The sequence below is a fragment of the Mytilus galloprovincialis genome, chromosome 2, assembly GCF_965363235.1.
Source record: "Mytilus galloprovincialis chromosome 2, xbMytGall1.hap1.1, whole genome shotgun sequence".
In the NCBI taxonomy this organism is placed as follows: Eukaryota; Metazoa; Mollusca; class Bivalvia; order Mytilida; family Mytilidae; genus Mytilus; species Mytilus galloprovincialis.
Window position 1 is genome coordinate 31314731 of NC_134839.1, and position 72089 is coordinate 31386819.

Here is a 72089-nt window from a genome sequence, read left to right on the forward strand (position 1 = left end):
TTTTCGATATTTCAATGCGAATTATTGGCACACGCTCTTTGTATTCAACAGTCTCTGAATATGTATGTTGATTCTTTTTTTTCAAAAAAACTGTGTAGATTCACTCTTTTTTTTTCAGGCACAAATTTAATGTCAAAAGATGTCAAAAACTGGAGGTAATAACTTTATTATGTTTATCTTATGTGAAATACTGGTAGCGCTTATTACTGAGTTTAAAGCAAGACAATTACAAAAAGAAATACTTATGAAAACAAGGAGACGTGGAATTATTGCCAATGAGACAAATACGGTATCTGCTACATGTCAAATGACAAGTATTCAAACATCATGATCATCGTATAGCTTTAATAGAATGTGAAACGATTCAAAAGAGGTTTAATTTTAGCAACGCTTACGTTGAAACTAAAACAATTATTTCAGACGACATCTAATAACAACTGCCTCTTGTTCAGTATCAAAACCAGCTATAAAGTTGTCTCTTTTATTTCAAAGTACATTACATGACATATGTAAACTTCGTAATACGTACACATACCTCTTTCAAATATCTACAATATTCTTTGTTAGCTGATCTTCCACTAGTAGTCGCTGCGTCACAGTTGGGTAATGCCTCCATGAAAGGTTATCTGGAAAAGAAGAGACCAAGTAAGTATATTACTGTTTTATTTGATTGAATATTGATCTTAACTTTCTATTTGTCATGGAATGATATAACTGGTACCAATTTCACTGCACCGTATGCGCATTTCGACAACAAATGTCACTTCAGTGATGCTCGGGGCCAAAATATATCCAAAATTTTAAGAACTTATGAACCAAAAATGACAAAAAAGTATAGGAAGATGCTAATGAATTTTAATTATAGTATACATGTATCTCCCCTGTTAACTAGTCATGTCTCTTTTTATCAAGTCTCACTGTAACACCGATATAAACAACACAAGCACAACATCAATATGAGCATTGGACTACAACCAAAGAGTCAAACAATATGAGCTATTGCATTTTGTCCAAACATTCAAATCATCCATCCATATTTAATTTAGACTGTTTTTTGAAATAGTCAAAACATCCATATGACTTATTTCAACTCTGTACAAATAGTGAAAACATTAATATGAGCTATTGTACTTTCTACAAATAGCCAAACGACCAATAAGGGCCATTGTCCTTAACTAGTCAAGACACGATAATGTATTGTTTTTGGCAGGAGTAAGTTGTCTTATTGAAAGATATCTATCTATACGCTGTAATTTTCTTTTCCTTCATAAAACAGAAAAAATATTACCTCAGCATATTTTCATGCTTTTTGCATTTTTTCTTTTAATAGGTAAAAAGTTACTGTCTATAAAATATCAGCGTAGATGGTGTTTGGTTTACGGGAATTTATTTCTGTACTATGATTCTCCAGATGATAAAGCACAGAAAGGAGGATTTTCTCTTGAAAGTAAGTATTCTAAATGTTGCTTGTTATGAAGAGCTTCCATAGAAAAATAGCTGAGGTTGCATAAATACAGTTTTCTTCAGGTCGCTTTTTGATCATATAACTCCTAACGTCTCTGAGTGTTTTTGCTGATTTGAGCGTCACTGATGAGTCTCATGTAGACGAAACGCGCGTCTGGCGTACTAAATTATAATCCTGTTACCCTTGATGACTTTTTGCATCCCCGAGTTTCAAATGTTTAGGTTTGAGCATTCTTTGTAAGTTAATCTAGGAAAGTATATAGGACGCACAAAATTTGTGTACAAATATTTCTGATGCTTACAAGGCTTTAAAATCAATGTAGCATCTTATATAAATATAGGCGGGGCTAACACACTTTTATATCACAAAATTTAACGTTGGGACTTCGCAAATAAAATAAATGCAGCCAGTTTAATACGAATTCCCTTTGGAAATGATTGACAGGAATGATTTATTTGTTGTTGTAATTAGACAAGAATAAAACGAATGCGATGAATTAAAATGTCTGTAATATATATATCCCACAGCTTGTGGCTTTTGCATCTTTTTATCATCAAAGTCTTTTATAAACAAGTTTTGTTTACTCTTGTGCAATTTAATCATCTTATTTTTTAGTATATATATATATCATTTAATTATTGTTTTATAACAGGTTATAGATTTTTACATAGTCCAGGGCACAGTCCATTCGGATTTTCATTGGTTAGTCAACTTAAACGAAAATTTGAGGTATTATTACATTATATTTATAATTTATTGTTGCACAATTATGATTTACAGTTTATTTTGAGTTTAAGCCAATGAATTGTGATTATGTGGGTTTAAGCCAATGAATTGTGATTATGTGGGTTTAAGCCAAGAGGTTGTGACTATGTGGGGTTAAAGCCAAGGGGTTGTGACTATGTGGGTTTAAACCAATATATTGTGATTGTGTGTGTTTTAAAAGTCCAAGGATTGTGATCATGTGGGTTTAAACCAAGGGATTGTAACTATGTTTGTTTAAGCCCATTGGATTATGACTGTGTGGATTTAAGCCCAGGGATTATGATCATGTGTGTTTAAACCAAGAGATTGTGACTATGTGGGTTTAAACCAAAGAATTGTGACTATGTAGGTCTAAGCCAATGAATTTAAATTATTTTGGTTTAAGTCATGGGCTTGTGATTTTGTGGGTAAACGTGAAGGCATTTCACATGTGAAAGTGTGTTTATAGGTCAAAACATTGTGAATCTGTTCTCTTAGAGCATATTACTTGTGCAATTCTACAGATTTAAATGAAAATAATATATTTAAATTAATTTTAGATATCAAGATTATACTCTTTCATGTGAAGTGCATTTCAGTTTCTTTTTTTTACGTCTTTTTTTTTATATATAACAACAGAATCATGTACAAATGTTAAAAACTATGCTGTTTTGTTTATTTCAGTTCATGGCTCCTAGCCAAGATGAATACATAAATTGGGAGAATGCAATTAAGAAAGGAATTTCACTTACTCGGAGATCAAATGGTGAGTACTTTTCTAGCACCTTAATTCGTGTATCAATATCTCAATACAAATACTCAAGTTTGAAAACTAAGAAGGAGGAATCATTTTGTCTTAGCTTAACTTTTCAAATAAATTAATGTAAATTGTGTCAAGAAGTGTTCTACCTTATCTGTATTTGGTAAAACCTGTTGGAATTGTGGTCATTCAAGGATATTCTTCTTCTTACTTTATTTGACCTTTTTAAACTATTTTATCGAAAATCACTAATGAGTCTTCTATACACAAAATGCTCGTCTAGGCAGAAAATGTTATTAGTTATAATGCATCACATATTCTATCATCAGCACTATTATTACTCAGTAAGATCTTGTTATTCTTCTTTAACTGTAATCAATAAACAAGCTTACTTACCAAATGTTTATTAAGTAATTTGGATATGTTCTGTTCAACCCCCTATCCTGGTGCAATATGATTTAATAATCTATTGATTGTAATATTGGCTTTAAGTACTTGCTAATAGTCCTATATTTTACTCATTTTAACATATTGTTCTTCTGATGTGCTGTAACACCACTGTCCAATGTTACAGAGAGGATAACCGTTAGTTTTTGTCTGTGATATTTTTCTTTTGTTCACAGGGTTTACAAGGTCGACAGGTTCAAGCACAAGGTTGATAGCGTTGACTTTAATTCTAACAATAAATATTTACCATGAATCTAACCGCCCTTGCTTTATGGTCTTCATATGATTATTTGTCATCATGAAGAAAACATAACAGTTACAGTTGTTACTTAGGTATCTCTCTTATTTCTTAAACCATTAGTATTTCACATTTCATTCCAACCTTATCAAGCTCTTCTTTATGTGGACCCCGTTAACGGTGCCAATATGTCGACCCTGTCTACCCTGTAGACATTTTAGTCAAGCAATATATAAACAGTAAACCGTAACACACCTATACTCATTTTCACATTTCTTCTTTTAGAACCTTTAAAGGTGAAGCCAATGCAAACAACAAAGGATGATCAGGATCTGTATAAAAAACATGCGAATGTAGAAAAGATGTCAACAATGCCGAATATGAAAATTCCTGAGCGGCCGAGAATTCCTCCTAATACATATGTGAGTCCTAAAAGCATTGGAGCCAAAACTTACCCTGACAAAACGAAAGCACAGACTAATAATATAACTAATTCACCTAAAATACTGGAGAGAAAAGCGATGGCGATACAGGAGGCATCCAAATATGACTTATACATCAAGGGAAACAAAACATCAGGTAGTGAAAGTGATTCTGATAGTGATGGTGATGATGGTTATATAAAACCCGCAAAATTAAATCTTCCAAAGATTCCAATCAAACAGACAGAAAACACGCCAATAGACGACACGAAAGATTACACACAAGATGACTATATGATAGTACTTCCGAATCTTCCTCCGGATAAAAGTGTTAAAGTGGAAAGTCCTTATGTTGAGTTCAAGTCAGATGAAACTGATAGTCATGTGGATGGAAAAATTGAAAAAATATACAGCAGTGTCAAAAAACCTTCTATTGGATTAATAAACCAGATGTCCGAATCGGACTACGCGATTGTTGATCATACCCTTCGTAAGGATGACGACAGTAACGCAGTAAATACAAGAAATCCAGCTATTGGATTCATTCAGCAGCGTTCTGAATCAGATTACGCCTCTGTTGATCATTCTGTTTTGAACAACAAAGACGATGTTGTTAAAGGTTCTAGAAACCCTAAAATTGGAGGAATTAAACAAAGGTCGGAGTCTGATTATGCATCCGTTGATAATGTAACTCTTCTTAGAAAAGATCCTCCTTGTAGAAAAGCTGAACAAAGTTCTAATTCAGGATATGTTACCGTTGATCACTATGGCGCGGTCAACAATCCGGACAGTGACGAAGCAGATTCAGATGATGACTATGAGAACCCACATACTGTTATTGATTATACAAGCTTGCCAAATTTGCATTTACCACAAAACAAAGTGCAATCAGTGTCATCTTCGTCTACGGAATCAGAGTCCGATGATTCTGAGGATGATTACATGAAGCCGGGAAGTCCGCTTAAGCCCACAACAAACAACAATCAGCAGGTCAACGATATTAGTTATTTAAGTAGTGAATCTTCAGACACGGATGACCAGCTGTCAGATCTAGCATCAGTATCCATTACTGTACAAAAAGTATACGATCCTATTTATGAAAATTTTGCGTAGTAAAACAGAATAATTATTAAATACGGGCATGGCATAATTACAAAATATGTGCATTGGAAAGTTTTTCAAAGGTATAAACCCTTGTTATTGGCCAATTAGGCTTTTCGTATGTACTTGTAAGAGTTCGATATGTCATAATTACATGTATGAGTTAATTTTTTTATATGTACATGTACGTGTTTTATGTACAATATTTATTAAAGTTTAATGTTCATCATTCCGATGTTTTCAATATACAAACTCATCAAATAAAGACAACAGTAGTAAGCAGCTGTTCTAGAGTCATAAATTGATTGTGAGAAAATATTCATAGAAACAGACTGTTTGAAAACAACTTCCACATTCCTAGCTTATACAAAGATTATAACTTGGTTTTAAATTGTTGTAAAAACAAGTGAATGTTACAAAGTTGAACAGAATTAATTACCGAAAATTTTAGAAAAGTTGTGCCAAATACATCTAAGCAATCTATAGCTTGAGGTATTTCTATCTTAATAGTTGTGAATAGTTGAAAAACAGTTTATCCCTGGTTTCTGGATGATTTTCGTGTTCTTAAATAGTTTTCTTTATTTTGTTTTGTATGCTGTTGTTTGTCTTTTTGACCTTTTTAGTCGTTTTTCTTTTCTTTTCTTTTTTTTTTTTTTTTTTTTTTTTGCGATGGCAGTGTCAGATGGTCTTTGACCTCTGGTATCTTCTACTTCGTTTCCTGTCAATACAAGGACGTATTGAAAATTGGAAGGCATAAGCTTCCATACGTGTCTTTTATAAATCCAGGAAGAAGTGGGAGAGAATCCCATGGTTTCAGTTCAGCGTATTTGTAGATAAGTGTCATGGTGACCATTTTCAATACAGCAACTATGAACATTTATATTAATCGGAGACCTATGCACTGTTTCATGGCAGTATCTTATTGGATATACTGTGGATTCATTATTATTCGTTGGATACCAATTTTCGTGGATTTCGTGGGTATAGGTAAACCACAAAATTGAATGATCAACGAAAGATAAATTTTCTATAGGCTTGCATGCAGACTTTGACAAAACCACGAGATTAAATATCCACGAACATATAAGTTTTCCTTAATCCATGAAAATTGGTACCCACGAAATAAATGAATCCACAGTTATCATTTCCAATTGTGTCCATAAATCAACATCACAAATATAGACTGTCTCCCTGTCCCTGTTCTTTATCTATAAGACTAAGATACAAAACTAAACAGAGTCGGTTTGATTGACAATGAGATATCTCTTCATAACAGACAATTGGACACAGAAATTAACAACTGTAGATCACAGTTTGTAGAAAGATCTGTACCGCATGGTCAGTTATTAAATACCTCGAATTAAATAATGTGAAAAAAAACACAAGAAAACTAGGACCGGTATAATTTATATACAAAATAATCAAAGAAAGACAAATAAGAAACAACAACCACTGAATTTCGGGCTCTTGGCTTGGTCCAGTCACATACAGAATGTAACGAGTTTAAACTAGTTAAAAGACGCACAGGTCCTTAGCTTAACATTGGACAGTGGTGTTACTGTTCAACATAAGAACAAACTATAAAATCAGTGAAAAAGGTTTAACTCCCCAGATAGATGCGAAGCAAAAGTACATCTAACAAAAACACTGAGCGGACAATGCAGGTTACTTATACATTCCCTAAACAAAAATATAAAAAAGAAGATACGGTATGATTAACAAAGAGACAACTCTTCACAAGTGACTAAATGAACCAGAAATTAACAATTGTAGGGAACAGTGTTCCTTCAACAATGAGCAAGTCCATAAACGTATAGTTCTTGGAATACTCGCAACAGTAACTAAAAGATGTCTGTATGTTGCAAGGGAGAGAAGAAATTTAATCAAAAATCTTGCTTTCAAAGAACTATTTGTTAGTATATTGCCAGATGCTGTCAACAGTTTCTGTTAAAGTATTATTGAATTGAGAATATAATTGTTTTTTTTTGGGGGGGGGGGTTGTAGGCGAAACGCGCGTCTGACGTATTAAATTATTATTCTGGTACCTTTGATAACTATTTTATCGAATCGTTTATAATCTATTTTACTCGATTTTGCCCTGTTCTACAAAACATTTGTTTTTATAAAGTGGTTCGTGGGATTCTAATGTATAATAATAGGATTAAAATTCAGTATCAGAGGAGGAACTACACTCTGCACACGGCACGCATTTGTTACAAGCCCATCTCCTGGACATTCGAAATTTGTTGAATGACATAGTAAACATGTGCAGTAAAGAGAGAAATGTATGTATTAATACTGAAAAACTATTACACCAGGGTTTTCGATATCACAAACTAGTGAAAACATTTACTAAATTTTATTATCGGTATAAGGAAATCATTCGTAAATATAACTCAACATGCAGACATCTTATACGTTCAGGTAATTCACATCCAATCTTTTATGTTAATATTCTTTACTAAGCACAAAAATGTCAGTATTCACCTCAAAAGCTAAAAAGCTAAAAAAAACTTTAACCAGACTTATTAAGAAGGGATATAGTTACGATACTGTTGTCAGGTCATTAAATATTGCATATTTTGGCTTTAATATTGATTCACTTATAGGGTCTTTGCATCGGAACTAAACACATCTATTTAAAAAAAAAACAGTTATTGGCATGACACGGTTTATGTTCTTCTGATATATTTTATGATAGTATGATATTAAACCCCTAACGGGAGAAATTGTGCCCGATATTCATATGATGAAGGCATAATCTTTCAATCAGTTTAATTGAAGTCTGCAGCTAGCATGTCAGTTAACTGCTAGTAATATGTTGTTATTTATGTATTATTGTCATTTTGTTTATTTTCTTTTGTTACATCTTCTGACATCGGACTCGGACTTCTCTTGAACTGAATTTTAATGTGCGTATTGTTATGAGTTTACTTTTCTACATTGGCTAAAAGGTATAGGGGAAGGGTTGCGATCTCATAAACATGTTTAACCCTGCCGCAATTTTGCGCCTTTCCCAAGTCAGGAGCCTCTGGCCTTTGTTAGTCTTGTATGATTTTAAATTTTAGTTTCTTGTGTATAATTCGGAGTTTAGTATGACGTCCATTATCACTGTACTAGTAAACATATTTTTTAAGAGGCCAGCTGAAGGACGCCTACGGGTGCGGAAGTTTCTCGCTACATTGAAGACCCATTGGTGGCATTCGGCTGTTGTCTGCTCTATGGTCGGGTTGTTGTCACTTTGACACATTCCCCATTTCCTTTCTCAATTTTATTGTTATAAATCATGTAAGAATTTATTCATAATCCTGAATAATAGATATATAGTGTTAAAGTGGAAAGTCCTTATGTTGAGTTCAAGTCAGATGAAACTGATAGTCATGTGGATGGAAAAATTGAAAAAATATACAGCAGTGTCAAAAAACCTTCTATTGGATTAATAAACCAGATGTCCGAATCGGACTACGCGATTGTTGATCATACCCTTCGTAAGGATGACGACAGTAACGCAGTAAATACAAGAAATCCAGCTATTGGATTCATTCAGCAGCGTTCTGAATCAGATTACGCCTCTGTTGATCATTCTGTTTTGAACAACAAAGACGATGTTGTTAAAGGTTCTAGAAACCCTAAAATTGGAGGAATTAAACAAAGGTCGGAGTCTGATTATGCATCCGTTGATAGTGTAACTCTTCTTAGAAAAGATCCTCCTTGTCGAAAAGCTGAACAAAGTTCTAATTCAGGATATGTTACCGTTGATCACTATGGCGCGGTCAACAATCCGGACAGTGACGAAGCAGATTCAGATGATGACTATGAGAACCCACATACTGTTATTGATTATACAAGCTTGCCAAATTTGCATTTACCACAAAACAAAGTGCAATCAGTGTCATCTTCGTCTACGGAATCAGAGTCCGATGATTCTGAGGATGATTACATGAAGCCGGGAAGTCCGCTTAAGCCCATAACAAACAACAATCAGCAGGTCAACGATATTAGTTATTTAAGTAGTGAATCTTCAGACACGGATGACCAGCTGTCAGATCTAGCATCAGTATCCATTACTGTACAAAAAGTATACGATCCTATTTATGAAAATTTTGCGTAGTAAAACAGAATAATTATTAAATACGGGCATGGCATAATTACAAAATATGTGCATTGGAAAGTTTTTCAAAGGTATAAACCCTTGTTATTGGCCAATTAGGCTTTTCGTATGTACTTGTAAGAGTTCGATATGTCATAATTACATGTATGAGTTAATTTTTTTATATGTACATGTACGTGTTTTATGTACAATATTTATTAAAGTTTAATGTTCATCATTCCGATGTTTTCAATATACAAACTCATCAAATAAAGACAACAGTAGTAAGCAGCTGTTCTAGAGTCATAAATTGATTGTGAGAAAATATTCATAGAAACAGACTGTTTGAAAACAACTTCCACATTCCTAGCTTATACAAAGATTATAACTTGGTTTTAAATTGTTGTAAAAACAAGTGAATGTTACAAAGTTGAACAGAATTAATTACCGAAAATTTTAGAAAAGTTGTGCCAAATACATCTAAGCAATCTATAGCTTGAGGTATTTCTATCTTAATAGTTGTGAATAGTTGAAAAACAGTTTATCCCTGGTTTCTGGATGATTTTCGTGTTCTTAAATAGTTTTCTTTATTTTGTTTTGTATGCTGTTGTTTGTCTTTTTGACCTTTTTAGTCGTTTTTCTTTTCTTTTCTTTTTTTTTTTTTTTTTTTTTTGCGATGGCAGTGTCAGATGGTCTTTGACCTCTGGTATCTTCTACTTCGTTTCCTGTCAATACAAGGACGTATTGAAAATTGGAAGGCATAAGCTTCCATACGTGTCTTTTATAAATCCAGGAAGAAGTGGGAGAGAATCCCATGGTTTCAGTTCAGCGTATTTGTAGATAAGTGTCATGGTGACCATTTTCAATACAGCAACTATGAACATTTATATTAATCGGAGACCTATGCACTGTTTCATGGCAGTATCTTATTGGATATACTGTGGATTCATTATTATTCGTTGGATACCAATTTTCGTGGATTTCGTGGGTATAGGTAAACCACAAAATTGAATGATCAACGAAAGATAAATTTTCTATAGGCTTGCATGCAGACTTTGACAAAACCACGAGATTAAATATCCACGAACATATAAGTTTTCCTTAATCCATGAAAATTGGTACCCACGAAATAAATGAATCCACAGTTATCATTTCCAATTGTGTCCATAAATCAACATCACAAATATAGACTGTCTCCCTGTCCCTGTTCTTTATCTATAAGACTAAGATACAAAACTAAACAGAGTCGGTTTGATTGACAATGAGATATCTCTTCATAACAGACAATTGGACACAGAAATTAACAACTGTAGATCACAGTTTGTAGAAAGATCTGTACCGCATGGTCAGTTATTAAATACCTCGAATTAAATAATGTGAAAAAAAACACAAGAAAACTATGACCGGTATAATTTATATACAAAATAATCAAAGAAAGACAAATAAGAAACAACAACCACTGAATTTCGGGCTCTTGGCTTGGTCCAGTCACATACAGAATGTAACGAGTTTAAACTAGTTAAAAGACGCACAGGTCCTTAGCTTAACATTGGACAGTGGTGTTACTGTTCAACATAAGAACAAACTATAAAATCAGTGAAAAAGGTTTAACTCCCCAGATAGATGCGAAGCAAAAGTACATCTAACAAAAACACTGAGCGGACAATGCAGGTTACTTATACATTCCCTAAACAAAAATATAAAAAAGAAGATACGGTATGATTAACAAAGAGACAACTCTTCACAAGTGACTAAATGAACCAGAAATTAACAATTGTAGGGAACAGTGTTCCTTCAACAATGAGCAAGTCCATAAACGTATAGTTCTTGGAATACTCGCAACAGTAACTAAAAGATGTCTGTATGTTGCAAGGGAGAGAAGAAATTTAATCAAAAATCTTGCTTTCAAAGAACTATTTGTTAGTATATTGCCAGATGCTGTCAACAGTTTCTGTTAAAGTATTATTGAATTGAGAATATAATTGTTTTTTTTTTTTGGGGGGGGGGGGGTTGTAGGCGAAACGCGCGTCTGACGTATTAAATTATTATTCTGGTACCTTTGATAACTATTTTATCGAATCGTTTATAATCTATTTTACTCGATTTTGCCCTGTTCTACAAAACATTTGTTTTTATAAAGTGGTTCGTGGGATTCTAATCTATACTATTAAACGAGAAGACCTCATTTTTGGTGTCGCTTCTCTTCTTTCCACAATAAATTAATCAACACGACTCTGTGTCCTATATATACAGTGCATAGTCGCATTTGTCATCCATTCATATGATTATTCAGATTGAGTTATTTTGGGAGAGAAACGAGAAAAAAGGCATCCGGATATTGTCCCGTCATTGGACGAAATTTTAAGTCAGATTATACTTCCGGTTTGCGTTTTTCTGTATACTTTGAACAAACAAATAGTACGAATAAAGTGTATTTTAATTCTGTTCAGAGTTTATTAAATGGAGAGGGTCTGTATACTATGTCAATTGACCACCATGGATCGATTACTAAACTAAGAATTGAAAGTAAATACACTTTATTTATATAGTAATATACAGATAAGCGCTAAAATTATTCATGTGAACTTTTGATACCTTTTCTGAAATTCTCCATTCATTAAATATTTTACAAAATTCATTGATTACAAAAAAAAAGATGTAGTATGATTGCCATGTTGAGACAACTCTCCACAAGAGACCAAAATGACACAGAAATTTACGACTATAGGTCACCGTACGGCCTTCAACAACGAGCAAAGCCCATACCGCATACTCAGCTTTAAAAGGCCCCGAAATGACGATGTAAAAAAATTCAAACGAGAAAACTAGCGGCCTTATTTATGTACAAAAAAGGAACGAAAAACAAATATGTAACACACAAACAAACGACAACCACTGAACTACAGGCTCCTTACTTAAATGTTCATAACATACTATATTAAATGTATGTTCATATTGAAATTGATAGAAAACCAAAAATTGGGAATTTTGGAAATGAAGGAGGAGGTATAAAACTTCTAACAACACTTTACATACTTTTAACTCCGCTCTGAATGCCCGCGATTTCGCGGGTGTGTTCTAGTGTATAATAATAGGATTAAAATTCACTATCAGAGGAGGAACTACACTCTGCACACGGCACGCATTTGTTACAAGCCCATCTCCTGGACATTCGAAATTTGTTGAATGACATAGTAAACATGTGCAGTAAAGAGAGAAATGTATGTATTAATACTGAAAAACTATTACACCAGGGTTTTCGATATCACAAACTAGTGAAAACATTTACTAAATTTTATTATCGGTATAAGGAAATCATTCGTAAATATAACTCAACATGCAGACATCTTATACGTTCAGGTAATTCACATCCAATCTTTTATGTTAATATTCTTTACTAAGCACAAAAATGTCAGTATTCACCTCAAAAGCTAAAAAGCTAAAAAAAACTTTAACCAGACTTATTAAGAAGGGATATAGTTACGATACTGTTGTCAGGTCATTAAATATTGCATATTTTGGCTTTAATATTGATTCACTTATAGGGTCTTTGCATCGGAACTAAACACATCTATTTAAAAAAAAACAGTTATTGGCATGACACGGTTTATGTTCTTCTGATATATTTTATGATAGTATGATATTAAACCCCTAACGGGAGAAATTGTGCCCGATATTCATATGATGAAGGCATAATCTTTCAATCAGTTTAATTGAAGTCTGCAGCTAGCATGTCAGTTAACTGCTAGTAATATGTTGTTATTTATGTATTATTGTCATTTTGTTTATTTTCTTTTGTTACATCTTCTGACATCGGACTCGGACTTCTCTTGAACTGAATTTTAATGTGCGTATTGTTATGAGTTTACTTTTCTACATTGGCTAAAAGGTATAGGGGAAGGGTTGCGATCTCATAAACATGTTTAACCCTGCCGCAATTTTGCGCCTTTCCCAAGTCAGGAGCCTCTGGCCTTTGTTAGTCTTGTATGATTTTAAATTTTAGTTTCTTGTGTATAATTCGGAGTTTAGTATGACGTCCATTATCACTGTACTAGTAAACATATTTTTTAAGAGGCCAGCTGAAGGACGCCTACGGGTGCGGAAGTTTCTCGCTACATTGAAGACCCATTGGTGGCATTCGGCTGTTGTCTGCTCTATGGTCGGGTTGTTGTCACTTTGACACATTCCCCATTTCCTTTCTCAATTTTATTGTTATAAATCATGTAAGAATTATTTATAATCCTGAATAATAGATATATTTTCACCAACATTATATACATATATGGAGTTATTTTCTTTCTGATCGATAGGTCATTCTTTCGAAGAATAAACCCGGACGATACCATGTTTCAATGATAGGTGTAAAAAAAAGCCCGATTTAATCATTGATATCATGTTGATAGTCCTAAATATAAAGCTTTATTACAACTGTCACATAAATTTAACATTAACCAAGAAAACTAAACATTGACCAATGAACCATGAAAAATAGGTCAAGGTCAGATGAGCCATGCCAGCAGGCATGCGCTTCTAATAATCCTTCCATACAACAAATACAGTTGATCTATCGCTTATAGTTTAGGAAAAACAGACCAAAACAAAAAAACTTAACACTGAGCAATGAACCGTGAAAATTAGGTCAAGGTCAAATAAAACCTGCGCGACTGATATATAGATTATCAAATATTTCCATACACCAAATATAGTTGACTTATTGCATATAGTACTAGAAAAAAAGACCAAAACTCAAAATCTTAACTTTGAACACTGAACCATGAAAATAGTTAATAAATTTTCTTTACCATCGATACCTTGAATTCATAGGATAAAGAGCATTTGTTGACCAATTCTAACTTTTTGTTTTGTTTTGATTTTGATTATCTCCCAAACACTTAAAGCATATTATAAAGGAAAAAATAATGTCCTCGAAACGAAAATGTCAGAAATTGTTCAGCTAAAATGATATTCAAGATCATTATCATCAAGGTCAGTGGTGTGTTTTGGTGAGATAATGCACCCACACGTCAAATATCAAAAGCCAAAGCAAAAGCAAATTGTATGCTATACCACAAAACCAGGTTCAATCCACCATTTTTTCCTTTAAAAATGTCCTGTACCAAGTCAGGAATATGGCCATTGTTATATTATAGTTCGTTTCTGTGTGTGTTACAAGTTAACGTTGCGTCGTTTGTTTTCTCTTATTTTTGAGTGTAAATTGACATTGCGATAAGACGTGTCACGGTACTTGTCTATCCCAAATTCATATATTTGGTTTTGATGTTATATTTGTTATTCTCGTTGGATTTTGTCTGATGCTTGGTCCGTTTCTGTGTGTGTTAGTTACACTGTAGTGTTGTGTCGTTGTTCTCCTCTTTTATTTATGCGTTTCCCTCAGTTTTAGTTTGTTATCCCGATTTTGTTTTTTGTTCATGGATTTATGAGTTTGAACAGCTCCACATGTGGCACCCGTCGTGAAGTATCAGACTTTATTAATATATTAATATAATATCATGTGATTGAAATAAAGTTAATTTTTACAATAAAGGTGATTTTAAATGATATCTGTCATATTTTCTTGAAGTTATGTAATACAGCATCCAGTGTTAATAGTCCAGTCAAGCTAAGTTTGAACCTCCAACTAAATTGCAACAGAAAATGTTTTAGTTATAATCTTAGCATAAGCCCAAAATAAACACAGGAAAAAATCTAACTTAAGGATATATCAACTTTTGCATTTTAAATTTCTTATGGAAATTAACATTGGAAAGGGAGATAACTCTGCAAAAATATGTCTTTTTTTTTGTCAGTTTTTGGTTGATTTTCTTAAAATTCATGTTAAATATGAAACTTTGATGGGGGTATAAGTTCGTATTTGACTACATTTGTTGTACTAGTATATTATACATAAAGGTTGGATAAAAATGTACAAAACCGAAGTGTTATGGGTATTTTTTTCCCTCATATTTTTTCATTAAAGAAATTGCAAATTTGTGGCTTTATAACCATTTTGAAAAATTAACGGTCCCATTTTTCTTGCACCAGATGCGCATTTCGACAATACATGTCTCTTCAGTGATGCTCGTGGCCAAAATATTTGAAATCGAAAACTTATATAAAAGTTGAAGAGCTATAATCCAAAAGGTCATATATGGTCAACTAATTAATTATGAAATCTAGGCTGTACCTTGATACCAGATATGAAAACACCTTTAGAGTTGTTTGTTATACTCTAAATTATGTTTAATAGATGCGGTAAAGTTATAATTTTGTATCAATTTTTATTGATATTTCTGCCTTTTTTTGCAGAGTTATCTCTCATATCAATGCAAATCTCCATAGGAATTTTAAAATCATGATTTTTACTTTTCCACAAGTTAGATTTTATGGGACTTTTTTCTGTGTATATTTGGGGTATAATGCTAAAGATTAAAACTTAAAAAACTTCTGTTGCAATTATTTCAAGGTTAGGGGCAAATTTATACTAGATTTACTGGACTATAAAGCTTACAATGGGGGAATAGACAAAACATTTATTGAAAGTTTTGTCAAATAGGAAGACCCTGTGTATTAACATGCCATTTGTAAAAACACAAACCTAAACAAAGTTTGTCCATAGCTAGACATGCTTTTTAGACGCCAAATTATATTGTACATCTATATATTATAAATGTCATATCATTATGGCATTGATTTGAAAATTAAAGTAGAACCTGCTTGCCCCATCTTAAAACTACAGTAGATGGGGGCAAAAAATCAGTGTAAATGAACATAGTCTAAATGCAGTTGTTGGTTCATAGTTATGAGGTTATGGACAACAGACATGGGCTAGAGAGGAACTCAATCAAACATTATAGCAGTAGATTAAAAACACTTATGATTATATAAGAAGACAATTAGGTCCACTTGCCTTTAAATCCTCCATTTTGAAAGTAAGATTTTGATTTGTGACCATGAGGCATCTGCACACAAGATATATAGATTATCCAGCTTTTAAACCTTCTTAACCAGGAAGTTTGATACAAGAACTTATTGTCAATGCTGCCAGAGGTGAGACACTGAATCTAGTTAATAACCTTTTGAACCGATGTGAAAAGAAATAAAACAATATACAGTACAGAGAACATTTATTTGATATAATTTTGACTTTAACAAATGTATATTTAATCCATTTACAACAATGTACAGTAACGAGGATATAATTTTTTATAATATTGATTTTAACCCATATATCAAATCTCTGGTAAACAATATCAAGAATGATCTAACAAAGTCTATCTGAATGTAAAACATAGAACATAAACCCACTTTTATATATACAGGATATATTGACTAGGGTTTACAGTGTATAATTTACTATAGATATTGAAGTATGGAACAACCAGATACAAAACGTACCCTTCAGTATAAGGTTCATTACCAGTTTTTATGTTTTTAATTAAAAGAGCCAGTTCTGCTATTAGGTACTATACTATTGTTGGGCTGTTATATTGACAAATTATATATACAGAATGTGTAATTAAGCCTTGTATCAACATCACTGGTGATCTGATGGCTAAAATCTGTCGCAGAATTGTCCCTAATTCAGACGTAATTACTAGATAATGTTTTAGGAGGTTTTTAATGCTTAGACTGAACTACAAACAAAAGTAGCTATTAAGAATGAATATGATTTTATCACATCTAATCTTTGGAATAATAAAGAAATTAAAATTGGTAATCAAATCCCTCTGTATAAAAAATGGACTGAAAAGGGCGTCTGGCTAATAAATGATTTAATTGATAATGATGGACATTTAATGAATTGGCAGGAATTTAAAACATATGATATTGATACCAACTTTCTTATATTTCAAGTAGTAATGTTAGCTGTTTATTCCTATATGAAAAGTCTTAATATTAAAAGTAATCAGCTTATAAAGCCTTATGGGCCAACTATACCAACTACTATTTCTATATTTATGAAATCTACAAAAGGATCAAAAGACATGTACAATGTTTTAAATGAAAAAATAACAAATATCACATCACAGGAAAAGTGGTCCTTAATCCTAAATAGACATAATATTATTTGGAATAAAATATACAGACTTCCATTTTACATTACTAAAAACTCACAACTACAGTGGATCCAATACAGGATCAATCACAGAATTTTGGGAACTAATAAATTATTCTACAAAATTAAAGTCTCACAAAACAATAAATGCACTTTCTGTACGGACTCAATAGAAACTATTGAACACATATTGCAGACATGTCAAATTTTTTTTGATGTTTGGGAAGAACTTAATAAATGGATATACTCAAAAGTCCAAATTGAACTACCACTTAATTTAGATATTGTCTTATTTGGGATATTAGAAAAAACAGAAAAAAAACTACATAAGAAATCTCATAATACTATTAACTAAATATTATATATACAAAACAAAAATGCAATGTGGACAAGTAAATAGTGTAGCCTTAAAAAATTATCTTAAAAGAAAATTTGTTTATTGAAAAAATAATATTTTATAAAAATAAACCATTGCAAAGAGCGTACACCTGCTGGAACCCCTGGCTCCAACTAATAGAATGATTTTACAAGTTAACTTTCACGTAATAAAAATATCAACCCAATCCATGCTACCTCAGATTAAAATTTTCTGTTCTTTTTAAAAATTATTTTTATTAATAATATTATACGTTTATAGAAGGATTCAAAAGATCAACTTTTATGTACTTGTCCCGATTTTGCTGATGTACTATGAACTTATTTACTATTGTTATTATATATGTAGTTCTTTGCCAATAAACACATTATAAAAAAAAGATACTGTTTTATACATGTATATGTATATATGTGAAAAATTCAAACCAATCCTTTACATTCAAGTTACAACCTACACAACCGTTTAAAATAAATTAGTTTCTATTATAAAGGAATATGTCAATGCAGACTTATCATTATCACTGTACTAGTATACATATTTTAAGGGGCCAGGTGAAGGACACCTATGGATGTGGGAATTCTCGCTACATTGAAGACTAATTGGTGGCCTTCGGCTGTTGTCTGCTCTATGGTCGGGTTGTTGTCGCTTTGACACATTCCCCATTTCCTTTCTCAATTTTATTGTATAAATATCTGTCTCCATGTACTTTTTTAACACAACTTATTTATAAAAATATCTTCCAGCAAATACAGTAAACCTGAAATAGCTTACTTTGGTATACTAGCAATGGGACATTTACATCTACATTTCAACTCTGATACAGACCAAATCTTGTTAAAATAGTTAACAGTAGGTACACAATAAAACATGAAATTTATTACAATAAAACATGAAATTTATTACAATAAAACATGAAACTTATTACAATAAAACATGACATTTATTACAATAAAACATGAAATTTATTACAATAAAACATATACAAGTCTACAAAGGATGTTAACCAAGAAACAACATTATACAATCAGATGACTCCCTTCCCCGATTCCCCCTCCCGCCAAAAAACAAATGGAAATTGATCAATGATGTTTCGATATCACATCTTCATGATAACATTTACAACATTAAGACATCAACACTTTGATAACATAAAACAACAAGAATGTGTCCACAGTACACGGATGCCCCACTCACACTATCATTTTCTATGTTTAAAGGACTGTGAAATTGGAATAAATTCTCTAATTTGGCATTAAAATTAGAATGATCTTATCAAAGGGAACATGTATACTAAGTTTCAAGTTGATTGGACTTCTACTTTATCAAAAACTACCTTGACCAAAAACTTTAACCTGAAATTTGCACTATCATTTTCTATGTTCAGTGAACCGTAAAATTGGGGTCAAAACTCTAATTTGGCATTTAAATTAGAAAGATCATATCATAGGGCACATGTATACTAAGTTTCAAGTTGATTGGACTTCAACTTCATCAAAAACTACCTTGACCAAAAACTTTAACCTGAAATTTGCACTATCATTTTCTATGTTCAGTGAACCGTAAAATTGGGGTCAAAACTCTAATTTGGCATTTAAATTAGAAAGATCATATCATAGGGCACATGTATACTAAGTTTCAAGTTGATTGGACTTCAACTTCATCAAAAACTACCTTGACCAAAAACTTTAACCTGAAGCCAAAAACTTTAACCTGAAATTTGCACTATCATTTTCTATGTTCAGTGAACCGTAAAATTGGGGTCAAAACTCTAATTTGGCATTTAAATTAGAAAGATCATATCATAGGGCACATGTATACTAAGTTTCAAGTTGATTGGACTTCAACTTCATCAAAAACTACCTTGACCAAAAACTTTAACCTGAAGCCAAAAACTTTAACCTGAAATTTGCACTATCATTTTCTATCAGTGAACCGTAAAATTGGGGTCAAAACTCTAATTTGGCATTTAAATTAGAAAGATCATATCATAAGGAACATGTGTACTAAGTTTCAAGTTGATTGGACTTCAACTTCATCAAAAACTACCTTGACCTAAAACTTTAACCTGAAGCGGGACAGACGGACGAACGAACAGACGAACGAACGAACGAACAGACGGACGGACGAACGGACGCACAGACCAGAAAACATAATGCCCCTCTACTATCGTAGGTGGGGCATAAAAATGGAGCGTTAAATTGATTGAAATATCAATTACAAAGTCTAGCAATTTTATATCACAGGAACTTCAATCTCAGGCTGGTCATTTTTAAAAATAAAACTTTGGTCAAATTTCAACGGTAACAATACAATACCAGCCATTCTGTAAAAATCAGACTAAACTGGCCAGCTGCCAAAATAACCAAAACAGTTAATGGTCAGATACTAAAACTAGGAACTAGTTTGTGTTTTTATAAATGACCACATTTAGAATGTAAAACATCTTACTATCATTATTGTAGAAACAATTAACAAAAAACTCAATATTCCATAGTAAACAAATAATAATATACTTATGGACTGATAAAAGTCAAATGCCTTCCTATTATTATAAAAATGAATATGACAGGTTATTGTATTAATTAAGGTGGATCTGGCCTATTTGAAGTTTCTATCAGAAGTGCCGTATTTTTTGTTATTTTATTCTTTACAGAAAGTGAATCAAATTGGTGGAAACAAGAATGTGTCCATAGTACACAGATGTCCCACTCCCACTATCATTTTCTATGTTCAGTGGACCGTGAAATTTGGGTCAAAACTTTAATTTGGAATTAAAATTAGAAGGATCATATCATAGGGAACATGTGTACTAAGTTTCAAGTTGATGTAACTTTAACTTCATCAAAAACTACCTTGACCAAAAACTTTAACCTGAACTTTGCACTATCATTTTCTATGTTCAGTGGACCATGAAATTGGGGTCAAAACTATAATTTGGCATTAAAATTAGAAAGATCATATCATGGGGAACATGTGTATTAAGTTTCAAGTTGATTGGACTTCAGCTTCATCAAAAACTACCTCGACCACAAACTTTAACCGGACGGATGAACGGAGGCACATACCAGAAAACATAACGCCCCTCTACTATCATAGGTGGGGCATAAAAAAAACAGGGGGTCACCGACCATTTAAGCTCAAAATTTCACTTTTAAACAGGTATGTAAAATGGACCATTTTTCAATGAAATGATAGGGGAAATAGAGGTGTTGACATATTTTTATCGGAATATCAAAAACACTTTCTATGACACTTGGTCCAAAACTGTAATATAAAAAGCTGAAATATAGTTTAAAGAATGAGCAAATAAAAAACATAGGTCACCGATAAGGAATAAAAAAAAAATTGCCTTAAAACCCAAATTTTGGGGGGAACAATGGTGAAAATGGGTGAAATGTCATTTTGTGCCTTTAAAAGATACACATAATAACGAAAATATTCTTTTAGTGACATAACTACAATGATTTAAAATTTCTAATCAATCAAAATATTTTAAAACAAGAATGTGTCCACAGTACACGGATGCCCCACTTGCACTATCATTTTCTATGTTTAGTGGACCGTGAAATTGGAATAAATTCTCTAATTTGGCATTAAAATTAGAATGATCTTATCAAAGGGAACATGTATACTAAGTTTCAAGTTGATTGGACTTCTACTTTATCAAAAACTACCTTGACCAAAAACTTTAACCTGAAATTTGCACTATCATTTTCTATGTTCAGTGAACCGTAAAATTGGGGTCAAAACTCTAATTTGGCATTTAAATTAGAAAGATCATATCATAGGGCACATGTATACTAAGTTTCAAGTTGATTGGACTTCAACTTCATCAAAAACTACCTTGACCAAAAACTTTAACCTGAAATTTGCACTATCATTTTCTATGTTCAGTGAACCGTAAAATTGGGGTCAAAACTATAATTTGGCATTTAAATTAGAAAGATCATATCATAGGGCACATGTATACTAAGTTTCAAGTTGATTGGACTTCAACTTCATCAAAAACTACCTTGACCAAAAACTTTAACCTGAAGCGGGACAGACGGACGAACGGACGAACGGACGCACAGACCAGAAAACATAATGCCCCTCTACTATCGTAGGTGGGGCATAAAAATAATATCAAATGTATGACAAATACTTTTCGTGTGCATTGAATTCATGCATGAAATTATGCGCAGTAGAATAGTCCTAATCCACCTTAAGGCCTAAAAAGGGGGCTGTTCAATCTATGGCTATGTCAATTATCTTTTCAGTTAAGCCCTTAGAAGGGGCTGTTAAATTCTTGGTCTTTTCAATAACCTTTTCAGTTAAAGACTTAGAATAGTGTTGTAAAATTGTTTGCTTTTTCAATATTTTTTTCAATTAAGGCCTTGGAAGGGAACCGTTATTTTTTTTACTTTTTCAATTTTTTTTTTTCAGTTAAGGCATTAATGCTTGCAACTTCAGTTACAATACTGGACCCTACCATACCATCAATTAATCAATCAATCAGAATAAGCAATCATAATTTTGAGGATTTTTAAATACCCAATATGGTCAGTTAAGAAATATGAGATATTTGCATTCTATATCTTGAACATACAATATATTTCAATCCTTTTGATTCATAAAGGTTTGAAAGTTTGTTTCAAATATGTAAATTAAGCCTTGTTTTAGGGATATTAAATGAAATTTGTGTAACTCACGTTTATTATATATACAAAGGTACCTCTTAAAAGCTCTTTCATATTATGAATTGTTTCAAAGGCCTACAGCATTGTACAAGTAAAAAGAAATTAATGTGTTTTGATTTTTCTAAGATATTTTTGATCTGTTTTGTCAAGAAAGCATAATTTTATTGTTCAGTGTATTACCAATTATCATATAAAATGTTGTTTAAAGAATATAAAGTATCAAATAAGAATAAAAAATAATAAAATTTATCTTCTGAGGCATGAAGTTAATAGCGTAAGAAAAATTGATGGGTTAAAAACAATGAAATTAAAGTATTCAGTATATAAAAAAAACATAACATCATATTTATACCCTTTCATCAATAGTCATGCTACTGGAATAAATTCCTGCATAATTTGCCAAAAAAAAACAATAACTCAGCATAGCGATAAATAATAAGATAAAAAATATCCAACAGATATATTATTCCAGCGAAAAAGTGCTGATGGCCAATTACATTTTGAGCTTGAGCTTTTTTCAACGTAAAATACTAAAGTAATTTCAAAACATATAAATACATCTTGTACTTTTTTTTGACAAAGGAAAATTAAAATTATTCTAAAAACATTTGATTGCAAAATAATAATAAAGTCATTGTAAAAAAAATTAACATGAAAAATAAATAAATTCTAGCGATGAAAAATTCTAACTCTAAAAAGTTTAAAATTGATAAAGTTATACTTTGAACTCACATGTTATATATTTTCTAAGTTTGTTAATTAGTATTCCAAAGAAAATAGAATGCAACTTTTCTAATTAAGGGGGCTCCTGGGTATAAATCTTTTTTTTTTCTTATATAGGATTTCGCTATATTTTTTATAAATGAACTTTATCATATACTTAAAAGAAAAATGAAATAAAAAAAAGGGGTCACCGTTCATTTAAGCTCACAATCTGCCTCTGGAAGAAGCATACATTTTTGTAAATGTCCTTTTTTTTTGTTGAACTAATAGGAGAAATAGAGGTAATATCGAAATAAAAAAATAACCTAATAACAGAAATTGCTTAAATTTTATAATTATTTAGTTTATGTACAGCTTATTTGATAACAATAATAAAAAAATATAGGTCACCGATGAGTTAAAAAAAGATATTTCAAATTTAATGCCAAACAAGAATGTGTCCACAGTACACGGATGCCCCACTCACACTATCATTTTCTATGTTTAAAGGACTGTGAAATTGGAATAAATTCTCTAATTTGGCATTAAAATTAGAATGATCTTATCAAAGGGAACATGTATACTAAGTTTCAAGTTGATTGGACTTCTACTTTATCAAAAACTACCTTGACCAAAAACTTTAACCTGAAATTTGCACTATCATTTTCTATGTTCAGTGAACCGTAAAATTGGGGTCAAAACTCTAATTTGGCATTTAAATTAGAAAGATCATATCATAGGGCACATGTATACTAAGTTTCAAGTTGATTGGACTTCAACTTCATCAAAAACTACCTTGACCAAAAACTTTAACCTGAAGCCAAAAACTTTAACCTGAAATTTGCACTATCATTTTCTATGTTCAGTGAACCGTAAAATTGGGGTCAAAACTCTAATTTGGCATTTAAATTAGAAAGATCATATCATAGGGCACATGTATACTAAGTTTCAAGTTGATTGGACTTCAACTTCATCAAAAAATACCTTGACCAAAAACTTTAACCTGAAATTTGCACTATCATTTTCTATGTTCAGTGAACCGTAAAATTGGGGTCAAAACTCTAATTTGGCATTTAAATTAGAAAGATCATATCATAGGGCACATGTATACTAAGTTTCAAGTTGATTGGACTTCAACTTCATCAAAAACTACCTTGACCAAAAACTTTAACCTGAAGCCAAAAACTTTAACCTGAAATTTGCACTATCATTTTCTATGTTCAGTGAACCGTAAAATTGGGGTCAAAACTCTAATTTGGCATTTAAATTAGAAAGATCATATCATAGGGCACATGTATACTAAGTTTCAAGTTGATTGGACTTCAACTTCATCAAAAACTACCTTGACCAAAAACTTTAACCTGAAATTTGCACTATCATTTTCTATGTTCAGTGAACCGTAAAATTGGGGTCAAAACTCTAATTTGGCATTTAAATTAGAAAGATCATATCATAGGGCACATGTATACTAAGTTTCAAGTTGATTGGACTTCAACTTCATCAAAAACTACCTTGACCAAAAACTTTAACCTGAAGCCAAAAACTTTAACCTGAAATTTGCACTATCATTTTCTATGTTCAGTGAACCGTAAAATTGGGGTCAAAACTCTAATTTGGCATTTAAATTAGAAAGATCATATCATAGGGCACATGTATACTAAGTTTCAAGTTGATTGGACTTCAACTTCATCAAAAACTACCTTGACCAAAAACTTTAACCTGAAATTTGCACTATCATTTTCTATGTTCAGTGAACCGTAAAATTGGGGTCAAAACTCTAATTTGGCATTTAAATTAGAAAGATCATATCATAGGGCACATGTATACTAAGTTTCAAGTTGATTGGACTTCAACTTCATCAAAAACTACCTTGACCAAAAACTTTAACCTGAAGCCAAAAACTTTAACCTGAAATTTGCACTATCATTTTCTATGTTCAGTGAACCGTAAAATTGGGGTCAAAACTCTAATTTGGCATTTAAATTAGAAAGATCATATCATAGGGCACATGTATACTAAGTTTCAAGTTGATTGGACTTCAACTTCATCAAAAACTACCTCGACCAAAAACTTTAACCTGAAGCGGGACAGACGGACGAACGGACGAACGGACGAACGAACAGACGGACGAACGGACGCACAGACCAGAAAACATAATGCCCATAAATGGGGCATAAAAATGGCACTTTTGCACCAAAGGGAGATAATTTGGAGCTTTTTCAATGACATAAACATTTTAAAAGTCATCTGGGGCCAAACCGAATAAATTTTTTGGGTTTATTTTTTTACCATATCATAAAGTAATAACTAATAGTGTAATGAATAAAATTTGTAATAAAAAAATAAAGGTTTAATTTTTTGCTGAAATTTTTTGTACCCACGAGCCACCTTAATTACATTGCAGTGATCAGGAAGGACGTGTGCCCTGCGCCTATAGCGCATATCGACCAGAAATGGTGCATAGAGTGACTTATGTTTGTGCCCACGTGGTGCACGATATTTTTCGCTTCGTGTCAAAACGTTTAAATATCATCAAAATGGATTAACGGTCGTATTTCGTGCCGCCATGTGTGTACACAACTGTGTAATGTTCCTCCAATGAAAGGAGCACCTATATATTTTTGGGACGTCTTGGGTGTTTTCATATGATAATAATAGAACCATGCAGTACAACTGATTACCCAAAACACGTAATTAACCATCATTCATGGTATGATTTTTCATAAACAACTTTAAATTTGTGAAATTTAGCTAGTAAGGTAGAAAAGCTAAAGGCGACGCTTAACTTTCCTTGTCACTTTTTGGTCTTTGGCTCGTTTTGACATTTTGTAAACATGCCTTCAACAAATTGTTGTTTTGTTCTATCATTTAATGATACTCTCTACTGTTATTTGTTGTCATTCTGATGAAGTAATAATAATACAAGAAGTGCAGAGGATATGCCAGAAAGGTCCTCTAATACGGAACGCTGGAATAAGTATGGTTTCGAGGAAGACCCAAATTTAATGTAAAAAAAAACATGAGCATGAACAAGACAACAGTACCAGTTTAAACATTGTAAATAAAGGTTATCTTAAATATTGTCTGGTTTGGAAGAACTTATTTTATATTCTTTGAAATTGAAATTACAAAATCACAGCAACAATATCCATGATATTATTTAGAATCAGTAAGGTAAGTACAAAAAATGTACCACCACCTCTTTGGCGAAATATACACCATTAATTTTTTTTCACTGTAGTCAATTCAAATCATGCAAATGGCCCACTCATTTGACAACATGGCCCATATTTTTTTTAAATGGCCCATTGAATTTATTTTTGAGGGGCCCTGGGCCCAGAGAGAAAAAATCCTTCCAGATCACTGCAATGTAGTAAAAGTATAAATTCAAAATATCATGTAAAATAAATACTGATCATAAAACAAGACCTCTTCTGTGGGTGGTTGACTGCATAAAGTGTAATTTTTTTACAATCATTTAAAAAAAAATTAAAGAAAAATTGAAATTGAATACACCCATCACCACTCACATCTTTTACATAATTATAAAAAAACTTACTTACATGACTAATATTTTGAGGAAAAAAATGGATTTGTAAAATCACAGACTGCTGAGTCAAGTATTTTTGAACTAATTGAAATTATTAAATACCATATTACAAAAAAAATATTTGTACTCAAATTTAATTCATGATTTTTCTGAAACTTTGACAGAAAATAATTTGTACCAAAATAAAATGAGTTGTATAAACTTTTGATTATAATAGTTACTGACAATATCTAGCAAAGTACAAAAAGCCTTGAATATTCTGTTCCTGTTTAGTTACTCTTTCCAAAACAAGCCAAAAGGATCATGAAGAGGTAGACTATATCAATATACAGCTGTAAGGCTCCATACACGTACTCCTCGGGAGATAGATCATGTTTCCTCCCACCTACCACCCTCTGAGTGTTGTACACAAGTAACTGTAAAAAATGACAAATTAATTATTAAGCAAAGAACATGATACATAGCTCTAGTGGGAAAGATGGCTTGTGATTTCCTGGCCTTGATGTCAAGTTTTTTTTTACAAAATTAATTGATCTACACATTTATTCCTCTTTACAGAAAAAATTCGTAAGGGTTCCACGGAACCCAGTGTCTCGCCTACTTTTGCTGTTAATCGCAGACTCAACAAAAATGAGGAAAAACATCAATAAAAATTTCCCTCTCGATACCGTCTTTTGATTGAAAGAAGCTTCCAAGTTTTGGAAAAAAAACCAGGATAGTTTATGAATCTAATAAATGTTTTATAAACTTTAACTGCAGACTGTATGTTATGTTAACTGGAAGAAAAACTAAGTCCATATATAAGTAAAATACGGAAAAAGTGAATTTTTTTTTCACAAAATTTTCTTCTTGATACTATCTTATGATCATAAACAAGCTTCTGTCCCAAGTTTGGTACAAATCAAGGATAGTTTATGAAAGTTATTAAAATTTTAAAAACTTTAACCACAGAGTGAATGTAATGCTTCCTCGCAGAAAAACTAAGTCCATTTATAAGTAAAATACGAAAAAGTGGAAATTTATTTTTACAAAATTTTCTTCTTGATACTATCTTATGAACATAAACAAGCTTCTGTCCAAGTTTGGTACAAATCAAGGATAGTTTAAGAAAGTTATTAAAATTTTAAAAACTTTAACCACAGAGTGCATGTAATGTTTCCTCGCAGAAAAAATAAGTAAAATACGGAAAAAAATGGAATTTTATTTTTACAAAATTCACTTCTGGATACTTTCTTATAATCATAAACAAGCTTCTGTCCAAGTTTGGTAGAAATTCAGTACAGTTTAAGAAAGTTATTAAAATTTCAAAAACTTTAACCACAGAGTGAATATTTGTGGACGCCGCTGACGACGACGACGGAATGTAGGATCGCTTAGTCTCGCTTTATCGACTAAATTGAAGGCTCGACAAAAAAGATACTATGGATTCATTTATTTTCATGGATTGATGAAAACTTGCATTTTTGCGGATATTTGATTTCATGGTTTTGCATAAAAAGACTATAGAAAATTTGTAATTTGTTAAACATTTGAATTTGTAGTTCACCTGTACCCACGAATCCCATGAAAATTGGTATCACACTAATAATAATGAGTCCGAAGTAGTCCATATATTTATGATGAATCAATCAAAATATGATTCTTTCACAATATGTAGTGCCTTACCAGTCAGAATCTGTTTATTAAATAGGTAACAGTGTGCAAGTAGCATTGGTATGTTGATAGATTGAATTATAAAATATCAGTGCGGATCAAGCCATTTTTAAAAGGGGGTTCCGACTATATGTCCCTATTCAAATGCATTGATCTTCTAAAAAAGGGGGGTTCCAACCAACAGGAATACTCCCCCTTGATTGGCCACTGAATACCTATAGGCGGCAATAAAAAAATCTCAACATCCTCTGCTAAATTCTTGTATACAATTTTTATTTTGATGTTGTGTTGTTGTTCTCCTCTTATATTTAATGCGTTTCCCTCGGTTTTAGTTTGTCCATGGATTTATGAGTTTGAACAGCGGTATACTACTGTTGCCTTTATTTAAGTAAGATTTAGCTCAAGTATTAACCTTATACGTTTACCATATATTGCCCGGTGGCATTGGGTATGGTTTTATAAAAAGTATACATATCAGCATCACCATTTCCTCTCGGATGTTAAATGTCAAATATACAGGAAGTCCTTAATTGGTGAATTAAAATTTTTTTTTCTAATTTTCTATTCTACAAGATAGGCATCCGACCGTACCTGTAATGTTTCACATGTAAGTTAAAATTAGTCCTACCACAGTATAAGGTTTTCAATGTTTTGCAATATGCTAATCCTTCGATTACAAAAAAAAATTGATTTCCTTTTCGGTTCTTTTCGGTCCTTTTCGGTTCTTTTCATTCCTTTTCGGTTCTTTTCGGTCCTTTTTGGTTCTTTTCTGTAAATCGTCGCTCTTTTCTGTAAGTCGTCGAACCCTTACATATTATGTAACTAATAATATCTGTATGCAGATTTTCCTGACATTGCAATAATTAATCTTGCAATTTTTTCAAAAATTGCAAAAATAAATGGACGCTATAATTTCTGTATTTACAGTAACTGCCTGTCTTGTATTTTCATGAGTCAATAGTTTTTTCATGATGAGTTAAATATAACAAATTTAAGTGGCCAACATCTAGATTAAGGGGCCATGAGCTGCTGCGACCCAGCTATTCACATCTCTGTGACAACATCAGGTCATTATAATAAATATCTTACCAGGCTGAAAACCAGAGCAGCAAGGCCACCATAGACACAGTCCATTATCTGAAATGAATTAAAACATTTAAAAATATTATCCCTGGCGAAAATTTGTGTTCATTCGATCAAAACAAAATGATTTGCTTTTATAAAGAACCCTACATACATTATTCCTGACAAATTTTGTGCAAACTGGCCTTATTACAAAGAGATAATGAACAACACTTATTGTTACACCACTGTCCCAGGTTAGGGAGAGCGCTCACAAACATGTTTAACCCCTGCCAAATTTTTTATGTGCCTGTAGTTCAGTGATTGTTTTGGTTCATGTCTGTCATATTTTTTTTTGGTAAATTATTTTGTTGTGAATAAGGCCATTATTTTTCTCAATTGAAATGGGTTTTTTTTTCATATTTGCTAATATGGCCTTTTGAGAGAGGTGAGCTCCAAAGACTTAACAAAGATTTGTAATAAATTAGCCATGAAGAATAATAAAATAGACTTACCCTCCATGAAAAAACATCGGCTGGGAAAATCAAATAAAATATCAGGCAGGAAATTCCAAAATATAACAGTACCATCACAAAGGCAAACAATAGACCACTGCACAAAGTGAAGTCAATCTAAAAAATAAAATAAATTAGCTACATATTACAGAACAACATTAAGAAGTGTATCCCTAAATGGTCAAATGTATGCTGTTATCTGCTTGTTGATGGGGTTGTTGTCTGTTTGACATATTCCCCATTTTCATTCTCAATTTTATTCATTGATCACCGGGTAAAAAAATGTCATTTTGATATTTATTTCTAAACTTAACCTTTAGACTGCTGCATTCATTTCTATTGTACTTTTGTGTATAACTGAATAAAATTTTAATCACTGATGAAATAAACATGTTCACTTACCATTGCTGTATCTTTGTAAATATTGAATATTCAAAAGTTATATAAATCAAAGAGCTGATAGCTCTGAGGTGGAAGAAGGTGAATAAAAGGTAACTTGAATTACCATAAAAGCAGCCCCACTAACCCAGCCTGCTTTGTTCCATTATCGTCATGACGGTTTGTTTTTTTCTTCAAACAAGAATGTGTCATAAGTACATGGATTTCCCATCCGTGCAATCATTTTCTATGTTCAGCGGACTGTGAAAATTAGGTAAAATCTTTAATTTGGCAGTAAAATTAGAAAGATCATATCATAAGGAACACATGTGTACTAAGTTACAAGTTGATTGGATTTCAACTTCATCAAAAACTTCCTCTACCATAAACTTTAACCTGAAGCAGGACAGACAGACAGACCAGGAAACATAACGCTCATAAATGGGGCAAAAAAATAGTAAGATTTGTTACATACCCGCCAACTTTTGAAAGTTCCCATGGGTGTTTTTAGTGTGCAACAACAATTTTAAAGGTTACAATTTTTAGCGAAGTATTTTGCATGATCTGGATTGTCTAGAAAAAGTGTCATATTTGTATGATGAACTTACATGCCTTTTTCTTAAGTTTGTTTGCATGATTCTAGTTATTAAATCAGTAGAAAAGATGAACATGTAGCTAGCAAACCAGGGTTTATTTTCTTGTGTAAGAATATTAGATGCTTGTTGAAATTTCCAATTTTGAATTATGCACAAAGATGGACCTTTAACAGGTTGGGAACAACACTCCAAATGAGGGGTAACCCTCATTGGAAGAATACTACAACCCACTGTAAAAAATGAGCACCTTTATCATGTTTATATTCATATCATTTGATGAAACTTTTCCCCAAGAACTATGCATCTATCAAGTATTAAATGATCAAAACATGTCAAAAGAATTTTGTGATGTTTCTAAACTTATATATCTTCTTTATTAATTTGACCCCTCATTTAGAAAAGTTGTTCCAAATATATAATGAATTTTCCCACTTTTGAGTTAAAAATCTTAAAAATTTTCTTTCTTTTTTTTTCAACAGTAAAATGACCCCTTGTTTTAGGGACAGCCCCTCATTTAAGGGACACCACTCATAAGGGGGGTGGGTCCCAACCTGTTTGTTGGTCTTTGTGAAAAAAAGGAAAGTACATTGTCCTTTAAAGAAGAAGAAGAAGAAAGAAATGATTTAATTGATTACAAAAATAAAATATGTTACAACAAGTATTATGTCAATAAATTAGTGAAAAAAATACTATTTATTATCTTTATGGTGGTACTGCATCATTGAATTTTGTCAATCAGCCATGCTTTTATCCTTAAGCTGTGTAAGAATCTGCTTGCAGATGAAAATTTACATGCCATGATTTCACGATTTTACAACTATAGATGAAAACAACACAAGTTCAAAATCTAGCATGTTAGAACAATCTTCAGAGAAAACGTTTTTGATTGGCTATAAATTGATCATGAGAAACACAGAATTTGACTGGCTGAACACGATTGACATACCTTGGGAACAAAATATGGAACAGATGATTTTCACTAAATCCTGTTTCAGAGGTTTTTTTAACGATACCCTTAATATTAATAATTTTTTTTATGCAAGGACGTATTATAAAACGTCCTTGATAAGAGTAAAGAGAATGAACACAGGGCGAACTACGGGCGAAAGAACTCAGGATGAAACAGACCAATACCAAACATAACTAGTATCTCAATTGTTTGTAAAACAATTGAAAGGTCTTTCCTGTAAAAGAGGGACGGAAGATACCAAAGGGACAGTCAAACTCATAAATCTAAAACAAACTGACAACGCCATGGCTAAAAATAAAAAATACAAACAGAAAAACAATAGTACACACGACACAACATAGAAAACTAAAGAATAAACAACACGAACCCCACCAAAAACTAGGGGTGATCTCAGGTGCTCCGGAAGGGTAAGCAGATCCTGCTCCACATGTGGCACCCGTCGTGTTGATTAAGTGATTACAAATCCGGTAAATAGTCTAATTCGGTAGGTCATATTCATGAAAGGGAAGGGGATTGTAGTTACGACGTAAGGAACATATCCGATATCATTTGTGAAACGGTTATTCCATAACGGTCAACCAACTCGTGATGGCGTCCGTAAAATTTACGAAGGGATGATTTCAACTTCACCATTTGGAACTCTTGGTTTAATAGCTTCCTTGTGAGCAGCAAACCTCTATCAAGAAAATCATGATAGGAAATGCAAGCACGGGAATATCGTATCAATTGGGAGATATATACACCGTATGCAGGTGCGGCTGGAATGTTGCTACTTAGAAATGGAAAGCTCACAATTGGAAAGCTGAAATCATCTCTTTTGTCGTAAAGTTTTGTTTTCAACCGACCCTCATTGTCAATTTCTAGATGTAAGTCAAGATATGAAGCCGACTTAACTGTATCTGTAGTATCCTTTATCTCTAGTTCGATTGGATAGATGCGTTCCACATAGTCACCAAATTTTGAATTGTTTAGTGAAAGAACATCATCTATATAGCGGAAAGTAGAGTTAAAGGATATTGCTAACTTCTTATCTTTCGTCCTAAGAAGTTCCTGCATGAAGTCAGCCTCATAATAATAAAGAAACAAGTCGGCGAGTAGAGGGGCACAGTTTGTTCCCATTGGAATGCCGACAGTCTGTTGAAAAACACGTCCTCCGAACGTAACAAATATGTTGTCAATCAAGAAATCAAGCATCTTGATAATATCAGTTTCAGAGAATTTTTTGTTTGAATCAGAGTGATTCTTTACAAAGTAGGATTTATCCCTCCCTAAGACAAGATACTTGTATCTACGTTGGCCATTCTTTTTTATGAAGCAAAGTAATATCAACTCTTTCAATTTGTCTTTTAGTTTGGAATGTGGAATACTTGTGTACAGGGTAGAAAAGTCAAATGTTTTAATACTGTTACAAGATGAAAGAGAGTTAGATTGTATGTACTCTAAAAGATCTTTTGAATTTTTAAGTATCCACATCTGATTCACGCCACCTCTAGAATAGGCAGTTTCACAATAACTTTGAAGCCCGTCTTTGATTGCTGATAAAATAGATGTTAATAATTTAGAAAGAGGTTTCGTGGAGCACTTGGAAGACCCAGCAATATACCGTTGTTTGTAAGGACACTTATGTAGTTTAGGTATCCAATACAGTGATGGAAGATCCAGTTCTTCATCTTTGGTTGAAATTCCAAAGGAACATAGAACAGACCTATGATTATCCAGGATTTCCTCTTTGGTAAGTGTCGTGAGGGTATAAAAGTGATGTTTTCGTAATGTTCTTTGTACGACCAGGTGTTTTCGTAATGTTCTTTGTACGACCTTTCGTTTGATATATGACAAGCATACCTTCTGAAACTTTTCGCTTTTTACACTTAATGACCTCATCCGCCTACATTTTTGAGATCGGAAGTATGATATATGTAACACAGGGTAGATGAGCTTTCATTTGATATGCGAAAACGCCATGTTCTAAAAAGTTTGATTTTTGCACTTAATAACCCCATCCAACCAATTTTTGAAGGTTGGGAATTTGATATTTCAAATGTACACATCATGACCTTTCATTTGATATACAACAACCTATAGTAAAAGAAAAATTTATTTTTTGCACTCAATGACCCCATCCAACCAATTTTTGGGGGACGTCAATTTGAAATTTGAAATGTACGCTTTATGTTCTTTCATTTGATATGCGACAACCTTACCATCTGAGAAATTTGAATTTTTGCACTAAATGACCCCACCCTTCCGCCTGGGATGAAAAAGAGGTTTAAAATTTTCATTTTTAAGTAGAGTTTATTGAGACCTTCAATTTGATATATCAGATGACCCCATTTGACAAAGTGCAAAAAATGATGCAATATCAACGATATAAATAGAAGTTATGAAATTTACAAAGTCAATGCAAAACATGAAAATTTCAAAATGATTTTTTGGTGTTTTTTTAAAATGGAATGTTTTTGGTATTTGGCCAAACATATAACTATGTTAACCTCTTCAATTTCTTAAACATTTTAAGTGGTAAGATGTTGTTGATTCAGAAATACATGCCGCCGCTCGCAAAATTTCAAATGCATTATCTCAAAAAGACAATAGATATCTTAAATCTGTTAAATGGTAAATGATCTACAGTTAAAGGACAAGAAAAAGAATTGGGACAATTTCAAAGTTCACCAAGGTCACAATTGATCATCAAATATATGATGCAATACCAAACTTAACCAGGTGCTCCGCAGGGCGCAGCTTTATACGACCGCAGAGGTCGAACCCTGAACAGTTGGGGCAATTATGGACAAAACATTCAAGCGTGATACAGCTCTGAATTTGGATTATGATCAAATTTTTGACATTACATGGTTTTTTTTTACACAAAACAAATGTCAAGATTTTACAAATCAATTAAAAATTTCTTCTTCAAACTTTTTAAATCTTAAATTAAATAGTTGACACAGCATAGGTTTCTGACACAGAATGAATGTGGTCTAATGAACTTAAAAGTTTTTTTTTGTCTTTGAGCAATTCACTATGCTGTTGAATATTAATCCTCTCAAAAAAATGTTTGAAGAAATTTTCTTTTTATTTATGAAATCTGAAATGAGAAAAATTTAAACCCCCCCCCCCTTTTTTTCACATCCCCGTTTCCCTTTTTCCAAAACTGATATCAATTCAAATTTCTAATGGAGTTTGCAACAATAACTACTCTTTTAAATACATCATAAAATATTAAAATGTAAAATAAATTATCACTGAATGGTAAAGATTGGTTGGTAGTAAAAGTGAATATACATTGTTTATTGTATAAAACAATAAAAAAAACTTCATCAGCAACATTTTATATTGGCAAATTTCCAATGAAGTTATTTACATAAAGTTATTGGCAAATAAAAATAGAAAATGACATCAGTCATGTCTGGCAAATGTCCAACATACATTATCTAAAAACATTTTAGATAAGATACGGAAAAAAAGCTTCATCAGCAACATTTTATATTGGCAAATTTCCAATGAAATTATTTACATATAGTTATTGGCAAATAAAAATAGAAAATGACATCATAGTCATGTCTGGCAAATTTCCAACATATATTATCAACTACTATTCTATACAAAGAAAGATAACTCCAATTGAAAATTAATTGCTATTGCACAATATTGTGCAATTAGATATTTCTTGCTATTGTGCAATACTGTGCAATTGAAAATTTCTTGCTATTGCACAATACTTGATATGGAATCCTGATCTGGACCAACTTGAAAACTGGGCCCATAATCAAAAATCAAAGTACATATTTAGATAAAGCATATCAAATAAGCCCAAGAATTTAATTTTTGTTAAACTCAAACTTAGTTTAATTTTGGACCCTTTGGACCTTAATGTAGACCAATTTGAAAACTGGACCAAAAATTAAGAATCTACATACACAGTTAGATTTGGCATATCAAAGAACCCATTTATTCAATTTTTGATGAAATCAAACAAAGTTTAATTTTGGACCCCCATTTGGACCAACTTGAAAACTAGGCCAATAATTAAAAATCTAAGTACATTTTTAAATTCAGCATATCAAAGAACCCCAAGGATTCAATTTTTGTTAAAATCAAACTAAGTTTAATTTTGGACCCTTTGGACCTTAATGTAGACCAATTTGAAAACGGGACCAAAAATTAAGAATCTACATACATTCGGCATTATCAAAGAACCCCAATTATTCAATTTTTGATGAAATCACACAAAGTTCAATTTTGGACCCTTTGGGCCCCTTATTTCTAAACTGTTAGGACCAAAACTCCCAAAATCAAACCCAACCTTCCTTTTATGGTCATAAACCTTGTATTTAAATTTCATAGATTTCTATTTACTTATACTAAAGTTATGGTGCAAAAACCAAAAATAATGCTTATTTGGGCCCCTTTTTGGCCCCTAATTCATAAACTGTTGTGACCTCAACTCCAAAAATCAATCCCAACCTTCCTTTTGTGGTCATAAACCTTGTGTTAAAATTTCATTGATTTCTATTTACTTATACTAAAGTTATTGTGCAAAAATCAAGAATAATGCTTATTTGGGCCCTTTTTTGGCCCTTAATTCCTAAACTGTTGGAACCAAAACTCCCAAAATCAATCCCAACCTTCCTTTTGTGGTCATAAACCTTGTGTCAAAATTTCATAGATTTCTATTCACTTAAACTAAAGTTATAGTGCGAAAACCAAGAAAATGCTTATTTGGGCCCTTTTTGGCCCCTAATTCCTAAAATATTGGGACCAAAACTCCCAAAATCAATCCCAACCTTTCTTTTGTGGTCATAAACCTTGTGTTAAAATTTCATTGATTTCTATTCACTTTTACTAAAGTTAGAGTGCGAAAACTATAAGTATTCGGACGACGCAGACGACGACGCCAACGTGATAGCAATATACGACCAAAAAATTAAAATTTTTGCGGTCGTATAAAAACCGGAAGTCATAGAGACATGGGATTACCACCATTCAACTCAGGACCACTTAACCTTTCAAATATCACAAGGTCAAGGTCATAGTATAATGTGAAGGTCAAGGTGAAATTTCATCATGACCTGACATTGACCTCAAATTGAAGGTCTGGAAATACTGATCATCTTTTCAGTTTATAGTAGACTGATATCTGTTACCTTTAAAAAGATATACACAAAATACTTTACTTTTAAGAATCATCCCGTTGTAACTTTTGAACAGATGGTCGGACATTTTTGGGCTTATTATATAAAATGTAGGGCTCGTTGAGAGGAACAAATTATACGCTGTATGTATGCAGCAAAGTCTTATCGTTTTCCTAATATGTAAACTTGAAATTGCAGGGTATTTTTTTTTTGCACTCAGTGACCTTTGACCTTGACTGCATATTAAAGGTCACATCAATCAAAGATTATTGGTAAAGGTCCCAAGTCTCTACGACTTTTGGTTCTCGAAATTCAATTTTTCTAAAATTATGTTCAATTTTTCAAGGGGAATAACTCCTTATAAGCGTTATTAACAAATGATTGTACATGTTTATTAACATTGCCATCTGTTCCTGTACATGTTGCTGTTTTCAAATCGATTCTATCTCTTATACTTTTTGAGAAAAATGCAAAGGAAAGAAATTGTTTCAAGGGGATATAACTCTCATAGGGGAAGATGAAATCCTATTCAGCCTCACATGGTAATACATCATGATGAGATCTACATTATGTCCAATTAAGGTCATGATATCTTTAAAACCAACAAGGGGGGGGCCATGTTGAAAAAAATCAATAAAAGGGAGATAACTCCTAAAGGGGATGATGAAATCTTTAACAGGGTCATTTGATAATACATCTTGGTGAGGTCTAGCGATGGTCCATATTTGGTCTTAATAACTTCAACAGAAACAAGAGGCGGGCATGTCAAAAAAATGTTGGATGAAAAAAAAGAAAAACTAGTATCTCAATTGTTTGTAAAACAATTGAAAGGTCTTTCCTGTAAAAGTGATGTTTTCGTAATGTTCTTTGTACGACCTTTCGTTTGATATATGACAAGCATACCTTCTGAAACTTTTCGCTTTTTACACTTAATGACCTCATCCGCCTACATTTTTGAGATCGGAAGTATGATATATGTAACACAGGGTAGATGAGCTTTCATTTGATATGCGACAACGCCATGTTCTAAAAAGTTTGATTTTTGCACTTAATAACCCCATCCAACCAATTTTTGGAGGTTGGGAATTTGATATTTCAAATGTACACATCATGACCTTTCATTTGATATACAACAACCCTATAGTAAAAGAAAAATTTATTTTTTGCACTCAATGACCCTATCCAACCAATTTTTGGGGGACATCAATTTGAAATTTGAAATGTACGCTTTATGTTCTTTCATTTGATATGTGACAACCTTACCATCTGAGAAATTTGAATTTTTGCACTAAATGACCCCACCCTTCCGCCTGGGATGAAAAAAGGTTTAAAATTTTCATTTTTAAGTAGAGTTTATTGAGACCTTCAATTTGATATATCAGATGACCCCATTTGACAAAGTGCCAAAAATGATGCAATATCAATGATATAAATAGAAGTTATGAAATTTACAAAGTCAATGCAAAACATGAAAATTTCAAAATGATTTTTTGGTGTTTTTTTTAAATGGAATGTTTTTGGTATTTGGTCAAACATATAACTATGTTAACTTCTTCAATTTTTCAAACATTTTAAGTGGTAAGCTGTTGTTGATTCAGAAATACATGCCGCCGCTCGCAAAATTTCAAACTGCATTATCTCTAAAACGACAATAGATATCTCAAATCTGTTAAATGGTAAATGATCAACTGTTAAAGGACAACATTATAGAAAAAAGAATTGGGAAATTTTCAAAGTTCACCAAGGTCACAATTAATCATCAAATATATGATGCAATACCAAACTTGAGAACCAGAAGTCGTAGAGATATGGGAATACCACCATTCAACTCAGGACCACTTGACCTTTCAAATATCACAAGGTCAAGGTCATAGTATAATGTGAAGGTCAAGGTGAAATTTCATCATTTCATCATGACCTGACATTGACCTCAAATTGAAGGTCTGGAATTACTGATCATCTTTGCAGTTTATAGTAGATTGATATCTGTTACCTTTAAAAAGATATACACAAAATACTATACTTTTAAGAATCATCCCGTTGTAACTTTTGAACAGACGGTCGGACATTTTTGGGCTTATTATATAAAATGTAGAGCTCGTCGAGAGGAACAAATTATACACTGTATGTATGCAGCAAACTCTTATCGTTTTCCTAATATGAAAGCTTGAAATTGCAGCGTAATTTTATTTTGCACTCGGTGACCTTTGACCTTGGTGCAAAATAAAGGTCACACGAATTAAAGAATATTGGTGAAGGTCCCAAGTATCTACGACTTCCGGTTCTCGAAATATAATTTTTCCAAAAATGTATAATTTTTCAAGGGAAATAACTTCTTATCAGGGTAAATAACCTACTAATTTTTTATGTTTATTAACATTGCCATCTGTTCCTGTACATGCTGCCATTTTCAATTCTATTCTATCTCTAATACTTTTTAAGAAAAATGCAAATAAGAAAAATGCTTCAAGGGGATATAACTCTCAAAGGGGATGATGAAATCCTACACAGCCTCATCTGGTAATACGTCATAATGAGATCTATTGATGGTCAATATTTGGTCTTGATGACTTCAATAGAAACGGGGAGAGGGCATGTCAAAAAAATGTTGGAAGAAAAAAAAACATTAGAAAAACAATAAGGTCTTTCCTCACGTAAGGGAAACACCTTAAAAAGAAAAAGAAAAAACATTAGAAAAACAATAAGGTCTTTCCCATGTAGGGGAAAGACCTTAAAAACTGGGTGAGTTGTCCCGATACCAAATTCACGCATGCGAACTACAATTATCTACAGAAAAAACATCGAGTTACAAGTAAACAAATAACTTTCATGTAGATGAGATGAAATCTAATAATTTACATAAATAAAAAGGGTACATATTTCGGTCCCACTAAAAAGCGCCCGGAAGCGCCCGAGAAAAGAAAAAGCACACGGGGAAGGAAAATTAGTGCCTGGGAGAATAAAATAATAGTATTTTATAACAATAATTTTTTTCCTTAAAACAAAACACTAATCATTGCTTGTTTTGTCCTTAATATAAATGTGGATATGATGCCTAAGTCTAATATTTTCGCAACTGCATGGTGAACACTTTTTTATGTAGATGCTGATATACATTTATTATATCTTTTTTTATGAAACTAAAACTGTTTCAATGGCTATGCTTATTTTTAAATTTAAAACAAACTCCTGCTTTATACCCCTTGCTTTAACTACGGTACATGTATAGTACTGCTTTATTTGCTGATGTATTATGTGTAACTCTTTTAATTTTGATTAAATTTATATTTATCTGTGAAATTTAAGTCGGTTTTTTTTACATTTTTAATTTTGATATCGTTTTTGAAAAACATGTCATTTGATGTCTTACATTTTATAAATCTTCCGCATAAACTGTGATCCATTATAATCAGTTTTTCGAAATAGTATTTATAAATTATATTATTGTTAAAATTGAAACATTCATACTTGTTTTATTACAAATGTCTATTATTTGAATTTGAAAATTACTTCTAAAATTAAAAAAAAATAATGTGCATAACTTATTTCATCAACACAAAGTTGTCTCATGCCAATAAAATATCTATATATTTTCCCCGGGCGCTATGTTTTCTTCCCCGGGCGCTTTTTCTTTTCCCCGGGCGCTTTTTCTTTTCCCCGGGCGCTTTTTATTTACCCGGGCACATTTTAGTAGGACCCACATATTTACAATAGTGATTGTTTTCAATCCTAATTTACAAATTAAATGATTCAGATGCTTAATCATGTGTAAAAATTGGTGTCAGGAATCAGAAGTTGTTATGAAATTGTAATACACAGAAACGAATGCGGCATACAGAGATTCAATGATTTTAAAGTCAGCACCATAGGCCTTCAGAAGACTTGAAGTCTTCTTCAACCAAAAAGTATTGTTATATTCTGTATTATTTATTTATTTTATTTTTGTGTGAGTCTCTGGTCATTTTTTACCTGTACAGGTGCAAATAGAGGGTAAACAAAGGTAACTTTTATTTTTCATGTTTTATTAACGAATCCATCAATGTAAAAAAATAATTGTTTCCGTAACTTGTTTGTTTACACCGTTACATGGAACGGGCTGAGTCAATATTCATGAGATTGCGGCAGTTTCGACTTGTATGTATTCTAATTGGTTAATAATCTGGAGTCTTTCAGTGTCTCTTTACTTTAAATCAGGTATAAGCAATAAAACTGGAAGTGAAAATTTTTGATGAAAAAGTGACAAAATGGCGGATTATTTTACAATTTTAATATGGATTGACGAGATAACAGTGTTTGATCCAGGGAATTGGAACCCTCCTTCTTTTTTTTGCCGATCAATGCATTGAATGGGGACATATAGTTGAACCACCACACCCCTTTCCCCCCTATTTAAAATGGCTGGATCCGCCCCGGATAAACATCTGCTTTGGATGCTTTGAGTATGTTGATTTAATCACGTTAACATTTCATGAATGAAATAATATAAAAGTGCCAAGGCATTTGCATTTTAAATTTGCAAAAGATTACACTTAGTTCTTCTATTTTACCCCTTGTTTTTTCTAAATAATACAAAATTAACCATATCGTACCTTAGTCTGGATGGCAAACAGAGATAAAGACAGACAGACAAGGCATGTTACTCCTGCTGCCACAAATACACTGGTTGTGTCATAATAACTACAATAAATAATACAATTAATAACACACATGATGATAAGTAGTGGTACTTTTAATGGTCAGAAGTACAAATTAAAAGTATATACTGCTAAATTGACAACTTTAATCCTAAATCAAAATTATAAAAAAAACACATAACTAATTACTAGCAAATATATTCCATATTTTGATTTAACACCTCATGAACTTGACAATGCATTAATATGTACCCTTCTATGGCTTATCAAAGCTTTTTGTACTGATCATACAAAAAAAAGACACAATAAATTTGATATGTGTAATAATTGATTAGTTCTTGCAAAGGAGATGCATTGATCATTGTTTTGATGGGGATGTGTATTTAATGCATCACTTTGCATAAAAACATTAAAGGTACATGTATTTCTTAGATTTGAAAAAAAAATCCAAGCAATTTCTGGCATGTGTTCAGGCATTGTAACAGGTTTTAGGTTGAAATTATTCATCTAAACATAGAACAGGTGAGAAAAATAAACAAACACTACAAGGAATGTAGGACATTAAATAATCAGACACATATTAGTAAAATTTAACATAACAACTTTGACAACTGAAATTAGATATTAAATATTTGTGTGATTATAAGATGCCCTACCTGCTGATTGTTCCAACCACGTAAGAAAACGCCAGGGTCTGAAAAGAACAAGAATGTTATTCCATAAAACTTATCCTGTGGAGTGTCACTCACTCACTGGATTCAATATATATCTCTAAAAGATTATTATGAGAAACACATTTTCATGGATTATTGTGGGTAAAGGCAAACCACAAAATTTAATTCTTCAGCAAAATACATTTTTTCTATAGACTTGAATTTAGACATCTGCAAAACTATGAAATCTAGTATCCACAAACAAGTCAAAGAAAAGTATATATAGAACTTTATCATATGTTTAGTAGTAAATACAGTAGTTTTGAATATTTGATAAATAGCCTGCTGTTTAATCCATATAGCGCAACTTTGATGCGCACCCTTTATCGCATACCCTTTATCACACCCTTTATCACACTCCTACTTTTTTTTTTTCTTTTTTTTTTTTTTATACATAAAGTTAGTTTTTATTTATCATTGTTTATGTAAGCTTAAGAAATATTTTCCCTCAAAATAGGTCCAATAGAAGGGTCATTTGGGCGTGATGCAATTTATTGAATGACATCATTGTTTGGTATGTAAGGTCAAAAACGTCAAGTTTTCCTATTTTTTGGTACACTAAATGCAACTATAAAAAATACAAAACACACATAAATATACAATAATAAACAAAATATTTTTAAAACAACAGTAGGTAACCCAGGTGCTTCGGATAAGTAATTGAGCGGTTCTTTTAAGGCTTTTAAAACAAGACAAAAGTAGAACTGAAGGTAACCCAGTGCTATGGATCAGAAAACAGTTCATATAATATAATACTCTCCTGTTGAAATATATGATAAAGCGTATAAAACATGGCAAAATCCTTATCACATGCCGCCTAAAGCCCTTGGACTGATATTGGTGTCTCGGGATGATACGACATATGATACGGATTTTGCCATGTATTACTCTCTATATAATATCATCAAAATTGATGATACATTTATATTTCATCAAAATAACCGTCTTTATGATATTAACTTTTTAGGGATTGGTGGTAGATAATTGCTATCCTTTGTAAAGGAGTGACCAAGTCAATGTCTAAGCCTTTAAGAAATTTGATTGTCCATTATCGATTTTTTTAATTACAAGAAATGTTGAACACAAATAATTAAAGCTTTCAATATTTAAAATGGATTTTTTTTTATTTTTGTGAATATATATGCTTTTTGAAATGTAAATATTTCTAAATTATTTATCCATGGTAAATTGTACTTACAAAAACTGTCAAGCAAATAAAGTTTCCTGGATACTTTCGTCTGACTGATGGGATACATACTAGTACTATGTAAGTCACAAGGAATGTAGCACTGTAATTAAATCATACATCACTTTAAAAAAATCTTAATAAAAATATAAAAGCTATGCTCTAATTTCACTTTCATTGTTCATTGAGAAAAAATATACTATTTTTATATTTCAAGTTTCACTTAATTTTTTGAAATACTATGATTAATGTAATTTTCCTTAAAGACATGTATCATAAATGTCTACATTTGAGAAATAGATAATTTCTTACTTACTGTTATACCACTGTCCCAGGTTAGGGGGAAGGTTGGTATCCCGCTAACATGGTTAACCCCGCCACATTATTTATGTATGTGCCTGTCCCAAGTCAGGAGCCTGTAATTTTTTATATAAATAAGGCTGTAAGTTTTCTAGGTTGAATTATTTTACATTGTCATATTGGGGCCCTTTATAGCTGACTTTGTGGTATAGGCTTTGCTCATTGTTGAAGGCCGTCTGATGATCTATAGTTGTTAATTTCTGTGTTATTTTGATCTCTTGTGGACAGTTGTCTCATTGGCAATCATATCACATCTTCTTTATTATAATTAGTAGTAAATACAAGTAAATTTTGTGAATAATATATCCATAATATTATTGAGAAGTCACATATGTACAGGCTTTATCAAAACAAACATTTGTTCAAATAACTGTTTGAAGTATATAATAAGTGTATATCATGGCTTGTTCACTATCACACACAACATCCCTATACCGAAATAATACATTTGTGTACCTCTAACGGAGCTCTTGGGATTATATTGGTGTCTTCAGTTGATATGGTTATGATATTGAAAAAGATATACGAGATTCTCTATATATTAATGGTAAGGAGATAAATAAGCAAGAACTAATTTCATTCAAAGTACACAATAACAATAAAACATGAGCACTGATGAGCTCTTTAACAGACGTACTAATGGTCAACAACAATAATCCTCTGGTTGATGCAGGAGCCCTTTTCTATTATCTATATATAAAGATGTGAGAAAGCCCTATACTACTGTCTATTTATACAGGTGTGATATAATATTAACTATATACTTACTATGATACCGAATAAAACCAAACTCCTGTTGTCTGTATAAAGTTTTTGATTGGTTTACTGAAAGGAAAACAAATAATAATTGGTTGTTTAACTTGAGAAAAATGTAAATATTTTGGACAGAAATGATCCACTTGTATTTTGTGGCACTAGCTATTTGTAAAATTGGATTGAATTGTCCCCTTTATTAGTATTTACTTTGATTCAACTATTGGAATAATATAAATGATAACTTTTATTTTACATCTTGCAAGTCAATATCTTATCCTATAAACATTACCTGTACGAACTGTGACGCCCGTATATGACACGGAAACCAGGCGTAAAAATCATACTTTATCCTGGCGGCATTGCAGTGTTTACTGAATGCATGTCCAGGCGTCAACCAGGCGTAAACCAGGCGTAAATTAGGCGTAACTAAGGCGTAAACCAGGCGTAAAATTAGGCGTAATATTTAAATGAGTACGCCTGGTTCACAAAAAAATAGGCGTAATATGCAAATGAGTACGCCTGGTCAATAAATAAACCAGGCGTAATATCCTTACATAATACTACACTTATTTTAGTTCAGTGTATTAACCCTAAGCTGTGTACTTTTGTGTATTGATACAAACTTCTGTACTGTTGCTTTTATTTCTTATTGTTTGACAAAAAACTTGAAATATTAACCATTGAAGAAGCTAATATAGAAATAAATACATTTTATGCAGACAATGGCTCAAATAAGTTTAAGTTTAAATCAGAATTATAACAACTATTTTTTCTTGAAATAGCATTTTAACTAAGTTGTTTTTGAAAACTATTGTCTTTTGAACTAATTTATAAATGATAATACTGCAATTTAACTTTAAGTAAAAGATTTTAATGTTATTTATCCAAGGATAAAGGTTTTGGGATTTCAAAAATTCTGATAGAACATAATACTTTTAAATAACTTAGTTATACTCACATTATTATTATTTACCATGCATAACTACTTTCCTTTTATTTCACAATTTTCATTTATTTATTAGATTCAGTATTTCCAATTTCAGATTCTTCCAAAAAGCACAAAACAATCAAATTATCCCTGAATATATGAAGCTGCCATGTGTCCAACCTTTACACACTAAAACCAAAGAGCCAAATTTTGAAAAAAAAATCCCATGATCCTTTAAACAAAGCATTATGGGTATTTCTATTTACGCCATACCAACAGGTTTACGCCCGTAAGAAAATTTACGTCTTGCCTATTTCAATTTACGCCCGTAAGAAAACTTACGCCTTGCTTATTTCAATTTACGCCAGGTTAACTGCTTTTTTCTACGCCCGTAAGGACTACAAATTTACGTTTCCTGCTCCCTTACGCTTGGATCTAGACACGTAACTACCACTTACGCCTGGTTTACGCCTTATTTCCAGGCGTAATACGCCTTATAATTTCGTACGGGTTGCATTAAATTCATTAAAAATAAAATGAAGCAGATTTTGGCTTTTGTATAAAAATTGAGATGTGGTATGCCAAGTGTAAGACTGTTGCATGATAGAGCAAGATATTGAATCATAATGTGGAGATCTTACACTGCATAAAACATGTACAGCCAAACCGGTTTTAAGCCACCACTAAAGGGAGAGACAAAAAGTGGTCTCTTAAGACAGGTGGTCTTTTAATACAGGTTCCATTTATATGAAATGTACTACAGAGGGACCTAAAATTGGTGGTCTTTTAACTCAGGTTTTTGCTTTATACAGGTGGTCTCTTAAGCAGGTTTGATTGTATAATCTAGAAGTCATCTTGACAATACACAATGTCTACGATTAAAACTGTAATACAGTTAATGTTTGTGTTTTTATAGTTACAGCACATTTAAAGATATCCATGATACATAACTGCCTCTGTGTCGTACACTCTACTAGAAACATATTATAAAACAGATGCTCCGCAGGGCGCAGCTTTATACGACCGCAGAGGTTGAAACCTGAACGGTTGGGGCAAGTATGGACACAACATTCAAGCTGGATTCAGCTCTAAATTTGGATTGTGATTAAATAGTTGACACAGCATAGGTTTCTGACACAGAATGAATGTGGTCTAATGAACTTAAAATTTTTGTTTTGCCTTTGAGCAATTCATTATGCTGTTGAATATTAATCCTATCAAAAATATGTTTGAAGAAATTTTCTTTTTATTTATGAAATCAGTGAAATGAGAAAAATTGACCTCCCCCCCTCAATTTTTTTTTCACATCCCCCTTTCCCTTATTCCAAAACTGATCTCAATTCAAATATCTAATGGAGTTTGCAACAATAACTACTCATTTAAATACATTATAAAATATTAAAATGTAAAAAAAGTGCTTGTTATCAATGAATGGTAAAGATTGTTTTAATTTATCAGTTGGTAGTAAAAATGAATATACATTGTATATTGTATAAAACAATGATTTAAGTTGATTCAACTACTATTCTGGACAAAGAAAGATAACTCCAATTGAAAATTTCTTGCTATTGCGCAATGTTGTGCAATTAGATATTTCTTGCTATTGCGCAATACTGTGCAATTAAAAATACTTGCTATTGCACAATACTGTGCAATTGAAGATTTCTTGCTATTGCGCAATACTGTGCAATTGAATATTTCTTGCTATTGCACAATACTGTGCAATTGAAGATTTCTTGCTATTGCTAAATACTGTGCAATTGAAAATTTCTTGCTATTGCACAATACTTAATATAATAATTTTGAATCCTGATTTGGACCAACTTGAAAACTGGGCCCATAATCAAAAATCTAAGTACATGTTTAGATTCAGCATATCAAAGAAGCCCAAGAATTCAATTTTTGTTAAAATCAAACTTAGTTTAATTTTGGACCCTTTGGACTTTAATGTCTACCAATTTGAACACAGGACAAAAATTAAGAATCTACATAAGTACTCAGTTAGATTTGGCATATCAAAGAATCCCATTTATTCAATTTTTGATGAAATCAAACAAAGTTTAATTTTTGACCCCAATTTGGACCAACTTGAAAACTGGGCCAATAATCAAAAATCTAAGTTCATTTTCAGATTCAGCATATCAATGAACCATAAAGATTCAATTTTTGTTAAAATCGAACTAATAGATATAGGAAGATGTGGTGTGAGTGCCAATGAGACAACTCTCCATACAAATAACAATTTAAAAAGTAAACCATTATAGGTTAAAGTACGGCCTTCAACACGGAGCCTTGGCTCACACCGAACAACAAGCTATAAAGGGCCCCAAAATTACTAGTGTAAAACCATTCAAACGGGAAAACCAACGGTCTAATCTATATAAACAAAACGAGAAAAATTTTGGACCCTTTGGACCTTAATGTAGACCAATTTGAAAACGGGACCAAAAATTAAGAATCTACATACACAGTTAGAATTGTCATATCCAAAGAACCCCATTTATTCAATTTTTGATGAAATCAAACAAAGTTTAATTTTGAACCCCGATTTTGGTCCCTTATTCCTAAACTGTTGGGACCAAAACTCCCAAAATCGAACCCAACCTTTCTTTTATGGTCATAAACCTTGTGTTTAAATTTCATCGATTTCTATTAACTTCTACTAAAGTTATGGTGCGAAAACCAAGAATTATGCTTATTTGGGCCCTTTTTTGGCCCCTAATTCCTAAACTATAGGAACCAATACTCCCAAAATCAATCCCAACCTTCCTTTTGTGGTAATAAATTTTGTGTCAAAATTTCATAGATTTCTATTTACTTAAACTAAATATATAGTGCGAAAACCAAGGAAATGCTTACTTGGGCCCTTTTTGGCCCCTTATTCCTAAAATGTTGGGACCAAACTCCCAAAATCAATCCCAACCTTCCTTTTGTGGTCATAAACCTTGTGTTAAAATTTCATAGATTTCTATTCACTTTTACTAAAGTTAGAGTGCGAAAACTAAAAGTATTCGGATGACGACGACGCAACATGATACCAATATACGACCAAAAAATTTTCAATTTTTGAGGTCGTATAAAACGTTTGTTTTAAAAACTTAGTACACCAAAAATTGAAAATTATACAATGCTTTGATTTTAATGAATACCATGGTATGTTATTACTTACACAAGAGAAAACAGACAAACAAATCCAAAGGTCACCAGTAACTGAACCATCAGTATAAGGTACACCTAAAATTAAAGAAATATATTCATTATAAAAAATTTCAAAACAAATTATTTTTAACTGTAATGTATTACATTAGCACATTGTATTTGAGAATTCTAAATGTATACATTTTGTTTGTACATTTTACCTAGGTTATTTTGAAAAAATATGGGAAATACATTTATAAAATTGCAAAACAAATCATTCTTCTCTTGTTGGCTGAGACACGCATGCCTCTGTATTTGTTATCAGAAGAATACAGATTCCTTTCAATTTCGGTCCAGATCCCATCTGTGTTGAGCATACATGTAAGTAAGCTGAGAAAAAAATTACAAATGAACAATCTCAATCAAGCTATTTTCATATTTTTAATACATTGTACAATTAATAGATCAAACACTAACTATTGTGTTTTGTGTACATAATTTTATTGTTTTTCTGTTTTTTACGTATGAGTTTGAATGTCCCTCCGGTATCTTTTACCTCTCTTTTAAAGCTACTTTAGTTGTTTTAAATGTCTGTGTCATTTTGGTCTCTTGTGCACAGTTGTCTTATTGGCAATCATACCACATCTACCTTTTGTCAAGCCTTCGACTTTAGTCGAAAAAGGGAGACTAAGTGATCCTACATTCCGTCGGCAGCGGCGGCCACAAATATTCACTCTGTGGTTAAAGTTTTTGAAATTTTAATAACTTTCTTAAACTATACTGGATTTCTACCAAGCTTGGAAAGAAGCTTGTTTATGATCATAAGATAGTATCCAGAAGTAAATTTTGTAAAAATAAAATTCCATTTTTTCCGTATTTTACTTTTAAATAGACTTAGTTTTTCTGCTGGGAAACATTACATTCACTCTGTGGTTAAAGTTTTTAAAATCTTAATAACTTTCTTAAACTATCCTTGGTTTGTACCAAACTTGGACAGAAGCTTGTTTATGATCATAAGATAGTATCCAGAAGTAAATTTTGTGAAAAAATAAAATAAATCTATTTTTTCCGTATTTTACTTATAAATGGACTTAGATTTTCTTCCAGTTAACATTACATACAGTCTGCAGTTAAAGTTTTTAAAACATTTATTAGATTCATAAACTATCCTGGATTTTTACCAAACTTGGACAGAAGTTCTTACGATCAAAAGATAGTATCAAGAGGAATATTTTTATTGATTTTTTTCCTCACTTTTGTTGAGCCTGCAATTTACAGCAAAAGTAGGTGAGACACTGGGTTCCGTGGAACCCTTACAAATTTTTTATATTAACAGATTTCAATGCAATTCCACATTTTTTTTGTTTAAAATCCATATATCATTTTATGTAATATCCTGTAATAATGAAGTACAACTTTGTCTATGTCTCTCAATTTCTTTACTTATAAATGAGTAGAGAGGTAGAGAGAAAAGCATCTAACCACTTACCTTTCTAATGAATGCCATTCTCACAGCCTTGTCACTGAAAGAACTACCAAATGGACTATCTGCAAAATTTGGCTCATAATTACTGTCAGCTGTTCTATCTGAAAAAAAAAGTATTGTGTTGCATGCATTTCTGGTTATCATATTCAATTTGACAAATTTGCTAAAGATGCATTAAATTGTAGCTATACATTTAGCAAGGCAAGTTAATTTTTTGAGATGGAGTTATCTTCCTTTGTTCATGATTGTACATAAACAGATTCATCCCCTATTGATTACTTATGTAATTTTTAATAAAAAAAAAAAGTATGATTATTCAAATACTCATCATATTGTAACTTAAATATCAAAGTATAAACATATCATCAATAAATTGCATGACATTTACTAGATAGGATCTGAATAATGATCACTTCACTGCAACAATTTTTTTTAACTATCAGAGATACAACCTTTGAAGATGTAGATATCAAGTCATTATCGCTATTTTGTGCATTTTTCTTTGAACTCTTTTTGTGATAATTTTCATATCATGCTTCTCGCTTGAGATGGAAAATTTATCGCTAGAAACTAAGGAGACCACATGGTGTTGCTAACAAAATTGACATGAAATTGACAACGTCGTCATAGGTAAAATAGCGATAAACAGATTATCTTTGGTCATCTCAAGTCGATTGCTTATTTCTCACTTTCGCTGTACCAGCTCAAGTGAGAAAATCAATCTCGTTGAGATGATCAACGATAATCTATAAGTACCATAGGTTTTTGATTGCAGTTTATGCAATCTTTACCAAAATACTTACAGGTTTTCTCAAGTCCTTTTTTTTCAAACAAAATTAAATGTATATCAACATATTATACACAAAAACTATACAATGTCATATATGTCGTACCAATACTTTTGTAGTTTTTATGTTTGTTGTTCACAATTTCATGAATTTGTCATTTTTAAACAAAAGCTATTTAACCAATTTTTGTGAATTGTGTGAGTAATTAGGTAAAGCAATGAATGTAATGTCCAACTGTACAGACATTCTCTTAAAGCTTGTATACAATTTAAGCAAATTAAATATTCATCAAAAATATAAGTTTTCCTCAATCCAAGAAAATTGGAATCCATGAAGATTTATGTTGTATAAATAACACTTACTTTTAGGTACATGTATGTTGGATTGAGGAGGAGCTACACCTGAACTATATGACTTCTGTGGAGGAGGATCTACTGCTGAAGCATATGTTGGAGGCGGTGCTGCTGGTGTACTGTACTGTGTATTGTAATTGGACCCTAATGGGTATGGTGTCTGATTTGGTTCCTGGTTATATGCCATAATAAAATATATCTTCTATCTACAAATAAAAACATTGTAATTAGACCTCAATGTCTACAATTGAAAAATACTTTTCACATATAAAAGACTGTTCATGCTGTACAGTTTACTTAAAAAATCAGTATTTAAATATATGTTTTATACGGACTTAGGTCTTTTTCACAGCTGAGACTAGTCTCAGTTCACAGGTAACACCTCAGTCATTGTGCCTTATATATGCATAATAATTATTTGGACTACCAAAACGTCATGATTACATATTAAACAGCAAAATGTCATTTACAAATCATTCTCTATATTTATATTAATAAAATCTTACAGTATAGGCAATTCTAAATTGTTTCTCTTGTCAATGTTTGTGAAGCGCAGTTCCAAAAACCGGGAAGTTAAATATAGATTAGGGGATTACATGAAAGGGGGAGCGGAATTACGCAGGTGTCGTCTATTTTTGGAAACTGTATAACTATACAGCTCGACCCCATTTCATTCGAACTATTTATACCACGGGGGGGGGGGGGGTAACTTCGATATTTTTTTGGTAGGGGTGTGCCATTTTTGCCTCAAATCAATATACAGTTTTCAAACGTAAATGCATTTTAATATAGGATGTCATTCAAAAGGAGGGTCATTTTTATATAAAATCTCGCAAAAATATGACCCATATTTTTGGCACATCCCCGTATACCCAATAATAGGAAGTTACCCCCCCCCCCCCCCCCCGTGATTTATACATGCTTGTGATCAATATTACAAAAACCCAGTTACTAAATTGGATAGTTTCAATAAAACAACAATGAAAGACAGAATTGGTAACGAAACTCAACACATATTTCGTGTGTTTGATAGTCCATCTTTAGGATATACCATTAATGCATAATATTTAACCAAATGTAGCCTACTTATCAATGGTGGCAATACCAACATGCTATTAGAAAGAGATTTACAACAGTTACAACATATTATGGATAATACAAAAATTAATAACTCCTGTATTGACATTCATATATTAAATAAAAAACTTGCTCATACACTCAAAAAAGCTCTACAAACTTGGCCAGTATCAAATCATGTGACTAATGAAAGAGAAACCCATGCAATGCAATGTGAGTACCACTGTCGGTACAGAAGAGAAATGCTATGTATGTAAGCGCAACTGCAAAACAAGAGCAGTTCAATACATTAATGGGCACTGGGTTCATTATAAATGTGAAAGACTATCAGAGGAGGATATATCAAAACTGGAAAAGGGGTATTATCCATATGCCTGCCGTTCATGTTACAAGGAAAATGAGGTACACAAATTAGAATGCAATGCATCACCCCAAACAGTCCAAAACCATGATATCCAAAATATAGATCTAAGTACCATATCTAAACATCTACCTATAAGGAATAATGTTCTTTCCATAGAACAACATGTTCTTGAAGACAATGTGATCTCTACAGACCATATCTCTATTGCTGAGTCTCTCCTCCGTGAAGAAACAGGCAAAAATTGCCCTTCTTGTAATCATATTCTTGATGATGAGTGTACATGTACGGTATGTAATGATATATTTCATAGCAAATGTATTGACAACAATACAGAAACCTGTTATGGATGTATAGGTGCCAATGATCAACTTTCATTAAACATCTCGAAAGAAAAACCTGAAAAGAACCATGACAATACCACTGAGACCCTCACTACTGTAGATGACAAAAGTAAAGATCATCTCTATAACAACCCTACCAATGTTAAATCCTCTATACCCTCATCAAAAGCAAATAAGAACAACCAAACAGCTATTGAACCTGACAGCAACAAACAGGAGACTGTCATTCCCAAAGAGATAAGGCAGATAGAACATAAACTAAAGAAAAAGGAAGAGCAATTGAAGATAAAAGAGGCAATTTTAAATGAAAATGCAACAGAAAAGACCACTCTCCTAGATAGAATACTAAAGGCTGAAAGTAAGAATATTGAATTGGAACATACAATTAGAACATTTAATCAAGCTATAGATAGTAAAATTAAGATGAAAGAGGAAAACAGCAGTGACGACATTGTGGTAGGAATAAGAGACAGAGTCACAAAATATGTTTTGACAAAAGTGGACCAAGAACTGTCGCAACTTCATGACATGGACAAACATAAGAAGCTTTCTTCATTCACAGCTGATTATAATCCATTGAGTAACGGACCAAATATACGACAATCATATGGCAATCACCATTTATCTCACGATCGTCCCTCAGGTGATAACAGTTATAGTTCCCAGAATCACAGGCCTCATACGAATCAAACATATCACCATATTGATGACGCAACGCAAGATACTCATGGTCGTCAGGGGAGCGATGGTGGGCTTTACCACAACGTCTCTTCTGTTCGTCCTACGAGTAATTTTTCTTATAATTCCCATTATCAGGATTTAGGAACACAATTACACCAACCATACTATCAAAATGTCTATTCTAATCAATATATGTATAGACACCAGGGAAGCGATGGTCTGCCTTACTACAACGTCTCTCCTGATCGTCCTACAAGGAATTATAATAATTATAGTTCTCACTATCAAGACTTCGGAACAAACCAACCATACCACCGTAATGACTATCCTATTCAAAGTGTATATAGACATCAGGGAAGCGATGGTGGGCCTTACCACAACGTCTCTCCTGATCGTCCTACAAGGAATTATAATTATAGTTCTCATTATCAAGATTTTGGAACAAACCAACCATACCACCGTAATGACTATCCTAATCAAAGTGTATATAGACATCAGGGAAGTGATGGTGGGCTTTACCACAACGTCTTTCCTGATTGTCCTACAAGTGACAAATGTCATAGCTCCCAAGATGAACAATTTTATACATATCAACCATACACTTATGATCAGTATTCAACTCCACGGGAACCAAGAAACTGTGTGGGTCCATCGAATCAAAATGCTTATAGACATCAGGAGAGCGATGGTGGGTCCTATACCACAACGTCTCTCCCGATTGTTCTATGAGTAACAATCATAATAGACAGAATGATGTGCAACATGGTTATCATCAGACCAACTTTTCAATGTATGCATCAAGAAAATGTGCAGTTCTCTCAAATCTTATCGAGATTACTCCAGAACAAGATCCAAATAGCCACCTTTGCTACTCCTATTCCAATCAAAGTGCTGACACAAGAAACAAATGTTGGAAAACAGATCATAATGATAGAGTCTCAGAGAAAAGAATCAAACCCGTGTCTAATGATGACATATATCAATACTTAGAACAGTCTCATGATGATCGGCAAGGACAACCCTTATACTACACACAAAAAGAGCAACAGCAGCATTTTTTAGTCCAGAAAAGCCTCATTCCAGAAAGACACAAAATCGTATAACTAACTGCTTAAAAGAAAAGCAAGACAGTACTTCATCTGATGTATGTTCAACTGTAAATAAACAGAGCAATGTAAATAATGTGCACCATATTTTAGATTTTAATGCAAAATCTGTAATTGATAACAGTCATAATTGTGAGTCTACAAAAGAGAAGGATATATTAAGAGTTTTAGATTTTAACTGTAAAAATATATTAACTACTGTGCCTCTTATACATGAGATTGAGAATAAGATCGATATAATACTTATACAGGAACATTGGCTTTTTGATTGTCAAATACATCTATTACAAGAACTGCATAAAAACTTCAATGGAACTGGTAAAGCGGTCGATATGAATGATCCCATTCCACCAAGTCATATGCCTCGAGGTTACGGAGGAGTGGCTATTCTTTAGAAACGTGAATTAGACGATATAATTACTCCAATGCAGCTAGGGAATGAAAGAATACAATGTGTGGAAGTTAGAGGTAATCCCAATACTATATTAATATCTGTTTACCTGCCGTGTAGGGGCTCTAATAACCACTTTACTGAACTTAATGAATGTCTGGACCACCTTCATGAAATTTTCGAAACCTTTAAAAACTCTCATCAAATGATAATAGGTGGAGACCTCAATGAAAACATATACAGTTCAATAAATTCTCAACGAAAAACAGCCATATCTAATTTTATGTCAGAACATAAACTTTCAACAGTTGAATGTGGAATTACTTTTATACACCCAAGTGGTCAAGCTATGTCCGCAATAGACTACATTCTATTTCAAGATCACTATAAGGAAAATGTTGTCAAGATTGAAAAACAAGAAATAAATAGCAACGTCTCTGACCATACTCCACTGATGTTGTCATTGAAATGTGACATATCCTTTAAGAAGATGAAAGAACGTACTAATACAAAAAACTCCAAAGTTAATTGGAATAAGGTGGACAAGAATGAATATAAAACTTTGATTGATGATAAATTAGAGAAAATCAAACCAATCTCAGAAAAATTGAATTTAGATCAAGCATTTGATGAACTAAACAAAATTCTATCAGATACAATTTCAAAAATTGCTCCAAGAAAACGAAAGGGTAAGAAAAAGAAGAAACTTCCAGTGATGAATGATGAAATCTTGCACGCTGTGAAAAGAAAGAAAACTGCCTTCTATATTTGGAAACAACAAGGTCGACCAAAAGAACCTGGTAACTTCTATCTTAATGAAAAAACAACCACCACATATGATCTCAGGAAACTATGTAGAAAAGAACAAGCACTAGAAAGGATTAATACTAGACAACAAATCTTGGATGCTAAATCCAGTGATACAGCATTATTTTATAAACTAATTAGGAAACAGAGGAGGAAAATGGGTAGATTTATTGATGAACTTATAGTTGAAAACGAATCATATCAAACATTTGACAGTGTATTGGAAGGATGGACAAAACATTTCGGAGATCTTGCCCAAAAATCTAACTATCAGAACTTTGATCAGAATCATTTAGAAGCAGTAGAGGTTGAAACAGAAATAATATTAAAGATATGTAAGGAAAATTATTCACATGAGAAAGTCTCAATCCAAGAATTGAAAAATGCTGTAAAAAAATTAAATACAAATAAAGCTATGGACTATTATGGAATCACTGCTGAAAATTCCATTCATGCCAGCGAAACACTTTAAGAATATCTTCAACTTTTAATTAACACAAGTTTTGAACACTGTTACATACCAAATTTACTTAAATTGGAACTCTTTTTCCTGTTTTCAAAAACAAAGGTGACATAAAGAATGCTAAAAATTACCATGGGATCACTATAACACCAACCTACTCGAAGATCATAGAAATTATAATTAAAGGAAGGGAAAATAATAAGATTTTGAAACATCAAAACCCACTGCAAAAAGGTTTCACAGCAAAATCCACTCCGTTGCTTTGTGAACTGTTCATTGAGGAATTCGAAAGAGAAAATAAAGATCTCAAGTTACCAACCTATGTTGCATTACTGGATGGAAAATCTGCTTTTGATGTTGTAGTTCATAAAAACCTGATTCGACGTCTTTTCCAAATTGGATTCTTACAGCAATCTATTTTACTGATCAGCAATTTATATGAAAATGCAACATCCTGTGTAAAATGGGGCAATACAATGTCAAATCGATTGTTTAATATTCAACAAGGTGTAAGACAGGGTGGAGTCATTAGCGCTGACCTCTACAAAGTTTATATCAACCCCCTACTACATATTCTGATTCTGGATTGGGAGCCAAAATTGGGAATATAAACTGTTGTGCGCCAACTTGTGCTGACGATATTGCCTTAATATCCAACAATCCCTTTGAACTCCAAAATATGATAAAATTAGCAGTTGGTTTCAGCCAAAGAGAGGGATATCTACTACAGCCTCAAAAAAGTGTAGTCTTACCAATCAAAACATGTAATAAAATGCTAGATGTTGAACAAGGTTTTTGGAAACTTAAAAATATAGATATGCCCATTGTTCAAGACTCCTCTCATATTGGTATAAAAAAATCTCAAAAAGACTCTACTAATACAACCATCACTGAAAATATAAAAAAAGGCCAGAAGATCTATGGGTGCTGGATTACATAAGGAAAATGGATTAGACCCTGAAACAATAGTCTCCTTATTTAGAACTTACATCTTACCAGTTTTGACCTATGGCCTAGAAGTTTTAATGCCAACAGGCAAAAATTTAGATCTTATACAACAGCAACATAAAAGGTGGATTAAACAGATTTTATCTCTCAAACTAAATGTGGCCGACCCGGCTGTCTATATACTATCAGGTTTGCTCCCACTTGAAGCAGAGATCCTTATTAAAATTGTCACACTATATGGGAATATAACCAGATCTGAAAGATCGTCCTTAGAATGGAGAATAGCTGAACGACAACTACAAATTAAAACCTACTCAAGCAATAGCTGGTTTATTGATCTGAAAAAGATATGTGGCAAATATGACATCATAGAGATAGAACAGTATCTTAATAAGCCGTTAACAAAAATGGAATGGAAGAGGTTTATAACCAAAAAGATTCACAAGTACTGGGAGGGTGCCATAAAGACCAGAATGAAGGGGTACTCAACTCTAAGATATCTTAAATGTGAATATGATATTGGCAGAATTCATCCTTTACTTAAAACAACAAGTGCAAATATAACGGAGATCAAGAAACTGTCCATCTGCACTAAATTAGTTACAGGAACCTACATACTACAATCTAATAAAGCGGAGTATTCAAATTAGGCAACAAATCCGATGTGTAGGCTCTGTAATAAAGCTGACGAAACCATTGAACATTTTATCTTATTGTGTGAAACAACGTCACAAATAAGGTCATCCCTTATCGTCAAAATTCTACACGAAGATAGTCTGGCCATAGCAAGAAAGCGCCTGCAAACTCCTATTGACTTAATAACATTAATTATTAACCCTTATCATTACCTACCGATCGGAAGAAGATGTGCAAGGATGTTGAAGATAGACTCGGTAATCACTTGGTACCGCTATGTCGCCAACTGTTATATACACTTCATTCCAAGCGCTATGATGTGTTGACATAAACTGATGCAAAAGCAAACAGAAAATGAAGAACTGTGAAATCATTACTATACTATATATAAAAATATTAATTTTCGCGAACCATTTAGGTCACGGAAATTCCAAAATATGGCATCAGTAAGGAGAGTTGTGCAAATAATGTGAATACACAGAACCCCCATCCAAATTATCTCCAGCTAAAAGTATTCATCTTTTTCTATTTTATATGTACTAACAATGTTCCATTTTTCTATAATTTCGATTAAAATATTCCAAAATCTGAGTAAAATTAGATAGAATGCCCCAAATAAACATTGTCTGATTGGTTGAAGTACTGTGGCGTCGATGCTTAGCATAATAAGCCTCGATGTAAAGCACACGCTTCACAGGAAGAAGGAGAGTTTTACAAATAATGTGAATACACAGATCCTCCATCCTATTTTTATTTTGATGGAAATGTTGCAGTGTTCATCATTTCTGTTTTGATTCTGCTCACAAAATTCCATTTTTTCTATAATTCCGATTTAGATATGTGGAACCCGCAATAAAAATAGATTGCCTCAATCACGTGGTTTCAATGATTTAATAGCAACGCAAAAAATTCCATTAATCATGTTGTAGTTACCAATCGGAACTACTCGGCCTTTCTGGTTGCACGAAAGGAATAGCCGAGTAGTTCCGATTGACGATTGTTACATAAGCCGAATCACACATACGATCTTTGCGCTCAAATGTAGTTCTTGGTGAAGTATACAGGTAACTTCGTTTACGAAAATTTATACACACTTTTTCATTAACATATTATCAGACTTTTGCATATTCACGTTTTTTTATGCTGAACTGTAGTCGAATTCAATTCTATACATTTTTTTTTACGTGAAGCAGTAGGAGTAAGAATATTTTTTCGCGCCAATTTAAGCAGTTTCATCACGAAGAACAAAATTATTTATTGTTATTTTCGTGAAATTTTAGTCATATAGTTTATCAATTAGAGAATTTTTTGTAAGTATTACTTATTCATGTTAAGGTTCTACTGATGTGCTTCTCTAGACCTTTTTGACGGTCCGTTTTATCCCATTTATCTCAATACTATCTCCGATGACAGAAATGTCAACTCGACCTATTCGTGTCGAAAGTGAAAATCCATCTATTTGATGAAATAATTTTTTCTTCAACGGTTCATGCATTATTTTTGTATTATTTGATAACCAATCACATTCACGTTGCATGTTTGCATGAAAATGGTTATGTATTGGTGAATTGTAAGGGCGATGCAACATGCGAGGTCAGTGCGCGATCACGTGACATTATTATTTGTAAACAAACATGCTCCCCGTGTAACACGTGTCTGGATTATCCTTTCAAAGTGTTGTGAATTTTTCAATCACTATTTTATGATATATTTTTCTGTTTGTTTTTAGGTTTGCATATCAGTAGTCAAAGTGAATTAGACATAGTTCTGAGAAGTGTGTTTTTTTTTTAGAATTAGAAGGTAAGTCTACATAACTTCATAAGTCATTATTTAACTGAAGTTTAAAAGATGACTCAACTTTCCCTCTAATTCTCCCTCTATTTTTGAAACCTCCATACCAAATTAAACGGCATTTGCTCCCCTTGAACACTATTTGGCCCCTTCCCTGTCATTTCCCTTTAAATTTGCTCAAAAGGCATACTTTTAGTCCATTTACAGTAACGGCTGATTTGTGATTTTACCATCTTAAGTTAACTGTAATTTTCATATACACCTTATTGCTATTTGTCTGCCATTACTGGATATCACACAGGTTCCCGTAAAATTTTGACGTCATAAAACAAAATATCTGACGCCACAATGGAAAAGTGATTGTTGTGTAACCGGAGAGCATGTATCTACTCTACAAATTCAAATCGTCACCACCGGGATTCAAACCTCGGTCATCTGCGTGACAGTCAGTGCGTTAACCCACTGAGCCAAAGAATCGATTCTCTAGCTCAGTTGTAAGGGCGATGCAACATGCGAGGTCAGTGCGCGATCACGTGACATTATTATTTGTAAACAAACATGCTCCCCGTGTAAGACTGGCTTTATATGTTCTACCTGTACTGAGGGGAAGCAATCCTGCTACACTATTCCCCCACCACAAGAGTCATCATATCTTTATATATGACTCTTAACAACACAAAACCTGGCTATACTCCAGATAACCATCGTGGATTTTTTAGTCGGGCGTCAAATGTAACCGAAGAGCACGTATCTACTCTACAAATTCATATCATCACCACCGGGATTGGACCCTGGTTGTCTGCGTGACAGTCAGTGCGTTAACCCACTGAGCCAAAGAATCGATTCTCTAGCTCAGTTGATTAAGACTGCCTTTATATGTTCTACCTGTACTGAGGGGAAGCAACCCCGCTACAGTTGTATGCGTCAAACGTTCAAGCGGCCGGGTCAGCCGGGATTAGCGATAAGGTGTATTGAACACATTTGACCATTCAGTATGAGTTCCCATGTATTTTTGTCTTATATGAAGGAGGTTTTAGGTCATGTTTTCCTAAACACCTTATTGCTATTTGTCTGTCTGGATTGTTAAAACCACAAAATCAAATATCGATAAATATGCAAGTTTTCAACAATCCCGGAGAACTGACATCCATGAAAAATATAGGAATCCACAGTAAGATAACTCCTCTTTAGGTTTTGATAAATTTTGGATATGACATTAGGAAGTTATAAAACTTTATTCTTTGAATATGTTTCAAGCACATTACATGCATGCATGCTCAGCACCGCTTTTTATCAGGAATTTTATAATTTATTAGGTCCGAGACCAAACAAAGTGTTGACAATGGGTTACTTGCCATTTATTTTTATACCCCTTCCAAATTTATTTCTCCATGTTTAATGCCTCAAATTGCAAGTAGGGGGGGGGGTCAAATTACACTAAAAAAAATTGAGTCCAGAATTATAAAGGAAAGTAGTGATTTGGTCCAGCTGAAAAAGGTTTAAAATTAGCACTTCAGAAGCTGTCAAAAGATTTCAAGACGCCCTAAACATAAAATTGTTCATAGTTTGAGTTTGAGCCGATGAAGTTTTCTATAATTTTGATATAATTTTTCCCAAGAGTAGTACAACACACTGTAAAAGTTTTTTTGAGAAAGCGCAGGTTGGATTTTTTTTTATTTTCATTTATGTTCTAAAAGAAATGCACTACGAAATAATTGTGGTCTCAGACCTTATGTCTTAAAATTCGGGTTTGATCCATTCTAATAGGTGGATTTTCAAGTTAATGAAAAAAATGCTTTGTTCACTAATTCAGCAATGCTTTAACTGTTGTGAATGTGAGCTCCCTTCGGCTATTATTAGAATCTAGATTTACATCATTCATTTTCAATGTAAGAGTTCTCCTTTCATTCAAAAGGTAGATTGCCATGTTTGCTGGTCACTTGACTAGAAACTGCATTCAGTGATATTGTTTGTCTCAATTTACACCTGAATTTCAGATTTTTTCCTAATTACCAATCACTAAAATAAATGTCATTTAATACGTAATAAATACATGTAGTATTGTATGTAACTATCATATTCATGTTTTTATTTGACATTATCAAAGTACTATTGAGATCCAGGATTCTGACTTGAATAAACAGTGTTTGTAACACACATGGTTTTATCTGTTTCTTTCCCTTCCCTTAAAAGTATCTTTCAGTTTGAAACTACCTGAGAATCATACTGAGTTCACACCTAATTTGAATTAGTTTAATTCACATTTGAAACGGTTTACATTAACAAACACATATAGTTCAAATGCGAATCAAATGCAAGTGAATTGTTTGTCTATCTATGGTCAACATGTTGGGGTATGACTATAAACCACTTTTACTAATTTTAAGAAACATTGTTGAATTTTATTTATGGAAGCTTACTTTTCATTTATATAAATTTAAGATTAATATTTCTGAGATGTAGGTTATGGATTGTCTCTACTTATAAAGGGGGAGGATTCCCAGTTATTTAATATATTTAAAGGGAAACTTCGCAAAAAAATCAAAAATTGATATTATGTTCATTCTGTATAAAAATGCTCAAATTCATAGATATTAAAGTTTTATTCCGCTAGATAAGCGATCACCATCGATTTTAAATTTAGAGTATTAATTCTCTGAGTTCCGCCATTTTGTCCTTCTTTCCCGATTAATGAAACGATATGTCTATAAACCACAAAGAAACAAAACTACAGTAACCGATGTAGTCGTAATTGCGTGTCGATATCTTGTCAATCGTACGGTTGTTTTATCCGACTAACTAACCATGGTCTGTTGTTTTTAAACTTGATATTGGAATTAGGTGAAAAGTCAAAGTTGAAATCATAAATAAGTTTTCCGTGAAAATTGTTTTCGAAAATCTAATTTGTCCATAATTCTTTAAAGTAATAAACCGTTTTCAAATAAATTTTTATCTTCCCTCTTCTGATTACCAGCATGGCTAAAGGTATTACTTCCAAAGGTATTGTGAGGGGTGTGAGGTGACACGTCCAGGTATTCAAGCGATTTCCTGTCGGGCTTGCAAGTTCACGCATCGTTTCACTTCTGCAGGTATTGATCAGTGTACACGGCTGATAACATTTAACTTTCCATTTTGAACTATCAGATGTATAATATACAACTCTGTCTTACTTGTCATTACCAAACTCATACGCTTGTTTATAAATAACATTTCTGGTGTAAAGAATATTATTCATAAAAATATAAATAATCGTCTCTAAAAACACCGCAAAGGACCTCCTTTGTGCACAAAGGAGCACAAAGGAGCACTAAGGACCCTAAAAAAGTTTGATAAGAGCACAAAGGACCTGAAATTCCCTTTAAAGCATAAAAATATTATGATTCCTGAAGAAAAATGTAAAAAAATTAAAATAATTTCAATAAAAATTGCGATTTTTATAATGTACGATTGGATGTTATCACCGATATCGGATTGGAACCGACTTTATATCCGGGAAAGTGATACATGTAGCTCATGTATGTAAAATTTTTAATAGTTGTAATATGATATAAATGATAAAAACGTCAATTATTATTCTTAATATTTTGTTGTTGTAATATATTTTAAGATAACAGACTTTACCAAAACTACGATAATTACGTAAGGATACCGATGTTTTGCTTTCATATTTCATCATCAGCTATAGCTTTCTTATGTATGGTAGAGTCGAGGGTCAATACAGATGACCGAGAATCTATACCAGTGCCAATACAGAAACAGCCAGTTCATAACATATGACCCAAAAAATAAGATTTGATGAAATTAAAATCTATTTAAATATTTTTTCCCAGGGTGAATTTGGGAAAATGTAATATATACTCATTGTCAAAAGTGAAGGACAGATTGGAACATACCAGAAATATTGATTTAAAAATATGTACGCACTTGCCGACGATTCGTTTATACGACTGGATAGAAAGTTACGGAACTATAGCGCAATTTAAAATATATACATGTATACATTGAACATAAGAAAAAAACATATATTTTGAATAAATAGGGGTAAAAGTGTTGTAAATAGACTAGTCCACGTATGCCAACAGTATGTAATCATCGAATGTCGATAGACTATGTATACCAGAAGAACAAGAAGAGAACCAATTTGATTTAAATACAGGTCGATGTATAACTTTTGCTTTGGTACATTGAAGTTGTGGACATAGTAAAATCACAGATTTATATTTCAATAAGATTGTTCTCGAACAAAGGAAGGAATTCGTCATCACAATTGTTATATATGCCACTGGACGAACACTAATTATCCCGAAGGGATGTGAATATTTTGCTGGGAAACTTTTGAGTATCAAAGTTTCAAATTAATTTCGGGATTTATTTTTTTTCTTGGTATTCAATAACAGAAAAAAGAAAAAATTACTTGTCCGCTAAATAGGGGTATTCTTGTCAGATGAAAGACTTTTAGTTATATTTTAAAAAAAATAGGGAAATATGACATTAAATTGGTTCTGTCTTTTTTTTTAAACATCGTTAAAAAGATGTGTGTCTAAGGTGAACGCCACAAGAACCCTGTAATACTAGTACGAGAGTATAGCATGTAAACATTCCTTCTCAATAATATGGTTGTATTGGAAATATTTTCATACAGATTGACAACTCATTGTCCGATATGCATGTAATATTTGCCACATGACGCCCATAGTTCTTTCTACCATCATCATCTTATTCTTTGATATTGCTGTCAACATCGATGGTTCACACCCAAACAAAATGGGAGTAATGGACCTTCAGAGCTTCTCCGTGTTATACACTTGTGAAATATATAGACGAAATTTCTGTATTGAAATGAATATACATCTCACAAACAGGATTTTCAAATAACGATTTTGATTAATCACCTTACAAACCAATATAAACGTATGGCAAGATATAATCATGAAGGAATTTAGTTTTTGTCAGACACAAGAACTCATCACTATCATAAACGTATACGTATATATGCATACAATTTCAACTATCAAGAACAAGCGGTCGATGTCGATAGTCCGTTTTCTAACTGTTCGAGTTAGACATGTCACTTGTTCATTCTTGAAAGCCTTCATATTCCCCGTCTAACGATGGGAACTGTTTCTGATTGTGTTGACTATAAATGCTTGTATGGTAATTCTGTTGTTTATCTGTACAAGCGGTTGCATTTCCTCTCCTTTCCCAACAAACAAACGAACGAAACGCTACTAGTCTGCTTTCTCTGGAGCTCATCCTCAATGGCTCTTATACGTCAGGAAACTTACATGTATACTAATAATGATTGTTTTAAGAACAACGATGTATGGATGAACTATTCTAAATTCGTCAATATCAGTTATGCATGACTAAAATATAACTTTTATTACAACTACTGTATTACTTATTTGGATTAATGACGGCTATCATGTTCAACATTGCACAACTATTATCATAGAATTAAAAAAAAAATCCTCAAAAATCCTTAAAAAAAATAATGCCTTAGCTTAGATAATTGGTATTTTTTCACAAAAAGTTCGTGTAAATGATTGTCAAATGAATTTAATTATGTAAGAATAAAATGTTAAAAAGAAACTAAAAAAAAAACCCATGTATGTTGTATTTTTTTGTCAATTAAAAACTTTAAAATTACAATAGTTTCATAAGCATTTAAACACAGCCAGATTTGAATACAAGTTAAGAAATTCCGGTAAAGTCAATGATATCAAACAGATTTACAATGGTATATCAAATTGGGTAATATTGCATTTAGTTTTTATTAAAGATTAAAACTACTATTTTTTACTTCATATTTGAATCTTTACGCCAATTGCCGCTAAGAAAGTAATCAAAAATTGTTTCCTTTTATTTTTATACATTTTCGGATTTACGAATCTGAATTTTATTTTCAATTAATTTACACAATTTAATTATTGAATCTTTATTCTCATCGTGTATTAAATCTTAGTGTATTAACATCGTGACATCATACTCTTTCTAATCCTTTCTGTATATCCTTTCCAAATAACAACATTTATACCTGTGTACGCTTGAACTCACACCTGCGGCTAAATAGCTACAAGGTAAACGAATTGACCTCAAGCCGAGAAATATACAGTGACCTTTACAAAATAATATGAAATGATTATCAAAACAATAACGGTAAATAGACAAGTAAATAGTAAAAATGTTCAATAAATATTTTATGAATAAAATCTCAACAATAATTAATTAAATTTATTCAAAAACATTTACTAGAGACAGAGACATAATTTTATAGGAGTTTAATTCAATGAATACAAAACGGTATATGCATATTCATTTTCGTTCATTATTATATTGTGGTTAATAACTACGACCATTCGTCAGCTGTGCGCTTTTAATTACGTATATTGTCGATAAGCTATAAGAGTTAAACAGATTTTATTTTTTCCCAGAATTCAATAAATCGGGCTAATACGTCACGACCCACTCGAGAATTCAACCAAAAAAGTTACAAATACTTGATTTTCTCCGTTATTAGAAGGAATATAAATTTAAAACTTTGCAAATGTGTTTTTTATGTTAAGATGAACATAATTAGATGATAAGTAAAAAATCGCGGAATTTCCCTTTAATTAAATTGTATTCAGGCCCGTAGCTCCCTATACACCAACACGCAGTTGCGTGCATATCAATTCAGCATACAAAAAAAATGTCAAAATAAAATTTATAGCATTCGGCATGCAAAAAAAAATGTCAAAATAAAAATTTAAAGGAAACACAAATATGTTGTTCATAATAAACAAATCATTTAAAAATTGTATGTTTTTGAATATCATAATATCATATATATACAGTTGTGAAAATGAATAATCAGTCCCTTGCTTTAATGAAAATGAAAAATCTTGCTTCAATAGTGCAGAAAATGAATAATTTGTCCTCTTAGATTACAAAAATAAATAACCTGTCAAAAACAAATCCTCCTGCCCCCCCCTCCCCCAGAATATCAAATGGGCGACCCCATAGTCTATAAAGGAATTTTTTTCTGCGACAAGTGCCTCAAACCATGTATTAAGATTTTGGATAAAGGACCACAATAGGTAAAAGTCCAATTTAAAATTAAATGTTTTAAGTTCTTAGACCACATTCATTCTGTGTCGGAAACCTATTCTGTTTTGACTATATGATCACAATCCAAATTCAGAGCTGTATCAGGCTTTAATGTTGTGTCCATACTTGCCCCAACTGTTCAGGGTTCGACCTCTGCTGTAGTATCAAGCTGCGCCCTGTGGAGCATCTGGTTTATTTGAAGGGTAGATGTTCCCGACCTGTTTATTAGTGGAATTATGAATCAGGCCATTACTCTTCTCAATTTTATTAATGCATACTTTTCATGTTGGGACAGTTTCCCTCATTTTTGGAAAATGACGCAGTCATTGTTCCATTACTGGCGACCTGAACTTCATAAGATTTCTCTGCCTACCGCGCTTGGTTTCGTATTTACTATTTTCCATACAAACTGGAATCTGCTTGTGTTATCATTATGCATGATCATTGTGTAGTAATCAGCCAGGAACCAGTTTAGAATTTGTAAACTACAAAACGTAATCGGTTATTGTTCATTCCGTTTTGATGTTTCATACCGACTTATATGGTTTGAATAAGCTTAAGACCCTTCAAACATTAATGTGATAGGTATATTAAAGACTGTTTTACAAAAGGATGGAACTGTTTTGCTTTCAAAGTCGTACTATAGTGATATCTGTCATGTACGGATTTCCTCTCTCACCGGTTAATTTCTTCTTTTACACGTGCTTTTGAAACTTCCTGTTTAAACATCGCAAGTTTTAAAATTGTGTTTTGAATGAATTAAACTTATTTTAACAATCATGAAGCGTTCCAGAATCATTTTCAAGCAGTTTCATCTTCTCTTTGATGATGGAAAATAGGTTTTCTCAAGAAAATACCGCAAACGATCGCAGAGGAATTGAAACTTACAAGTCAAGTCGGCACCTGGTTAAATTGGCATCTAGTCAAATCGGCACCTATTTGACGTCAATTCGGCATCCAATAATATTTGTTATAATATTTTCTATTCAATTAATTACTGACTGTTACCAAGTACATGGTGAATATGTTGTTGTGTATTAAGGTAAACAACGAAACCAAAGTGAATATGTTGTTGTGTATAAAGGTAAACAACGAAGCCCTTACCGAAGCTGTTGTTTTAACAATTAGACAATTTTTAAAATAAAATGGAAAACTATGAGTCCCTTTCAATAAATCAAACTTTCATGCCAAATAATTAGCAAATTTAAGGTGTTTTTTTCTTCAGTAAAGTTTAAACAGCATTAAACCAACAATCCTGTAAAATGCTCAACTGGTTAAAATAATGCATAAAAATATCCAATATCTCATGTATTAGTCCAAATAATTATGACGTCTGGCAAGGCTATTTTATTTTTTTTCTGGGACGCCTTCCTACGACGTTCGTACGAAGGTCGTAGGAAGGCGTCCCAGAAAAAAATTAACATAGCCTTGCGGTCATAGGAAGGTGTCCCAGAATAAAATTAAAAAAGCCTTGCCAGACGTAATAATTATTTGGAATACTCATATCTATATCATTAAAAATATACCAAAAAAGTCATTTAGTTGAGAAAAATAAATTTATACAAAATGTACATGAACACCCAAAAATGTGAAAGTTGGTATTTAACTCTTTTTGCTTAAATACTGGAAAAAATTGGGAACCCCTTTCTTATTTTTACTCTTTTTGCTTAAAATACTGTTAAAAATATATATTTAACATGGGTGACGGATTGACTATATCAGGTGTCGATTTAACCAGGTGCTGATTTGTCCAGGTGCCGGTTTGACTAGAATTCTTTGACAAATGTTTGATATTTTGTGGAAGAAGGGGGTTCAGTCTATGTGGTATCAGGTCTGTTCGCGTCCAATACACTTTCGCACCCTACACGTTCGCACCTCGCACATTCGCACCCAAGGTCTGTTCGCACTTTACTCATTCGCGCCCAATTTTAATTCAAATTCAAGTTGAATAATTGGAAAATCATGATTGTTTTAAATTGCTTTGGTGTAAATACTGAATGTATTTATAGCTTGGTATGAGTAAAAAATTGAAGGTTTTAAAGGAAAAACACAAAAGATAATTGTTTTTAACAGCTTGGGCCCTTTGATCTGAAACAACGAAACAATAAAATATAGGAACCAAAATATAGCAATCCACTATTATAACCAAAACATGATAAAATTTATTCAACACACAGAAAAAAAACATAGTCAAAATCTCACTTCATTTTGAAACAAGTCAATGAAACAAAGTTATAACAATCATAGCAATACACTAACCAAAACATGATTAAGAGTTATTCAACACAAAATAAAACGTTGACAAAATACCACTTTATTTAGAGAGGATTATTATTATTTTTAACAATACGCTATCCAAAACATGATTAAGATTTATTCAACACACAAAAAAAATGCTGTCTCACTTTATTTTGAGATAATGACAACAATTATACTTATAAGAAAACACTTGCTTACAGAGTTATTAAACACAAAACCAATTAAGATTGGTTGTGAACATGTAGTGTGTGACAGTGAGAGGGGGCGAACATGAGTGGGCGCAAACATGAATGGGCACGAACGGACCAGGATTCAGACTTTGTACCAGTGAGAAATATACAAGCCTTTCTACGGTATTTATTTGTACAATTCAGGTAGTCTTGGCCTATTCATTTGCCTTAGAAAAAACAGCCAGTTGTCACCTTCACTTCACACGCACACATATACAAATATCAATTATATGCTTACAAGACATGTTGCATTGTTAAACTAATTACGGTATGTGAAAATCAAGACTTGCATAAAAACTATCCCAATATTAGAGACAGTGGCGTCATTTTTCCTCAGAGCTTTCAGCTCTTTGATTGAAGGCTGTATGGTTGCCTATTATTGCTTTGTCATTTGAACATTTGTATATGTACTTTAAAATTTTAGTATTGCATGTTTATAATTATGTGTACGATATATCACTGATTCAGTGGCAATGGTAAATAGACACTGACAAGTCTTAGATAACATTTTATAGTTTTGAATGTTTTTTCATCAGTTGACTAAAATTAGGTAGAGGTGTGTTCTTATTTCCAACAGAGGGGCACTCAACCTATATCAATTTGTGCATGAAGCAAATTGATAGTTGCTAGATACTGAATGATTATACCACAAACAAGTTTTAACCTGTGCATATATACTTAAAATATGATAAAAAAAATCATGTCTTTTTCAGGACTTCTGATCCAACCATGTAGTATGGCATGTTATTGGGATATGGTTTTGGTCGATGGATGTTCGTGAAGGACCTGTAGCACAAAGTATATCACTGGATTTAGCTCTTTGTCTAAGTGTATTATTAAAGTACTTTGCTTTGAGCTCAGTTCATTGTTATGCAATTCATTCTTTGTGAAATAAAGATTTGACAGACAACTCTCATGTACAAGGATTTGTCAAAGAAGTATCACCTCTATGTACAATGTAAGTAATAGGGAGATAAAAGCATTCTATTTCGATTGTTCATTGACCAAATTTAAAAAAAAAGACCAAATTTACCTGACAATACTACTCCCGCTACTAGCAATATGGTGCTAGGTTGTATTAATACATCTGTACTGCCTACTGATGACTTGGTCCTGAGTGTAAATGGTCCTTAAAGTACCCTTACAGCAGGTCTGCAGCAAACACTCATTTGCATGGTAAATTGTTTGCAGCAGACCTGCAGCGTATTTGCAGCGTGGTTCTCGGACTCTGTGTTCGCTGCAAGTTCGCAGCAGACTTGCAGCAAATGTTTGCAGGAGGCTGATTTTTTCAGTAAGGGTATGTTTAAAGGGGCACTAGCTAAGAGATGTATAAAAATCTAAAGTATGATTCATTTTTGTTTAATCAATTATAAAACTGAAAGAGTGAAATAATAATTCGCTTTTAGCAGCCAAAATGGTTCAATTTTGTCAAATTATGTTAAATAATATTGATAATGAAGTATTCACTTGCAAGTGATTAAGTCGACCTCATTAAATCCGTATTCATGTGAACTTCAATTTAACCTGATTTCTAAAACTATATTTTATTGTACATGTTGAACATTTTTCATTCATTTGTTTATTGGATAATTTCTTAATTTGTGTGAATTAACATTGATACAGTAAATGTTAATTACTGCACTTTCATACCACAACACATACTGTATTGGTACATGTATCACTTATATTAGTATCCATATAACAGAAAAAAATGAAAAGAGAATAATTTTGCACAACCTTTTGAATACTATTACTTTTTAAATATTTAAACATATTAAGACTAATTAAGCTGTTGATAATATCCACTTGACATACTTGAAATTCTCTCATATTACTTTTGGAGCAGTTGTGAGTCTTTGAAGCATGCTCAAAGGTTCTTTATGTGAAATCATTGTCATATTGGTCAATATTATTCTTTGCTTCGACCAGATTTGGAGGGGATATTATCAAAGAATTGATAAAAAATCAGCACAAAGGTTCTCTTCCTAGATCACATAGCCCCAAACATCATGTCAGGCATTGTCATTACTAAAAACCAATAAATGTATTCTAATATGAGGAACATTTTAACAATTTTTTACTAATGATACTGATGATCCACCACAAAATAATATAAATACAACCATACAAATAGTAAGCAAATACATATAAAAAAAGATGTGGTATGATTGCCAATGAGACAATTCTCCACAAGAGACCAAAATGACACAGAAATTAACAACTACAAGTCACCTTATGGCCATCAACAATGAGCAAAGCCAATACCCCATCATCAGCTATAAAAAGCCCCGAAATGACAATATAAAACAATTCAAACGAGAAAACCAACGGCCTTAGTTATGTACCAAAAATTATACAAAAAGCGACTATGTAACACACAAACAAACGACAACCACTGAATTACAGGCTCCTCATGTTATCAAATCTCTATATCATCTCCCAATTAGAAAAAAACACATGAAAAAATGAACCTATTATGTGTTGCTCTCCTAGCTACAAAGTGAATCAAAAATCAAAGATGTGGAACATATTCGATCATAATCATTTGGTAACTAATGTAATTACTGCCTCTTCCATGCCCATCTTGAACATAAAAACTAAATATTGAATAAACAATACTCCTAATGC

General features: G+C 32.4%; 2 protein-coding genes across 4 annotated transcripts in view; one reads left to right on the plus strand and one right to left on the minus strand.

Moving 5' to 3' along the window:
- The window catches only part of LOC143063360 (uncharacterized), a 10464-nt gene extending 5058 nt beyond the window's left edge, over positions 1-5406 (plus strand). For both annotated transcript variants that reach the window (XM_076235471.1, XM_076235470.1), the window contains exons 2-7: positions 119-155; positions 568-645; positions 1331-1447; positions 2118-2194; positions 2894-2975; positions 3940-5406. In XM_076235471.1, coding sequence (XP_076091586.1) covers positions 140-155; positions 568-645; positions 1331-1447; positions 2118-2194; positions 2894-2975; positions 3940-5189 — 1620 coding nt within the window. In that variant the 5' untranslated portion in view covers positions 119-139 and the 3' untranslated portion in view covers positions 5190-5406. The remainder of the gene's footprint in view (positions 1-118; positions 156-567; positions 646-1330; positions 1448-2117; positions 2195-2893; positions 2976-3939) is intronic.
- A 10968-nt stretch (positions 5407-16374) lies between these two features.
- Positions 16375-51874, minus strand: LOC143063361 (protein lifeguard 2-like). 2 transcript variants are annotated; one of them, XM_076235472.1, is made up of 11 exons: positions 51785-51874; positions 51288-51484; positions 50141-50238; positions 48683-48747; positions 44598-44654; positions 43482-43572; positions 42227-42264; positions 41526-41613; positions 29861-29977; positions 29373-29420; positions 16375-27046 (listed from the first exon to the last, which is right to left on the minus strand). In XM_076235472.1, exons 2-11 carry the CDS (start codon positions 51463-51465, stop codon positions 26900-26902), a joined length of 927 nt encoding a protein of 308 aa, XP_076091587.1. In that variant the 5' UTR covers positions 51466-51484; positions 51785-51874; the 3' UTR covers positions 16375-26899. The 2 variants fall into 2 exon arrangements, with proteins under 2 accessions (XP_076091587.1, XP_076091588.1); XM_076235473.1 differs by lacking the exon at positions 51785-51874 and adding an exon at positions 51614-51728.
- Positions 51875-72089: the final 20215 nt, after the last annotated feature.

Coding starts and splice junctions, on each gene's coding strand:
- LOC143063361 (XM_076235472.1), bottom strand. CDS start 51,465: ATGGCATATAACCAGGAACCAAATCAGACACCATACCCATTAGGGTCC. Junction 44,655..48,682: donor GTTTGTCTGTTTTCTCTTGT/GTAAGTAATAAC, acceptor TTTTCCTTTCAG/TAAACCAATCAAAAACTTTA. Junction 43,573..44,597: donor TGGTTTTATTCGGTATCATA/GTAAGTATATAG, acceptor ATTTAATTACAG/TGCTACATTCCTTGTGACTT.